General features: G+C 38.4%; 1 protein-coding gene across 2 annotated transcripts; it reads right to left on the reverse strand.

Annotated features, from left to right (window-relative positions):
• Positions 1–35,065: 35,065 nt before the first annotated feature.
• LOC107761294 (WPP domain-interacting protein 2) lies at positions 35,066–42,444 on the reverse strand. 2 transcript variants are annotated; one of them, XM_075219817.1, is made up of 4 exons: positions 42,330–42,444; positions 41,881–41,961; positions 40,651–40,945; positions 35,066–36,312 (listed from the first exon to the last, which is right to left on the reverse strand). In XM_075219817.1, the coding sequence occupies exons 1-4, from the start codon at positions 42,330–42,332 to the stop codon at positions 35,582–35,584; spliced, it is 1,110 nt and encodes a 369-aa protein (XP_075075918.1). In that variant the 5' UTR covers positions 42,333–42,444; the 3' UTR covers positions 35,066–35,581. The 2 variants fall into 2 exon arrangements, with proteins under 2 accessions (XP_075075918.1, XP_075075916.1); XM_075219815.1 differs by lacking the exon at positions 42,330–42,444 and adding an exon at positions 42,199–42,303.
• Positions 42,445–72,089: the final 29,645 nt, after the last annotated feature.

Here is a 72,089-nt window from a genome sequence, read left to right on the forward strand (position 1 = left end):
TGGCTACGCGCCCGGACTGCGCATGCAAATCGAGGTAACTCTAAATGAAGTTGTCAAGGCCTTAGAACACAGAGTTTCGTTTTAAAACAAGTGATGACCTTTTAGGTCATCACACTCGATCTCGTCGTCTTCGAGGTCATTTCCTTTTATTGCACATATGAAGGATGTTACATGCTCATTTGAATCTATGGTCCCGTTATATTTTGGAATATCGGGCATTCGGAACCTCTTCGGAATTGGATTTGGTGCCTCACTCAAGGGAAAATGTTTTTGAATGGATTTTTTGGAATCCGATCCTGGAGGTGCTCTCGGGATCTGATCAACCCTTGAATTGCAAGTCTCCTCCTTCTTGTCATTTGCTTCTATCTTTTTTTCACCTGACTCCACCCATTTTGTTAGTGCTTCGAGCATTTTTATCACCTCGGAAATATCTTCAGGTTTGAACCCATCTGGTTCTGTGATAATCCATTCGTGCCTCCGAGTATATTCTCCAACCTGCTTGGGTTCAACCATGTTGTGTGTGTGATTTTGGCTTTGCAGCTATGCTATTGCCACTTGTTGAGTTATTAACATTTCAATAATCAATTTTAAGATAACTCCTATCACCCCCCTCCCCCCTTGGGCGCTTCTTGAGCCGATGGCCGGGGTGCCCCGCCAATGCTATTTTCGGGATCAGTTGGTAGGTTGGTATTGATGGCAACCTATGAATTGACGTTGACTGGGTCAGTGATTGGAACACCATTAGGGTCAATAGGGGGACGCCATTGCTTGGTACCACGTTATTATTTTCATCATGGTGGCCTGATTCAGCGTCAATGTTCAAGTGAGCTGACTGAGAATTCAACATTTTTTAATACACCTGAAATCAAACTTCAAAGAGCAAGTGTAAAATAGGGTGTGCTATAGAGATTTGTATTAAATCACCACTATTATCCTTAGCCCCATGGTAAGCGCCAAATTATTTACCCTTAAAATAAGTTACAATTAAATTTGTACGCAGTTTTAAAAGATACATGATTTCATTTAACACGAATGGTCTAAGAACAACAAATAATTGAATTGGAGAGAAACAAAACGATCAAACTAAATGTAATGGAACAATTAAGCCTGGCTTTAAGCTGAACACTGAAACTGATTCCAATCGAGCCCTTGAGACGGGCTCGGTTGCAACTCGAAGTAAAGAGTAACTGAAGAACACTTTGAACAATAGTTAAAAGACAAAAATAAACTTTATTGCTTTGATATGCATGCCAACAGTGGTTGAAAATTGAAAAAGGTTCCCCTCTTTATATAGTAGGGGAGTTTTAATCCTAGTACAAATCTAAGCAAGGTAAAAATCCTTCTCTTCTAGAAAATAATAATCCACAGTTGATATCAGGCGAGATTCGTGCCATAATATCCGATTCATGGCGGATATTTCGGTCTCTCGTTCGTTCTCTCTAACCATCTTCCCTTTGGCCTCGGTTCTTTGTTTTTCTCAAGCTCGATTCTGCTCATGTTTGACCATGTCCAAATCTTGGTGCGTCATTTGTCTCCCCGGTCTCTGATTTGGGGAGCCCTTGGCTTTACCTGAGACTGCGCCAAACCACGCCGTCTTCTTGTTTCTTCACCGGAAAATCGGGGATAACTTTATCCCCGATTTTACCCGTATATAAGCTCTTAGTACTCCTTTGACATTGTAGATTTTAAAAATTATTCTCATTCACAAATATATTTGATAGAGTAAAATTCTATACTAATACGTAAAAGTTAAACAAAAAAATAACGTAAAATATATCTACATAGTCAGACTATTTAAAGAACAATTATATGTAACCACTAGTGAATTGACTGCGCTTCACGCGGTTGTAAAAGATAACAATTATAAAAACAACTTTTTATAAAGATTACCATCTATAAACTTTAACGATATTTTTTTTAAAAAATTACACATTTATTATATCAAAGGTGTATATGGTTAAGCAAACTGTACAAAAACACTAACTATCATAGAATAGTGTATGAGTCACTTTATTAAATTATGAAACAATCATCTTTTTCTAATGTCGGAATATATAAACAATATTCTTTAACAAAAAAATTGAGACCTTTAGTTGCAAATATACTATCAATATTTTATTTTGTTTTGGGAAAAATTACTAAAATATTTTTTTCCTTTGATTTCAATATTTTTACACGATTTTTTAGAATCTATCTTTATTTTATTAAAATGTCATATTTGTATTTCTCATATAATTAATTATTTAGATTATTTCTTTGTATAGTATAAGTGTCTACACTTATTTACATACATATCATTCTTTAATTTAAGTAGGTACATATTTTTTAAAAGTTTCCTTAAAATGTTGAAACTTTCTACCTTTATAGCTTTCTCCTATAAAAAACATGCCACAAAATAAAAAAATAAAAAAAGCAAGAGGAGAAATGAGAAATTTTAAAAAGATAAATAAAGGTGCTAGTTGCTACAACCTCACCCAACCCAACCCCTCTTTCTGTAGATAAAGAACTTCATTACCAAATAGAGTTATGTAAATTTGAAAAACAAAATCTCGTGCAATAAAACCGGAATTTTTCTAAATAATAGCGATAGAGTATTTTATATATATGAAAAAATAACCAACTATAATGCAGGCAAACTTCTATTCCTTTCAGCACATGAATGACAAAGGCAGAATTAGAGACTCTTCATTTGAAGTTTAATGAAAATGAATGTTTTTCCTATCATGTTCAATTGTTCGGATTATCAAGAAAAAAGAAGACAATTCTAATTAATATACTTCTGAACCACTACTACATGAGACATTTACAGACAATGGGAGGATTCACGTACAAAGTCGACACCAATGGTGCTAATGTAACTTTTATCATTTCTGAAATCAGAGAAATACAAATAACAAAAATACAGCCTCTTCTCTTCTATAAAGATTGTTAAACTTTACAATGTAACTACGGGCTAGTCTAAAAAGCAAATGAACTATGTAAATGAAAAGAAAAAAAATTACGTGGATGACAAATTCAAATCAGCAAATCAAAGCTTAATGAAGCAGAATCATTATTCTATCCTACATAGTCGAACATCGGCCACCCACAAAAATCACAAAGAAATGTGAATTTATAGGATCGGAAGAGGAGCAGTTAGAGGAGAAGAAAAGATTTGTAACTGAAATGTAATTATAATGTTTATTAAGAGTTAGTACGTTTTTTCAGTTTTTTCAGTTTTTTAATTTTTTTAATATAGCACACAAAGTTTTGCAACTGATATAAAATGATAAGGTATGTAACTGATATGAAAGGATAATGTTTAATGAAGAGTCATGTCTTCTGAGTATTTTAATATATATAATATATAACATATAAAGGGAAGAAAAACTCAAAAAATTGATAAATTAGATAAATACATTTCCTAGTCTATAAGAGGTGCCACGTCAATATCTTTTTGCCCTCTTATATATATATATATATAAAATAAGTATTTATGATAATTTAAAAAACAAAAGAGAAGCATATGTTAGAACAAATTAAACATTAAATTCTTTACACTATTATATATTGTCAATCTTCTTCTTATTCTTTTTTTTTTTTTTAATATATGAATATGATGAAGTTCCTCGAGACAAACAAAGAAGCCACGCAGGACAAGATCAAGGTAAAGAGAGTAGGCATCGGAGCTTGGCTCACATTGATTTTTCTCGCTGTATTGAGTGCTTATTCACGTGTACTTTAGTATGTAAAAATAGCACGGTATAGTCAGGTTTTGGACTGGTCATTCAAAAATAGCCAGCGTTTACGAAGTCAATGACAAAATAGTCACTATTTTGCTACAATAGAGACCGGCCCAGCATAATATACTGGAGTTCGGTGCACCTGTGTATGAACTCCAGTATATTATGCTGGACCGGTATACTTTGCTGACTCCAATATAATATACTGGAGACTGGAGCACCGGTGCTCCAAACTCCAGTATATTATATTGGAAAATTATACTTGCTAGAACTCCAGTATATTATGCTAGAGTTCTAGTGTACTTATGCTGGAACTTCATCATATTATGCTGGAGTTCCAGCATACTTATCCTGGAACTCCAGTATAATATGTTGGAGTTCAGGCATACTTATGTTGGAACTCCAGTATTATATACTGGCGTATTTTCCGGGTTTTGAACAGTGTTTTCGCTCAGATTTATCTGTACATGAAAAGTGGCTAAATTTCGATTACTTTTGAAACTGGGTTATTTTTGAACGACCAGTTGTAAATCTGGCTATTTTTGAATTTCTCCCCTTTATTATCTATAGGTTATCATCCGTACTTTTAAAATAACCATTAATCTTGTGTGATCTATTAAAATTAAAATATGTTTATGGATTTGAGTTTAATTACAGGATGAAACAACAGATTGCGTTAGGATAAACATTATTCCTAGAAAAAGAAATGCTGATAACTAGTATGTTTTAAGTAAGTTGATCAAGATGGAGCTTATTCAAAAAATTATGCTCCGCAAGATTTATTCAAATAACAAAAAAGAAAGATAAACTATAATTTTAAAAAATAAATTGAAAATTATAACAAAAACAAGAAATATGAAAAACGTAGAGACATGATCAAAGATGATGTAGAAATCAGAAAATGAAATCAGGAAATTTTCCTTGTATATTGCATTGATTGTTCCCTCTGTATATATACAAATATATTGAAAAAATAAGACAAACTCGTGCTTATACGTATGTAATAACAAATTATCGCATAAAAAAAATTAATCAAGACTAGAAAATTGTGTAACAAATGTAGTGTATGCGATTTCAATAAATAATGAATGTTACAATATGGTATTCCTCTGAGTCTTCAAGAATATAAACTATCTTGATGAGCTTGATTTTGATTTTGATTCAAGGGCTTGTAAAGTTTGGTCTTGAATCTCCTTCTTGAATTTGAATTTGGTTTTGATCACAAACAAGTAATTTGATCTTGAACACCTTGACATTTGATATGCCTTCATTCTTGATCTTGAACTTGAACTTGTAGCTTGAGTACTTGAACTTGTAGCATGTAGATAAATTTGGTGTCTTTTAGCTTTATGAAGACCTCTATTCATAGCTGTAGGTAGTGGTATAGTTGCACGATTTGATTGGCTCGCTTGTTTGTCTTGGATGGCAACATCAGTCGACACGTGGCATGAGTCTTGGCTTTAAGATAGACTACTAACCATTTGGACATTGAGCTAATAAAATAGGCTCATCTTTTGTAGCCCAATTAAATAGACTAGCTCAATATATTTGAATTGAAATGACTAATCCAATTGTATTAGCCACAATATTTACTTGGACTATTATCTTGAATTTAATATAGTCTGAATAATTTGTGATTAAAATCCAATAAGATTGCATATTTACAAATACCCCTTACTTTAAGACCTGTCAGGGTATAGAAGGGAGAAATTCAAAAATAGCCAGATTTACAACTAGTCGTTCAAAAATAGCCCAGTTTCAAAAGTAATCGAAATTTAGCCACTTTTATGTAAAAATAAATCTGAGCGAAAACACTGTATAAAACCCGAAAAATACGCCAGTATATTATGCTGGAGTTCCAGCATAAGTATACTTGAACTCCAGCATATTATACTGGAATTCCAGGATAAGTATGTTGGAACTCCAGCATAATATGATGGAGTTCCAGCATAAGTACACTAGAACTCCAGCATAATATACTGGAGTTCCAGCAAGTATACGGGTCCAGCATAATATGCTGGAGTTTGCTGGACCGGTCTCTGTTGCAGCAAAATAGTGGTTATTTTTTATTGACTTGATAAACGCTGACTATTTTTGAATGACCAATCCGAAAACTGACTATACCGTTCTATTTTTACTGTATAGAAGTATCGAACTCCATTCACTGGGCTTAAAGTATAATTGGAGAGGACATCATAATTTTTTTCCGGGTGTACCTTAATCCAATTGCATGGGAACATGACTTTGGATAATTTACTAACTCGTAGGCTTATTTTATAGAATTAATTTCCAACGAGCTTAGTGGCCTTGTTTTGAGAGCCTTATTTTAAATGTCCATATGATATATAATTCTAACAGAATTTACGTAAAAGTTCTTTGCAAAAGTCTTCATATATATCTTTGCAGAAAGTCTTCATATATATTACTAGAATTTGCGTAAAAGTTATGTTTTCACATACGGACTTCAAAATTGAGTAGAACACTTATCCTCGGAGATTAGATAGTATCAGGTAGGGGTAGCAAATGGACGAGTCAAGTCAGATATATATATGGGTCGGGTCGAAAATGGATAATAAAAAAATAGATAGATTATCCAATCTTATTCATATTTTAATACGGATAAAAAATGGGTTAACCGGTAAATAATATGGATAAAGACCTGCACTCGCTCCAACAAAACATCCAATTGAAAAAAAATATTAGCGAATTACTTAATTGCTTACACAATTTGTTATTCAAATCAGATTAAACTTGAAGCAAGGAATAAAAAGGGCATTCTTTAGGATTAGTTTAGGATGTAAAGAGATACTTCCAGCTTATGTTACTTTGACTCTAGTAAAATTAGGAAGGTTAACAAACATAAGAGTATCAAGGGTTTTCAAATCCAATCCAAGAAAGTCCTTGAATCAAAACACATCTGCTCAGTTGCACCTGAGTCCTATATCCAGGTCCTATGTTTAAATTGAATAAGCATGTAAACTGAATCTGAAAGTGTTACCAGCATATGTTGCTGCATTAGCTAAGGCTTCTCCAGCTGAGTTTTCTGGTTGATTCATCTTCACATTCTGAAGTAGCTGAATTAACTTTGAACACTATTCTGGAGTGAATTGGTGTGCATGAATTCCATCATCAAAATGGCTCAAGTAATCCTATGCTACCTCTAAAAATAGTGCATTACTCCTTCCACTTCCTTGGAACATTTTGGACTTAGTAAACTTAAAGTCAGATGGAAAACCTATTATCCTATAGCATTTGTCCCCTCAATGACCTAATTTCTTACAGTGTGAGAAAATCAGATTGTTCTTCTTTCCCTTGAATTTATGGTTTGCAGGCTTCTGACTCAGGTTGTTGTGACCTGTAGCCAAAAAGGATGAAGAATCTCCACGGTATTGTGCATTGACAAAAGCTTCTCTCTACTTCTCATCCTACATCAAGAGAGAATAAGTATGGCTCACATATGGAAAAGGTGCTATCATTAGTATATTTCTCTTAACAACCGCATAGATATCATTTAAATCCATGAGAAACTATACAAGTCTCACATCTTCAAGTGATTTGCTCATTTTTTGTCTTTTTACCATTGATACATGTACATGAGCACACTATATCTGTGTTCAGAGCATCAAGCTCATCTCACAAGTTCTTTATCTTTGTGAAATATCCTACAATGTTATTGAAACCTGAACTAAATCATTGTGCTCCTTTTGCAGGTGATACGATTTGGCTCTATCTTCTTTGATAGTGAGTTGAGTAGCTATAATATGACCATATCATTGTACCTGTTCCACATCTTGAAGTCGGTTCAATTTGAATTCGGAACCTTGTGAGTCTCATCAATGAACCCTACTTTAAGATGAATTTAGTGAGTATTTCTGGTTCAATATTTGTAGTATTTCCACTAGTTCCAGAAGTTATTTCAGTGGTTGAGCCCATTTTCATATTTCGAGATAAAGAGGTGAACAGAGGAGTGCGTCAAAGGAAAGGAAGACAAATTAGAGAATAGGATCTTAAAGTTGCTCTGATACCATATAGAAATTAGAGACAAAAATTAGGAAATATTTCTTCTGGATTGTATTGATTGTTCCTCTGTATATATACAGGTGTATTGCAAAAATAAGATAACCTCCTACTTATATGTGTATATAATCCTATTGGCTAATGCTAAACTCCAAAATGAATAAAATTGTTGTATCAATAATATGCAGTTATTGTCCAACTTGTATTATTGTAAAATTATCCATTAGTAACTTGTATTTACAGCTGCTTCAACCTACAGTTCTAATTGGTTCCATAGTTGTTTTGTCCCATCTATCTCTTGATTTAATCAGACAACTAAGAACTAATTCATTAGACTTTAATCCAACATCACTGAGTTTGCCATGCATATCAGTCAATTGAATCATATTACTTTGATTTTCATGTACTTTACTAATTTGTGTCTGAAGGGATTCTGTTAGAAGCCATTTAGTCTACCAACGATTTACATATGGAAAGTTTCAAAAGATTAGGAAGTAGATGAGTTCATAAACCTCAGGCATCTATTAGTTATGTTTACATATTTCTTGTAGCAGTTATTAGTAGTATGCCAACAATTATTGGCAGTAGTAATTATCTGTAGTAGGACACTTTCTCATTCTAGTTACGGTAGGAAGTTATTTTCCAGTTTTATGTGGGTGGTTAATCCATCTGTTTTTGTATTTAAAGTTGTTTGAATTTACTGAAAGGTATACAGAAAATTATTCTAGTCTTTGAGTACTTTAATGCAAGAGATTGTATGGTCTCTCTTAATGAACCAACATCATAGGTCACAAAAAGAAAATATTTTTTTATACTCCTAATTTACTCCATATTAATACTGATTTGCTCTTGCATCATCCCATAACTGATCTATAATAGAGGATCGTAACAACTTGGTATCAGAGACGGGAGTTATGAGAGACCAAATACAACAACTAACACACTTGGGGAACTTGTTCCAAGAGAGCGTGCATCCAATTTAGCCAGAAGTAAGCCATAAATTCCAGCTTGGATGCAATCACAAAGGATTTAGTAAATTCGAAGGCCAATTCTGATCAATTGAAAATACCAGTTATAATCGAGGTTGGAAGGGTAAATGTGATGACCCAAAATGTCATCTTTAAATTAAATAATTATCTCGATATTTTAAGACCTTGAAAAGCGGTATCAATAATTCCTCGACTTGCATGCCCAGTCCATATAATTTTTCGGAAGGTTTTTATGTGAAAAAATGGATTAAATTGTGAATTAGAGCTTTAAAACTCAACTGAGTTGACTTCGGTCAACATTTTGAGCAAACAAACCCGGATCCAAGTTTTGACCATTCCGGTAATTCCGTATCGTGATTTGGGACTTGGTCATATGTCCGAAATCAAATTCGGAGGTCCCTAGATCAAATTATCGTCATTTAACGAAATCTAGAAATCTAAGGCTAAAGATTTCTTAAGTTTGGCCGGAGATTTGACTTTTGAGCAAACGGCCCCATAATAGAATTTTGATGATTCCAATAGTTTCGTATGGTGATTTTGGACTTAGTAGCATGTTCGGATTTGGATTTGGAAGTCTGTAGGACAATTCGGTGCATTTTGGCGAAAGTTGAAAAATAGAAGATTTTTGGAAAAGTTTGACTGAGAGTTGACTTTTTGATATCGGGTTTGGAATTCAGTTCTGAAAATTTCATAGCTTTGTTATGTCATTTATGACTTGTGTGCAAAATTTGAAGTCAATCGGATTTGATTTGATAGGTTTTTGCATCGAATATAGAAGTTGGACGTTCCTAGTTTCATTAGGCTTGAATTGGGGTGTGATTCACGGTTTTAGCATTATTTGATGCGATTTGACATTTCGACTAAGTTCATATCATGTTTTAGGACTGGTTGATGCATTTTGTTGAAGTCCCAAGGGCCACGGGTGGATTTCGGAAGGTTAACGGATATAAAAAGGCTGCTGAATTTTCTCTTTGGACAGCTGCTAATTTTTTTACAGCATGTGAACAGTACCCATGAACAGTACTCGAAATTTTCTGGACAGATTTAGATCCAGCAGTCTGGGTTTTGGGTCATTTTTTTTTACTTCAAAGCTCGGATTTTGGCAATTTTGAGCGAGAAATTACGGGAATTCTTGAGGTAAGTCCCTTGTGATCATTGTTAGTCAATATTATTGAATTATTATTGAATATCCTGGCTAGATTACGTATTTTTGCGGTGTAAATCGGGAATTTGGGCATGAGGATTTGAAAATGAGATTTAATGATTCGGAGGCCGAATTGTTGTCGGATTTTGGTAAAATTTGTATGGTTGGACTCGTGGTTGGATGGGGGTTCATATTCCGTAATTTTTGTCGGGTTCTGAGGCGTGGGCCCCATGGGCGAATTTTTAGTGCAATTTCAGATTTTTAATGAAAAATGTAGAATTCCATATGGAATTAATTCCTATAATTTTTATTGATTGAATCGAATTATTGTGGCTAGATTCGAGGCATTCGAAGGTCGATTTGAGAGGAAAAGGCATTGCGGAGTAGGATTTTGCTCGGATTAAGGTAAGTAACGGTTATAAATCTGGTCCTGAGGGTATGAAACACCGGACATTGTGTCGTATGACTATTTTGGAGGTGACGCACATGCTAGGTGACGGGTGTGTGGGCGTGCACCGTAGGGATTGTGACTTAGTTCGTCCCGCGAGACTGTGGAATCAATTGGCCTACTATTTAATACATGTTCCCTCTGTTTTCATAGAAATTGACTGTATTTCATGTTAGGCCTTATGTTCCCTCTGTTTTCTAAATCATGTTTAGGCCTTATGTGATCACTGTTGAGACCTGAGAGGTCGTGTACTTGCTGAATTAGCTGCTAAATTACTGTTTGTACTCAGTCATAGCTTTTCTTGCTTATTATGCCTTTGTCTCTTACTGTTTATTGTTGATACATGATATTACTTCTGTTTGGGCTGTTTATATGATTTCTGAGAGTTCAAAAGACTGGAGAGATTGATGACTGAGTAAGGCCGAGGGCCTAGTTGTGAGATATTGATACTATAGCACGTGAGTTATCCGTGCAGCACGTGAGTTGTCCATGCGGATCCAGATATTGATACTATAACATGTGAGTTGTCCGTGCAGCACGTGAGTTGTCCGTACAGATCTAGATATTGATACTATAGCACGTGAGTTGTTCGTGCATCATGTGAGCTGTCCGTGCGGATCCAGATATTTATATTATAGCACGTGAGTTGTCCGTGCAGCACGTGAGTTGTTTGTGCGGATCCAGATATTGATACTATAGCACGTGAGTTGTCCGTGCGGATCCAGATATTATATTATAGCACGTGAGTTGTCCGTGCAGCACGTGAGTTGTTTGTGCGGATCCAGAGCTTGGGCTGAATGAGCCCTCAGGAGTCTGCACACCCTCAGTGAGTGCAGGTATATGATAGCACGTGAGTTGTCCGTGCAGCACGTGAGTTTTCCGTGCAGTTTATAACGCTTGGGGTGAAGGAGCCCCTCCGGAGTCTGCACACCCCCAGTGAGTGCAGGTACTTTGAGTATGATTACTGAGGGCTGAGAGCTGAGTGATTGAGCTGTTGAGATGAGCTGAGTGATTGTTGACTTGAGAGGCCATATTTGTTTTTAGTTATTTGCTACACTTAGTTGCTATTTGTCCCTGTCGTACATATTTGTAGAATATTTGATATATGGTTTATTTGAGTACGCACTGATGAGATTTAAACTGTTAATTATTGAGATAATTGTATTTTCATAGCTCTTCACTACTTCTCAGTTCCTTATTTATTTTTGTTACTTACTGAGTTGGTGTACCCACGTTACCCCTGTACCTCGTCTACAGATCCAGGCACTTCTGGTCACGGCGGTTACTGATTGAGGAGTCAGACTCAGGAGACTATTGAGGTAGTTGCTTGGCGTTCGCTGACCTTGACTCTCCTTTCCTTTCATGTTGTACTGTTCTATATTTCCAGACAGTGTTTTATCAGTCAGATGTTGTTATCATTTTGATGTTCATGCACTCAGTGACACCGGGTTTTGGAGATGGATTGTTTAGTAATTTTGGAGTTATATTATATAAAGGTTTTATTCAATATTAACTGCTTCCGCCTTTTTTGAAAAGTTCTATTGTGTTGAGATGTTGAGTTGAGGCTTCTCTAGCATCACGATAGGCGCCACTACGACATGTGAGATTTTGGGTCGTGACAGTAAAGCTGGAGTGGCAGTGTCACGGCCCAAAAACCAACTAGTCGTGATGCCACCTAACTCAACCCGCCAATTAATAATAATTAAATTCAAATGAGATTTACTGAGAAAATAAATGATGAAATAGTTGAACTTTTATACGACAACCCAAGGATTGGTAATACAAATCATGAACTTTTGAGATTTAGAGTTTATAAAGCTGGTATGAAATAAATACATCATCTGTTCGAAATATACATGAACAGATTTATAAATCTAAAGCTACCAAGAATAAGAGGCAGCTATTACTGGAACGTAGGTACATCTTCAATGCCATCTCCTGCCATACACATCAACATCAACTCCAAAATTTGCATGCAAGGTGAAGAAGTGTAGTATGAGTACAACCGACTGCATGTACTCAATAAGTAACAAACCTAATCTTAGGTTGAAAGCAATGATGAGCTTGGACAACGTCAAAGTCCAACACCAATAACCAAGAACAACTCATAATAAAATAATCAAAGTAATACAATTAATAACTCAAAGATATAATGCTCAGCTCGTTCACAGTTATGGAATATAGGCATACTTTTCATGTATAATAGTAAAACCCAGATCTTTTACCAAAATCACCAAAATATGAGTATATTAGGAAACTGTGATTTTTTCCAAAACCTTTCAACAATCGACAAGATATTTTATTATCATAGAGCGTGAGAAAAGTATATCTCTATGCCTACATGTCAATGTGCATGTCCAGACATGAATGTCACAATACCTTATAACATGAGGAATATATCTCTATGCCTATATGCCAAGTATGCATGTCAAATATAATGCATCACATAAATAAACTCATGTGCTCACACTATCAGACTACTCAATCTCACTATCTCACACTCCCATTTATCACACTCAATCACTCAGCACACTCAATCACTCGGCACTTGGTGCCTGCGTTCATTGCTGGCATGTAAGAATCCGGAGGGATGGATCTTGCCGAAGCGCTAATACAAGCCAACATGGCATGCTGCAGTGTGATCCTATAATGAGTCAATAAAGCCTGTTGTGGTATGCAACCCGATTACATAAACAAGTGCTGCAACGTGCAACCCCATCCCATAAATGTCACTCACAACTCGACCCTCAAGCCCCAACTCAGTCATCAATCTCTTTAGTCTCTCGGGCTCACAAATCTCATGCCAATCAGCCCAAACAATGATAACATGATGTAACAATGAATGATGTACAGAGGCTGATATATGGTATGCAAATGAAGGATTATTATTGAGTGTCTGATTATAGTTAGAGTAGATAATTCAAAATAAAACAAATATCCTCACTAGTTCTCAACCGAATAAGCACATAGCCTGAACATGATTTCTAACATGGTTCACAGTTCATACAATCATACAAGTAGGTAGAACATGGATATAACAAGATATAACATCAAAACAAGTCCAGTCATAGTCTAATAGTTGACTAGAATCATGATTTCCTCGATGCACGCCCACATGCTCGTAACCTAGCATGTGTGTCACCTCAATACATCTCTTATAACAAAGTTCCCAGGGTTAAATAACTTCAAATCCAAGTTTAGGTAAGTTACTTACCTCGAACAAGCCGAATCTATTATCGAGTAAGCAAAATAATACTCTAGAAATGCCATCCCACGCGTACCGACCTCCAAATAGCTCTAAACTAGCTAAAGGAAACTCAAGAACATCAAATAATGCCAAAGGAAACAAACCCAATCGATAAAGGTTGAATCTTTAATCAAAAGCTCAAAGTCAACCAAAAAGTCAAACTTAGGCTCGTACCTCGAAACCTGACAAAACTCACAAAATCTAATAACTCATTCAATTAGAGTCCAACTATACTAGTTTCAATCAATTCCGACTCCAAATCGATGTTCAAATATCAATTATTCTCTTTAGAAAAGTTTTTGATAAAACCCCCCCAATTTTCCATTCAAAATATGGATTAATTCAAAAACAAACTACTGGAATCATGTTAAAATACAAAAATTGAGATTAGATACTAACCCTCATGAATATACGAGAATAACGCTGCAAAAGTCACCTCAATAGGACCTCTAGAACTTAAGATATACTCAAAATACTAAAAGAATGCAGCCTGATTTTTTATACACAGGTATTTTTGCTTTTGTGCCCAAAGAGCTACACTTGCGCATTTCCAGTTGTCATTTTCGCTTTTGCGGACCTTTTTTTGCACCTGCAGGGACTGAGATATGATACACAAATGAAGAATCATGACTGAGTGTATGATTACAGTTAGAGCAAATAACTCAAAATAATAGAAATAGCCTCACTAGTCTCAATCGAATAAGCACATAGCCTAAACATGATTTCTAACACGATTCACGGCTCATACAATCATACAAGTAGGGAGAACATGGATGTAACAAGATATAACAGCAAAACAAGTCCGGTCATAGTCTAATAGTTAACTAGAATCATGATTTCCCTGGTGCGTCAACACGCTCGTCACCTAGCATGTATGTCACCTTAATACATCTCTTATAACACCGTTCCTAGAGTTAAATACCCTCAAATCTAATTTTAGATAAGCTACTTACCTCGAACAAGTCAAATTCAATACTGAGCAAGGCAAACAATACTCTAGAAATTCCATATATATATATATATATATATATATATCATGGCTAGAAATTGGACAAATAACTTTATTATGATATGGTTTCTGTTTCTATTCATGTCTATATGTTTATCAAGTGAATTGATGAAAGAAACATATGAAACTTGAGATTGGAAGTGAAGATTAGCTTAAGTCACTTCTATGGTAGTTTATTGCCATTGAGGGATGTAGTCGGCTAAATATAACTTGGATTTTTACTTGAAGCTGCTGTAGGAGGTAACTATATTGTGTCCTTGCATGAGCTTAAGGTTATCTTGATGTAGATTAAGTTAAATGGATGTAATAGACATGAACTAGAGAATAAAGTTGCTAATTGAGGATAGTTGGAGTTGCAGATTGTTTTCTTTGTTATGCATATATGGTATAAGGATGAAATTATTGATGAATGGCTTCATTATCATGTCAATGATACTTATAAGTTAAAGTAAGAAGTTTACAAGGGTTGATATGGGTATACATGTTCCGATAGGAGCTTGTCGCTCGTCGTGAAACAGTTGTGACTTGTTGTTCTTATATGGTGTCTTGCTATTGATACTTATATATTGCCGAATTGCTCTGGTTGTTGATTTTGGTATATCGTAATCGAGTATGCCCTTTTTATAGGGGAGATGCTTCTGAATATACGTCAACAAGCTACTAGCATAAGTTACGGACTTAGCCTTTACTCAACACTGATTTTGAATCTCCTTCAGTTATGGTAGATTGAGTGGAGTTGTTTGAAGAGTTGCTATGAAGGTATTAAGGACTCAACAAGGTTAAGGTATGTTAAGACTATTCCTTCTTTCCTTTTTGCCTGATCCATATAATACAAGCAAAACACGCAACATTCACAAATAATTCTATTCATAAAAGTACTAGGGGTGCCTATGTTTTTGATTCCCTATGTGTCCTATTATTATATCGTCTGTTCGTGGGTCTCAGAAAATACGTAAGTTGATAAAGTTTCTTTTATGATATTAACCGAAGGCATACTGATCTTATTAATTTTCGAGAGATCTTATTGACTTACTTACGTATGCATTATATTCATTTATACATGTACATTGACCCATGACCAGATGGCATTATATACAGATCTATAATATATATATATATATATATATATATATATATATATATATATATATATATATATATATATATATATATATATGGGTATGAGAAAAATTTACGGTGTTATATACGCATTACCACCTGATCAGTTGGTATACATTGATGATTTCGCCCATAAAGGCCAAGATGATATGATGGGATGCCTTCAGAGGCTTGATGATGTTATGCGCACATATACCTATGCATGATATGATATTTATACGCATATGCATGACATTATAAATGTTTCATGATTCAAAGAGATGTTCATACTTACAGGTTGAGTCCTTTACTCCAAGTTTCTTTCATGTCTTTTATATACTACTTTTCATGACTTACATACTCGGTACTTTATTTGTACTGACATCCCTTTGCCTGGGGAAGTTGCGTTTCATTCCTGCAGGTCCCGATAGACAGCTTCAAAGTCCTCCAAGTAGGCTATTACCTCAGCAGAAGGTGTTGGTGCACTCCACTTGCTCCAGAGTTGCCATTTTGGTCAGTTTTCTTTGGACATGTATTAATTGGTATGGCGGGGCCCTGTCCTGACCTTTATAATGTTTATGTACTCTTAGAGGCTTTTAGAAAAATTCCATGTATATGGATACTTATATGGATTTATCAGCCTATAGTTTGAGTTTACAAATGATCATGTCGGTCTTATAGGCTTGTAGGTCATATGTACAAGTTTGTATATCATGTTGGGTCGTCCTATATCGAGTATTCCCTTATGTTTTGTTCTGGTTATCTCATGATAGCCTTTTCAGCTTATTTACCCATGATAGTACGATAAGAAAGATATGTTGCGTTGGTACTCGGTTGAGTAAGGCACCAGGTGCCCATTGCGGTCTTTCGATTTGGTTGTGACAAAAGTTGTATCAGAGTAGTCACTCTTTCTTCTTACTGTAGATCGCGTGGTAGAGCTCAATTGTAAGAATTGAAACTCCTTCTATTTTATTCGTAATACAACGATACCTGCATCGAGAAAGACAGTTGGTAAGAGATTGAATGTGGCTGTGGAAGAGTTGAGTTAGAGGTACTCGATTTTGCATCATGCTTATGATGAGTAAATATGAGGTCTTTAATAGATATTATGTGTACTAAGAAGTGTAAGCTTCTTCATAAGGAACCTTAAGGCATGAATATCTATCCACCCATATGGTCAAATGCAATAAGATAATCAGAAGATAGATACAAGTTTAAACAATAAAAGAAGCAACGTGAAGAAAGGCACGAGGTACCCAGTTAGTGAAGATTATCAGTATTTACAATTCAGACAGAGAAATATAAGCATTTTGAGTTACTATTGACAATAAGAGATTACAATTGGCCACACCCATCTCAGTTATGCCCTATGGGAGCTAACATATATAGTTTAAGAGAAGGATGGGATATCAAGATCCAGCTGGGGTTATAGTAACCCAAAATGGTGGATGGATTGTTATCATTAGGTATCATTTTCGAATGATAGTCTAAACGTGGTAATAGATCTCCTTGTGAGACACTCAGATGGTGCACTCTAGAATAGAGCAGTTAGATATGAATACTAGATTGTTCAGAAAGTTCAGAAGATAGGCACTGGAATTCTAGAAGTGATGATAATTTACCTGAGTATGGCTCCCGTACCTAGTCAAGAGAGAATGTTAGGCGACCCGAAGAGCCAGTAGATAGAGCAAGGGGAGCTAAAAGCAAAAGAATATTTTGTTGAATTTTTCAGAATAAAATGATAGACAAAAATATTAGCAGGAGAATAAGAAGAGAGTAAATGATGCATTATGAGTAAGATGTGAAAAATGAGTGATAACAGTAAATCAAAATATGACAGGAGGATAGAGTCTATAGTCAAGTGAAAGGATAGACAAGAAGAGACATGCCTTGAAACAATAAAAGAGTATAAGTCATAAAGTCTTGTCCTCGTTTCGAGAAATAAGTTGGTGACTCCAACGTGATCATCAGAAGGAAAAGTTAGACCCCTAGAGTAATAGAAATCAGTATGGGTCAATGAACAAAATAAAATGAACATGAATTAGGGACCGAAGGATTTGATAATTGTCGGCACGTGAGAATTTCAGAGATAGCATTCAAGCAATAATAGAATAAAAAACAAAAGAATGACCTTTAAAGTTCATTCATAAAGATGCTTCCTTAAAGCAAGAACTGTGAATAGAGCTTAAAGGACTAAGTGTTCCAGTTACACTAGGCGTCACCCTTGTGCATAAGGAATTCAGTTATCCCTGGTACATAAGGGTTGCCGTAAGGCAATTAAAGGGTCATCGATGATGTGAAAAGACATCAAAGATGAAGAGGTAAAACATCTATAGGTAGATCGTCGTAACACTAAATCTTAGTACTCCCCTAAAGAGGAAAAGATGATGTGGTGTGGTATTAAGTCGGAGTTAAGTGGTTCAGGTAACTATCGAATGGTAAAAGAAGAATGAGGTAAAAAGGCGAATGAGATAAGGCTGCATTTATTAAGATCCTATAGATATGTTGTGACTCTAGAATATTGTGCAAGCACGACGCTCGGGAGAGGCAGTAAGAGTTCCCAGCCAGGATGTTATTAATAAAAAGTACGAATGGACACTTGATACATCAGGAGACAGTACGAGAGGTAAGTTAAGACAAAAGACATATACCAAGAGAGATTATGCAGAATATAGATATGAGAATAGACCAACGAGTAGTTAGTAATTGATTCAGGAAGAGCCTAGTTATGTCTAGACAAGAGGATATAGATAAATCAACAGATTGTGCAAGATAAACGTAGTGAACCCCAACATAGTGAATTCAGTCCCGCAGATATGGCATCATAATCCTTGAGAAATATTCAGATAGGAGTTGGGGTAGTTAAAGTACCATATAAGTGTTTCAGAAATAAAAAAGAGTGCCACTAGAAAGAAAGTAAAAAAATTCAATTTAGAAGCAACCCTACGAGCACAAGGGCGCAGAGGTAAGTAACTAGGGATAATTATAGGCGAGCAAGAACATCAAAAATTCTGTCAGGTATATGATGTAATAAGCTCGTAGCTTTACAGGAGTTAGAGGGTCTCCCCTAAGTACTACAATTAAAGACTAGCTAAAGAAATAAGGAAGAAGGCTTCAACCTAAGCATAGTGACCTAAAGAGAAAATGATCTTGTAACAACAGTCTCACTACAACATTGTATGCACTCCATAAAAAAGTGGAACCTATCATGGCTAATGAACGGGAAGTAAAAATCAAAAGTGATATTTTAGATCATATGAGTTACAGGAAGTTCCAGTATTCGTAGGCACTAAGATAAGCCAATCATTCATGCAGCAAGTGTCAAAACGACCAACAAAAGTAATTGCCTATATTTAAAGGCAAGTGAGAAGGCACGAAAGGAAATCTATAGTGCTAGCAAGTTAAAGGAAGGGTGCGATTAGTATGAATAGATATTTGTAGGTCGCAAGCTAAAGTATCATAGAGAGATAAGATTTTAGGTAGATATGAGTAAGGATATGAAAAGATAAGTGAGAAGGTGACAAGAATAAGTAAGGCCTCGGGATTAAGCTCATCAAAACAAGAGAGCTGATGGTTTCCGTAAGTTATAGAAAGCTCAATATAGCTTGAATCAACTCGGAGGAGTCTAAGACTAGGAGCACTTAGAACAAATGGAATGCTGCCTTAGTAGTAGAATAATGGTGTTATTGTAATAGATAAGAGTATGACGTTTAGGCCTTTGATTGAGTAATGATTTAATGAGAAAGGGATTTCATGAATTGCACGGGATTAGAATATTGTCATGCCCCGACCTCTGGGAGCGCCACCGGCGCCCAACCGAGATAACCCGACCGAGCAAACCTGTACAATACCTTCTGCCCGAACTCACTCATGAATAAAGAAAAGATTTATTTCATTAATTAGACAATTGTGAGGATCATGTAAACAACTCATATTCCTTATTATTAGTTACATCATTTATAAAGTTCAAGATATATACACATTCATAGTTTGAAGTGGAACGTGTGGTACAAATACAACATTATAAGTTTGACTCTCCCAAAACCAATATACAACCCACACTATGTCTACGGAGCCTCTAATAGATACAAAAAAGTACGATGATAGTGCCAGCAACAAGGCCCCAGCTATATCTGAAAACATAATATACAAGGAACGAAAGATAGATGACCCCAAAATAAAGTGGGGCTCACCAAGTCAGTTGAGAAGAGGGTGTACCGATATCAATGATCAAAGCCGCCTACTGTGGAACCACCTGCATCCACCCCGGCAAAAGGGATGTTAGTACATATAGAATAGTACTAGTATGAATGATTAAATACCCTCTCAATAGAACGAGTGATATCACAAGGAAGAGCAATCATAAAATCAAAGGGAGTCTCAAACAATACCTAAAACATTTTAAGTAAATTTCCATATTTTAGGTTGGGAGATCTTTAGCACCGATATACCACCGTTATTTTAGCACAGAGTCCGATCACGGCCCGATTGGATAGGCCGTCTCACCCAAAGACATCAACCAAAATCACAATTATTATCTCAATCTCAATCTCAATCATTGATTCAACAATAATCTCAAGCACAATTACCACCATGTGTGTGGTATGGTGTTCGATCTTGACTCAATCGGCTAGGCTGTCTTACCACAATTCCGTGTGGAATAACATCACCCTTTTCTAGCAATCATCTCATCCCAATAAAGGGGAATATTATCATCACATCAATCTCATCCCTAATAAGGGGAATAATCATCATTCACTCCTACACCGGCACATGTAGTTTCGATGATAGGTTATTTCAACCTACCCTTCCTCGGTGACTAACGATACTCCAAAAGTATTTATTTATTTAAAGGATTTACAACTCATTTCATTTATATTTTACATGTCTCTTTGTTTCATTGGCTCTAATGGCCCCAATTGTAATATCATTCTTGGCACGTTGGTCGTATTTCATATTTCATGCTCACCTCTTTCACTTTCAAACAACATCACGAATCATCAACAAGAAAGCATTTCTATTCAATACTTTAAGTAAACATATGAGCAAATAAGAGTCTTAAGCACCTTGAGATTTCTTACACAATATGGCATAATAGCTTTCATTTAAAACACGACTTGAAGTTATAATGTTTAGATATTTGGAATACATATTGAACATATATCTTTTGACACGATGCATATTCGGAATAATCAATTTATAGTGAACATCTCGGGACTTACGAGGACATCGTGGGATTCAATTCTAAGAGTGAAGTTTAGCCAACATACCTCGCCTCGAGCTCCTTAAATTATTACAATGTTTCGAAAATCTTAGCCAGTTCGATCTATTTAGAAATATAGCAAAATTGAACACAAATTAGGAAGAAGTTCATAGTTCCAGCTCATTTGAGCATTTTATCAAACACTAGGTGTGCATTAGGGTTTCAAGGTCCTCCTATGGTGGATTCCTTCATCCCACAACCCAATATCTACCCTTTTTAGCTCAACAACTTTCCTACAACTTTGTTGACACATGCATGCATAGATAACACCCGTATACCTAAGAATCACACTCCACATTATCCATCTTCTACCCCAAACTCGAAATTGAAGACTAAGGTATGAAACCTTACCTCTTGGATGAAGCCCTTGTGACTTTTCTTTGTGAATTCTTCAAGACTTGAGAAAATATTGGTAAACAATTATCTTAGGAACCCTCCTCTCACTCTAGAGCATTTCCCCACTCTCAAAACATCAGATTTTTACCTTACAAATGGTCTTCAACGACTATATATCGAAATAGGGTCAGGTTACAAAATTAGAAAAAATGAAGTCGCGATGCAGATCTGTGGTTGCATATGCAACCGCATAGCATTTTGCAGTCCACCAAATGGACCGCATAATGGCCTTCCAGAACTGGGCATTTCTGTGCAGGTATGTGACAGGTCTCCGGTCCGCAGACCAATCTGAGATCACAGAAGGGAGCACAGAACCTCCTTCTAAAATCATGCTGGTTTCTACGGCGAATGTGCAGCCCGCGAAACGATTATGCGGCCACATAATTGATAGAAAAATAACTCCCAAAGTTTGGCCAATCCTCTGCTTCACTCTGCGGCAGATCTGCGGTCCGCAGATCAGTTCTGTGATCACAGAATGGACCGCAGATATGCCCTGCACTACCCACAATTTTCTTACACTCCCCAACGCGTTGTTCAACCCAAAAATCTTGTATTGAATATCATCAATATATAAGTCTACCTTGGCACCACAAAACCTCGGGTTTTAGGTAAAATTTTACTGGGCCTTACATCCTCCCCCATAAGATGAATCATGTTGCAATGCTATGAAATACGGTTATTAAAGAAAAGTATCGTCCCTAGGTGGATCAGGAAAATCACTTCAAATATTCCCCGATACGACGTGAGCCCTAGTGATAATGTATTATGTCAGAGGTTTCAAGTTATCAGTGGTAGATTATGGATCAATATTAAGGTGAATCAACATTGGATGGGTAAAAGTTACAAAGTATGAGATGAGATTGGGATATGGGAAAACTTTACAGTGTTATATACGCACCACCACCTGATCCGTTGGTATACGTTGATAATTTCGCCCACAAAGGCCAAGATGATATGATGGGATGACCTCAGAGGCTTGATGATGTTATGCACACATATACCTATGCATGATATGGCATTTATACGCATATACATGACATTATAAATGTTTCATGATTCAGAGAGATGTTCAGACTTACAAGTTGAGTCCTTTACTCCAGGTTTCTTTCATGTCTTTTTTATACTGCTTTTCAAGACTTACATACTCGGTACTTTATTTGTACTGACACCCTTTTGATTGGGGATGCTGCGTTTCATGCCCGCAGGTCTCGATAGATAGCTTGACGGTCCTTCTAGTAGGTTATCAGCTTAGCGGAAGGTGTTGGTGCACTCCACTTGCTCTGGAGTTGCCATTTTGGTCAGTATGATTTGGACATATATTGATTGGTATGGCGGGGGCCTATCCCGGCCTTTATGACGTTTATGTACTCTTAGAGTCTTGTAGACAAATGTCATGTATATGGATACTTGTATAGCCTTGTCGGCCTATGCTTCGAGTTTACAAATGATCATGTCGGCCTTATAGGCCCGTATGTCACATGTACAAGTTTGTATATGATGTTGGGTCATCCTATATCGAGTATCTCCTTATGTTTTATTCTGGTTATCTAATGATGGCCTTTCCGGCTCTTTAACCCATGATAGTACGATAAGAAAGATAAGCTACGTTGGTAGTCGATTGAGTAAGGCACCGGGTGCCTATTGTGGTCTTTTGGTTTTGGTCGTGACATTTCGCATCTGCGAAACACAGAACCAGCTCTCTTCCCCGACACTAAAATGAGTATAACTTGGTTTAGACGATGTCCAAATTAGACGATTCATTTTTATATGGATTCGTAATTGTGATACATATCTAATGTTTCAATCAAAACAGAAATTGGATCTCATTTGCTTAATAAGCGTGTAGCACAACCCAAACCTATCTAAAACTCACCCAAGCCCCTCGTGATCCCGTCCGAACATACTAACAAGTCCCATAACATAATACGGACTTACTATAGACCTCAAATCCACATAACAATATTAAAACCACGAATCTCACCTCAAAATCGAACTTAATGGACTTTTGAACTTTGAACTTCCAAAACTCATGTCGAACCATATCAAATCAACTCGGAATGACCTTAAATTTTGCACATAAGTCCCAATTGACTTAGTGAAACTATTCAAATTATCGGAACCACAATTTGAACCCAATATCATCAAGGTCAACTCCCGGTCAATCTTATAAACATTCCAAACCTTCAAATTGCCAATTTTCGCCAAATAGTGCCGAAACCTTCTAGAAGCATCCATATGCAAACTCGGGCATACACCCAAGTCCAAAATCACCATCGGACCTTATGAAACCATCCAAACTTTGATCTGGGGTCAAATACACAAAAGTCAAACTTGGTCAAATCTTCCAACTTTAAGCTTCCTAGTTGAGAATCATTCTTCAAATTCAATCTCGAATTACATGAAAATCAAAACCGATGATTCACACCAGTCATAATACATCGTATGAAGCTACTCAACACTTCAAATAGCTGAATGGAATGCAAATGCTCATAATGACCATCTAGGTAGTTACAGGTAAGAAGGCCACGAGTAGAAACTAGAGGAAGTTCTAGCATTCCTAGATATAGAAAGTTGAATTTCCCATGTTTTAGTGGCCAAGAGGTCTCTTTGGGATGGTTGAACATGTGCAAAAACTTCTTTCAACACCATAAAATTGCAGAAGAAGAAAAGGTTGGACTTGCCTCTTTTCATTGGATAGGAATGTACAATTCTGCTTCTATCAAGTAGAGGCAGATATGCCTCAAACGCCTTGAGATGAATTCAAATATCAATATAACCTTCATTTTGGGCCACCAATGAGATGTCAGAAATTGGGAAAATTAGCTAGTAATGTCAGATCGGGTCTGTGGCAAATTACCATAAAAAGTTTGAGCAATTTGTTTTATGGGTTGGTACCCTTATACAGTCACAAAAAATTGAACTTTATATCAATGGTCTTGCTGACTATATAGAAACTGAAATAGAATTGCATAATCCTCCAGATTTGGCTACAACAATGAGTGCGTCCAGGCTTTATGAATGCAAGGTACGACCCATTCATTTGGAATTATCAGATGTCCGTAGATCCAAGACAATAGATTTCTCACCTCAACAACACGCCAGATTTGTGAAAATAATTAATCAGATCTAATATGGAGAAATATGCCCTGGGACTTTATTTTAATTGTGATGGACCATTCACCCAAGGCCATCAATGCAAAAAAATTATTCTGGTTTGAATTTGTAGAGGAAGAGGAGAAAGAATTTGACGCACAAAAATCAAATCCTAGCACTAATTTGACTACTAATAATATTTTTCACACTTCCCGCTTAAGGAAAAGCAAAATTTGAAGAAGGGGAGTAATGTTAGCACCCCTTTAGTTTACCAACAATTTACACATGGAAAGTTTCAAAAGATCAGGAAGTAGATGAGTTCAGCAACTTTAGGCATCTACTGGTTATGTTCATACATTTCATGTAGCAGTTATTAGTAGCAGGCCAACTGTTATTAGTAGTAGCAATTATCAGTAGTCGGCCACTTTCTCATTCAAGTTGTGTTAGGAAGTTATTTTTTCATTTTTAGGTGGGTGGTCAATTGCCACGACCCAAACCGATAGGCCGCGACGGATACCCAGTACCTTACCCAACCGAGTACCAACGTAACGTATCTTTCTTATCATACCATCATGGATAATTGGGTCGGAAGGGCCGTCATGATATAACCAAAATAAAATAAAAGGTAGTACTCGACATAGGACGAATGTAATACAAACTTATACATGTGCCATATGGGCCTATAAGACTAAAATGATCACTCGTACACTCAACATAGGCTGACAAGGCCATACAATCTTTCATATACATGACATCTGTCTACAAGCCTCTAAGAGTACATAAATACCATAAAGGTCGGGACAGGGCCCTGCCATACCAATCAATACATGTCCAAATCATACTGACCAAATAGGAAACTCCGGAGCAAGTGGAGTGCACCAACACCTTCTGCTAAGCTCGGTGAACCCAACTGATCAATGGTTGCACAATAGGTGTCGTACTCGGTCGACTATAGCGCGGCTCGGTAGAGTAAAGTCGATACATATATATAATGCATGCTGGACTCATAAAATCATGTTCTAAACTTTCGGGGTGACGTATGGTCGTTTCACCTTCGATTCACGTTATGGACATCATACCATCAATATAAACCTCAATAGGATTCAAGGATCATACATACATGCTTTATAATGACTTTATAAGGAAAGAACAATATGGATAGCCTTAGTTTCTAGGAGTAGATCCATTATGAAATAGCGTATCGTTTATGTTAATTTCATTTTAGATCATGCCAAAAGAAAGAAGGAAGTGCCTTAACATACCTTTGAAATCTTCCATCCAATTCAAGAAAGCTCAATATGATCCTCTTACGTCTACAATGAGTAAATCGACTTTTTTGTCATCATATAAGCATTGTAACTCTCATATTTGGAAACTAATATTCTACAAGAAAATGGACAGCACCTCCCTATTTGTACTGCATCCCATATGTTGCCAAAAGTCACCAAACAACCAAAATAACAACAATATAATTCACAACAAGCTCTCTGATTAGTTCAACAACCATTTTGAGTGGCAAGCTCGATTTACGATTAACAAAAATATGGTTTGAATCCAATTCCTTTTCCATGAATCTGCCTATAACATCTATAACATCATACTTATGCTTACCATATCAATTTCAACCCAAAACATCATAAGCATAATCTTCAAATATAGTTTACACGCCTAGCACCTTAACCTTTATCGTCAACCTCTTATTTTTCATGTTATCTTCTCCAATCCACTGAATTAGCATATAGATAAGGTTAACAATAGCAGCCACAACAATTTAAAACTATTCATAATAATTTCCAGCTACAACAAACCATATATATAGCCTTATCACAACCCAAAAAAAAAGATATTCCTTATGCCATGTCAATTACTATCTTATAGATATTTACTCAAACAACTCAACCAACACATGATTAACCTTAGGCACAACCAAGAACATGATTTACATACCTTAGGCAGTAGATAAAACTTGAAATACCCAGCTAGTGTAGCTCACAACAACCCTTAATCACACCATAATACTATAAGAGTTATATTCTCTTCTTGAATCAATTTTTGTGTTCAAGTTGGTATGTAAACACTAGTATTTCGCCTTGAAACTCTAATATATATGATAGAGGGACTGATTCTTAGCTTATTCATAAATAACAACACGAAATATGAGGTTACTTGCCTTTGAAGAACCATCCAAATATACACATACAATCTAGCAAGCACCACGAGATTTCTAGCGTTGGATTCATGTTTTAATCTTTGGTTTTCACCCTAGAATCATGGAGGAACCCTTGGAGAGTATTTAGGAGGGTTTAGGAACTGTTATGGAGGAGAAAAATGAGTTAAAACGACATATAATTGACTTAAATACAAGCTGAAGTTTTACACAGACTTTTGTGGGTCCCATGGGAGTTGCTTGCGTGGTCTCGCAAAAATGTGAATATCTCTCTAGTTCGATATTGTATCGACGAATGATTTAATATGTTAGAAACTAGAATCGTAGATCTTCAATATATGTAGATCATCTATTGATTCCAAGTACATTGGGAGAAAAGTGCAGCTACATTTGACCTAATTTTCAGCACATTATGTATGTAACTTGTGATGACCTTTGCCAACTTTTGTTCCACAACTCGCTTGACTTAAAAACGTAACACACGACTATAATATGACTAAAATAACTCATAACATAACCTCCTTATCATGTTAAGTACCCTAGTCTCACCCTAAAAGTACATGTTATAACATTCCAAACTTGTTGACTTTTGGCGAAACTTATTTTCTTCGATTCGTTTAGCGTCTAAGCTTTCCAACCCTCTTGGTACTTGTTATTCATGATCTTAAAAGTTTGTAACCTCCAAGGTAACATGATTAACTTACTTTATGCACTTTTAAAGACGATCTCATTTCCGAGCTTACATCAATTGACTTACGACGTACTCTCAGGTACGAAAACATGGGGTATAACATTAATCCACCAGTGTTTGTATTTAAAGCTATTTGAATTCAGCGAAAGGTATGCGGAAAATTATTCCAGTCTTTGAGTACTTTAACTCAAGAGATTGCAGGTTCTCTCTTAATGAACCAGCACCATAAGCCAAAAAGAAAACCTTTTCCTGAACTCCTAATTTTACTCCATATTAACTCCGATTTGGTCTTGTGTCGTCCCATAACTGGATTTATAACAGGGGACCGTAATAGTTTCTCTTCTTTAAGAGTTGCACTTATCTTCCTTCTTTCTTCCTGAGTCCATATTTGCATGTGAGAGATCGGAGAGTGAGTTATTCAACAGACATAGGCGGATCCAGAATTCAAACTCTATGGTTCAGCCTTTAAGGTTCTTACCATGAACCCATTGTATTTTTAAAATTATGAGTTCATATATACTACATACAAACTTATGCTCCGCATCAAAAGTTATGGGTTCAATTAAACCTGGTGTCAGTTAGTTGGATCCGCCTCTGCGGCAACAGATAAGTTGATAAGTCATCATATTCGATAATTTCGAAAGAAGAGCTGAGGGCTGATCTACGACCACCTTCTCACTCACGGCACACATAACAAAATAGCAGGGCTCAACTTGCTTGCACGCTCAAAATGCCAAAATAACTGTTACGCAACGCCTTCCTGATGATCTTTGGAAGGGCAACGTAAGGCTAAGCAACCGATGTCAGTGCGGTTGCTGTCCGCCAATGAGGTCCTCGCCGCACGCTAGACTAGATTGTCAGTGCCGTGCGGGAAAACCAATGTCGTGAGCAAATTGCGGAAGCTGAGAGAGAATTGGGTTTTGAATGATGATGATGATTTTATTGCTGAATGAAAATGCTGATTACAATGATGTGGTGTCGAGGGGGAGAGACACCAGAAAATGCTGATTGAAATGTTTGATTGTTTGGTCCCCCTTAATAATGCTTAAAAAAAATAAACCAACATGACAAGACTAGTCCTAATAAAGCTGTAGAAGCACACTGAAATGAAAATGATGTAAACTAGCCTATGATTACAATGAAAAGGACTTAGATTATTACAAGGAAAAACTAAGTCCGATGGCAGCATCTTTGGCTTGCGGGTCAGGGTCCGCGCGCGTGTTGCTGTGGGCGCGCGCAACACTTGATGTGCTGACCTGAGGCTGGGCACTGGTGCTTGGCATCAGGGTCTGTGCGCGAGGCGCTGTTGGAATGGGCCTGCAGCTGGGCGCTGGCGAGGCATTAGGATCTGCGCGCGCGGCATTGTCAGGGCGCGCGGCGCTGTTGTCAATGGCCAGCCCTTGGGCGCTGGCGAGAGGCATCGGTGGGGCGACAGAGGCACATGCGCGCTTGTCACTTGGCGCAGCCAAGACCACGGGGCCGACCATGGCGCTAGGCATTGTGAGGCTTGCTAGGCCGCCATGGGGCGCGGCCAAGGGGTCATGGGGCATGTCTGGAAAGCAGCCCATGACATTCTCCCCCACGTGAGTTGGCGCCGTCCTCGGAGCCTTATGATGATGATGATGATGATGATGATGATTGTTGGATGGGAGGTCTGCGCCCCTCTGTTCTTTGAGCTTGTTGTTGTAGCGAAGCAATGATTTCATGCGGCTGACATGGAAGACTGGATGGATCTTCCACCAGGATGGAGTTTTTACCTGGCATGTGGACTCCCCAATGCGTTTTTCAATGGACAGGGGCCCGATGTATTTTTGTTGCAGGCGAGGGTCATGGGTCCTTTCTGCAAACAAGTACTGCTTTGGGATGCGTAGCATTACTTTATCCCCTGGTTGATGTTGGGAAAAGCAACGCTTTTGTTCGGTGAACCTTTTTGCCCGCTCTTGGGCCCTGATGAGATAGCTCCGCACTATCTCCATGTTGCGCTCCCATTCGCTCGAGAAGTTGGCAGCTCGAGGAGATTTCGGCATGGTTGAGGCATTCACCGTTCTCGGGAGAAGCGGTTGCTGTCCGGTAACAATTTCAAAAGGGCTCTTATTTGTATGATGGCTCTTTTGAGAATTGAAACACAGTTGAGCAGCATCCAGGAGCTTCACCCAATGCTTCTGTGATCCGGTTGCGAAGTTGCGGAGATATTCCTCCAGCATGTCATCGAACCGGTCTGTCTGGCCATCCGATGGTGGATGGATGTTTGTGTTGTGACTCAATATTGACCCAAAGCACCTGAAGAGATGGGTCCAAAAGTTGCTAGTGAAGCGTGAGTCGCGCCTACTAACAATGTTTTTGGGCAGGCCCCAATGTTTGACAATGTGCGAGAAGAAGAGTCGAGCTGTATGTTCTGCTGAGATGTTTTGCGGGGCTGCTATGAAAGTTGCATAGTCTGAGAACTGATCTATGACAACCATGATGGATGCAAGATTGCCGACTTGGGGCAATCCCGTGATGAATCTGAGGGAAACACTTTCTCATGGTCTCTGAGGGACATGTGATGGCTGCGAGGGTCCCGGCTGTGATGAGTGATCCGACTTATCCTTGTGGCATGGCTGACAAGTCTTCACACGATGATGAGCGTCACCAGTCTTTTGAGGCCGATGACATGATGGCTGATTGTTGCTGCGAAGGGTAGCCTGAACCTGGGGTTCATGTCTGTTGACTACCTTCTCCAACTGCATGGCCGAGATGTTTTCAGCGGCCATCTTTATGGGAAAGCATGGTATGGTGCAGGGCTTTGCCCCTTTTTCTCCCATCATCAGGAGCATGTTGGCATATGGTACTGGTATGGTGTTGGTTTGCCTCATGAAATCCAAACCCACTATGATGTCGAAGTCATCTATGATTGCGATGCGCAGGTCGATGCTTCCTTTGTATGGGCCAAGTTTCACTGGGACATTTGTAGCTGTTCCACCCAATGTCTGAGGTGGTGAGTTGATAGCCTTGACGCGGCCTTTGCTCTTTTGTACCACAAGACCTAGGCGCTCTACTTGCGTTGATGACAAGTAGTTATGGGTGGCACCCGTGTCTATCAATGCGTGAAGGGGCTTGCCGTTCACTTTCAATTCGACGAACATTAGGGTCCTCACTTGCTTAGGAGGTCCTTCGTCCATCTTTTCTTTCCCTTTCCTGGTGATCGGGACTGATGTTTTCTTAGGAGGACATGCACTGGTCCCCGCTAAGGCATGAGGGATAGAGCCAACAATTGCATTGAAGGCGCCTACCTGGTCGTCGTCTGATGAGTCTGATGTGTCTAACTCATCCTCGGCCGTCTGATGAGCATTGACCTTGATATTTGGGCATTCATTGTTCCAATGTGCCCCGCCGCAATGACGGCATTCTGAGGGAGGCTTTCTCCCCTGATTGTTGTTGATGGATGCAGCACTGTTGCTGTTGGAGGGAGGAGTCTTAGTTTTGGATGCACTCCGATCTCCCCCACTTTTGCTTGGGCCACCATTGCTGGGATGGTGCCCGTTGAATCCCCCTCGGACAGACGGCTGGGGCCTGTCGTTCTGAGTTCCCAAATGATAGTCGCCAAGGCATTCTGCAGCTTGAATGGCCTTGGGCAGGGTGTCTACCCGTTGTCGCTGTAGTTCCATACGGGCATGAGGTTTCAAACCTTCTATGAATGTGAAGAGTTTGTCTTTGTCCCCCATGTCGCATATGTTTAGCATGAGTGCGGAGAATTCGCGCACGTACTCCCTCACTGATCTGGTGTGGCGGAGGTCCCGTAGCTTTCTCCTGGAATTGTATTCCACATTTTCGGGAAAGAACTGCAGGCGTATGGCTACCTTCAATTCGTCCCATGTCTGAAGAGTATCTTCACCGGCCTTGATGGCTTCGTGTTTGACCCGCCACCAAAGTTTGGCATCACCTTGAAGATACATGGCAGCAGTCGCTACCTTTTTGGATTCCTCCAAATGGCCCACGGCATCGAAGTATTGTTCAATGTCGAAGATGAAGTTTTCCACTTCTTTAGCATCCCGGGATCCGTCGTATGGCTTTGGCTCCGGTATCTTAAGCTTTTGTGGAATGGGGGTGAGGTTTGCTGCACCCCTGATGTGATGATCGCCTTCTCGAAGTAGGCTCTGTAAGGCAGCATTGACAACGTTGAGCTTGTCAGTCAAGTCGTTTATGGTTTGCTGCATGGCAGTTAGTCTGTCTGCCTCATGTTGCTGATGGGCTAAATCGTCGGCACGCTCCTGTTGGAGGTCCTCAAATTTACCATGAATATTGGCAGTTTCAATGGCTGCCGTTTGTCGGTCCTCGTCGGAGTCACGACTGATGTTTGCAATGTCATTTTCGGCCTGCCGCATTCGGCGGTCCAGGTCGTCCAACCTTTGCACTAGGTTGTTGTTTTGATCAGGCACCGTTTCTACGATGGGTCGTAATCGGTCAACCGTCTCTTCTAGGGATGCTAGACGCTCCCCATGATTCACCATGGTCAGAAATGGTGATGATGGCAAATGTTTTCCCTCGTCCGATGTCGAGCCTAGGCTCTGATACCAACTGTTACGCAACGCCTTCCTGATGATCTTTGGAAGGGCAACGTAAGGCTAAGCAACCGATGTCAGTGCGGTTGTTGTCCGCCAATGAGGTCCTCGCCGCACGCTAGACTAGATTGTCAGTGCCGTGCGGGAAAACCAATGTCGTGAGCAAATTGCGGAAGCTGAGAGAGAATTGGGTTTTGAATGATGATGATGATTTTATTGCTGAATGAAAATGCTGATTACAATGATGTGGTGTCGAGGGGGAGAGACACCAGAAAATGCTGATTGAAATGTTTGATTGTTTGGTCCCCCTTAATAATGCTTAAAAAAAATAAACCAACATGACAAGACTAGTCCTAATAAAGCTGTAGAAGCACACTGAAATGAAAATGATGTAAACTAGCCTATGATTACAATGAAAAGGACTTAGATTATTACAAGGAAAAACTAAGTCCGATGGCAGCATCTTTGGCTTGCGGGTCAGGGTCCGCGCGCGCGACACTTGATGTGCTGGCCTGAGGCTGGGCACTGGTGCTTGGCATCAGGGTCTGTGCGCGAGGCGCTGTTGGAATGGGCCTGCAGCTGGGCGCTGGCGAGGCATCAGGATCTGCGCGCGCGGCATTGTCAGGGCGCGCGGCGCTGTTGTCAATGGCCAGCCCTTGGGCGCTGGCGAGAGGCATCGGTGGGGCGACAGAGGCACATGCGCGCTTGTCACTTGGCGCAGCCAAGACCACGGGGCCGACCATGGCGCTAGGCATTGTGAGGCTTGCTAGGCCGCCATGGGGCGCGGCCAAGGGGTCATGGGGCATGTCTGGAAAGCAGCCCATGACATAACACATGAGTATAACAATACATTACACATGGTGGAGTTACTCCTATTGGAGTTATGGTCTCCCATAACATTTCTCTTCTGCTCGTGTTAATCTCCATTCCCTATTAGAAAATTATCGTAATGTTTTAGGCTATAAGCGTGAAGCCAAAAAGGCCACCAAAAGTTAAACTCTTTATACATAAATTTCTAATGTTTAAGAATTAAAGTGCGAGAAATATTAGATTGATGTTAGCTAATTGTCAAGTCCAATTATAGTTTACAGGATTGGAAAGAGTTAGCTCATGCTACAGTACCTCCCTTCTTCTTTTTTTTCCAATACCGCGCACTTCCACATGCTGCTAACCCAAATGAGATAAAACTGAGAAGGTTGAACACTTGAACTTATCAGGTGAAAATTGATTTCAGTTACTTACAAGCATCAAAAAATTAAATATTATCATAAATATAATAACAACGACCCAGTATAGTCCCACAAGTGGGATCTAGGGAGGATAATGTGGATAGAGAAGTTGTTTCCAATAAACCCTCGCCTCAAGAAAACAAAATATATATATATATATATATATATATATATATATATAAAGCTGGGAATATGAAAGATGATGTGACATCTTCCTATGCCCAGCAATTGTATTTATCTATTTTTTCCTTTTTTTGGACAATTTTTCATTTTTATTCCCTTTTCTTTATTTTCGGCATTTATATGCTTTGACTAACAAAAATGTAACTGTCCCTCTTTAATTTTTTCCACACCACGAGTCGCTGTTTTGCTTCTCTCAATTAATAAAAGTAACCGACGCTTTCAACCAAAAAAAGTAACTGACGCCTTCCATTCTTCGTTCTCTCCCTTACGGTTGTCGCATCTATTTACTGAAAAAAGAAGCCTTCATCTCATCTCATTCTTTCTTCTTCTGTCGTTGATTCTCAATTCTCTCAAATTTTTCTCCTTCTCACGTGATTGTCCAATTGTTGATTTGTGAATGGATCTCTTGATATTTATATGCAGAGTTTCTTGCTTTTTAGTTATCCTAATTATGAGTTTATATATTGATTTTTAGCAATATTTTGGGTATGATTCTGCATTTTTTGGATTCTCTATGGGAGCCTTTATGGTGTCACTCCAGTATTTTTCTTTTTCTATTTGGTTTTATTCTTTGTATTTATAAGAATAGTAAAAGGAGCTAATCAAGGAAAAGAAAGTGTGTGTTTTATTTTGTAGTTTTGCAGAAGTGATTGCAGGAGGAAGATCGGGAATATGACTGGTGTGGAGACTGGAGAGTAAGAAAATTGGAGAAAGATTCTTTGACAATACTTTTGATGAGGTTTTGCTAAAAAGAATAGATATGATGAATAGGGAGATAGACATAGAAACAAGGTGAAAAGAAGATGATTAAGGAAAAGTAGAACTAATCGTTTTATTTGCCAAAAAAATGGGCTCATATACTGCTGTATTTCAACTCGCTTCAACTTTTTCATGCTTCCCCTTGATGGTTCTGTTAACATATTTTTTGCTCAATTTTAGTGCTTTTTTAATCTATTAATTTTGAATCTAATGTTTTGTTCTTTGATTGGGTGGTGATGAATTTAGAGGTAAAGAAGAGTAATAATATCGGTTCCTCCATTAACATAAGATAAGTGTCACTAAAATTGGTTTTCAGCCATCGGAAATAAACTAACAAAATAGTTAGAGTGTGGATTTCTGAATTATGACGCTATGTGGCAACAGTAATTCCTTTAGATCTGTTGAGACAAGCAAAAGTATCTTACATGGTGAGTGATCTTGGGTAGCAGGCTTAATATGGTTTGCTATCATACCGAGTCTTTTTAATATATATCATGATTAACGTTATTCACTCTTAACTGGTGATTTAAAGTATCAGCTGTGGCATTTTAATTGCCATTTTAATATCACTACTTTATACCGTTTCTGATTGGTGGTTGAAAGTATTAACATAAAATGTTTAACTAAGAAATAGAAAGGTCATAAATCAAAAAAGAACAAACAGGAAAAAGCTAAAAAAAAAGGAACAGGTGACAAAAATGCAATTCAGTGGAGTGACACCGCTCCTTGCGTCCCACTACTCACTTATTTCCTTTGATTGCTGTTCTTTCAGTTTTAGATATTTTTGTTTCCCATTTCATTTTATGTTATTTGAATTTAACTAAATTTTAAAAAAGTCAAAAGTTCTACCATCTAATCTAAATGAAATAAATATATCAAAATATCTGAGCACATATAATTAATAACAAGTACAATAAGAATCATATATTAAAGTTGCACATAAGTGTGCACACATATTCTTTTTATTTTATCTTTTAATAAAAAAATATGTAATGACAAATGCGGTACATCTAATAAATTTTTTAGTGTTTGTAACTTAATAAATTATATAAAATTAGTTAACATATCATGAAAAATTTCGTATATTCCATCTCAAATATAGTTATAGCAATACCAATGACTAATTAATACAACCGTGCAAAGCGCAGGCTACTTCACTAGCATTATCATAAATGTTACACAAAAAAATAGAGCCTGTATTTGAATGAAACTTCACCTTTCAAACAAATCCCATCAGGCATTCATGCGTTTGGGCATGACGGAAAATGAAACGTCATTTTCTGATAAGTAAACACTAGAAAATGATGGATAACCAAATACCCCAAATTAAGAAACTTTTAGGAGCTTTACAACCTAGGGTACCTCCACAATTACCCGATGATCAAAATATCAACAACGCCAGCATCCCAACGCACGAGCAACCTAATCATCTTCTATGTTTGCTGCTAAAATAAGTTCAACAGCCACTAGCGGAAAAAAAAAACCCAGGTGTTCCGTCTATCTACAAACATCTAAAAGGAACTAATATTGCTGAATGATGGTAACAGCAACACAAAAATTGGAAGCAAAAGCTCACTTCTCAAAGTTACGTAGGTACAACTTCAGCATCATCAGGTGAAATCTGCAAGAGAAACAGCCCGACTACCAGCAATACCAACTGTATTAAAAAACAGGTGCTGTACTTCCAGACTCTCTTCTGCAGTTTTAGCATTTCATCTGTGCTCATGATATCTTCACAGCAATTTTCCAACTTCTTAGCCTGTGTTTTAAGCGTTGCAGCCTTTGATTCTGCATCTCCAAGATTTTTCACAACCTGCGCTTGTTCTGAAGCTAATGTTTTTTGTTCTTCCAAGAGCTTAACTTGTTTAAATGCTTCAATTCTCAACTTTTCAACTGTTCTTGATATAGTCAAATATTGTACTTCAGCTTCAATTTTCTGTCTGAAGAGACCCTCAAGCTCAATTTCAATATCTCTAGCTCTCTCATGCGACTCAATTCCAACACTCTTTTCTTCCTTCTCTGAGCAATTACTTAAGATGGATTGCAGTTCGGTAACCCTGGCTTCCTTAAACTTAACCAGCTTAGCTGCTTCATACAAGTTATTTTGCAGCAGTGTCACATTCTGCTTTAAGCTAACCACTTCAGTATCCAAGTCAAAAGAATGTTGCATGCCATTCCTGGATTGTGACGGCTCAGATGTGCTCGGTCCTGGGAAATCTCCACCACCTGAAGTGAACTCTGAAGGTATTCCAACATCCTGAAGTGGTTGGTCAATGATAAAATCTTTGTTTCCAATTTCTCTGAATCTCCAAAGTTCTGCGGAGAAAGTGCATCAACTAAACTAACGCAACTGGATAATGAAGCTCCAACGAGTAACTGATTTCTGAAAATAGAGAATGAACTATATTTCTACCAAATTTGTTAAAAACAAACATGGGCAACCCTGAGGACTATGCTAATACAAACAAAGGAAAACCCAAGGGCAGCTCGGTGCACTAAGCTCCCGCTATGTGCAAGGTCCGGTGAAGGGCCGGACCACAAGGGTCTATTGTACGCAGCCTTACCCTGCAAATCTACAAGAGGTTGTTTCCACGGCTTGAACTCGTGGCCTCCTGGTCACATGACAACAACTTTACCAGTTACGCCAAGGCTCCCCTTCAAACAAAGGAAAACCAAATGCAATGGAAAAATGAGAGTGAAACAAGCTGGTCAATGGTTTCAAAGTCCCAAATATGCTTTTAGATCCAACACTAATGACTTCAACACATCCTTACATGGAAATAAGATGGTGAGTTAACTGAGACCCTGAGCTACTTAGGCCTCTGTCCACTAGATTCTTTGGAAACAATGAAGCCTTCTCATAACTATCAAGCTCACATAGCACTTTTTGCCTCTGCATAGTCCACTTTATCTACTGTTTCAAAGGAAGACCTCCTTTGATGTGGCAAGATTGAACAGGCAAATTAAACAAAATAATTGCAGAAGAATCAACCAAACATGTGAACTCATCTTTTATTTACTTGAGAGTGTTCTATAGCCAAATAAGTCACTTTTATAAATCATAATTAGTCCATTTGTGCGATGAAAGATCATATCTACTACATTTTCTTAACATAATCGTTTTGATTTGATAATGACTAGTTCAGATAGAAAATACTAATTTATAATTTTAAACATAATAAACTTTTGGTTCATCATGCTATTCCTCTTGTTTTACATACAGGTAAATTGATCTTTGCAAAAGGTACTTTAGATGATGGTTCAAAATTAACTCTAGATGAAAAGGATCCTTTCTTTTTATTGAATCCGCGCACACACAAGAGGGAGGGGGGGGGGAGTATATCCAAATTACATGGCCTTGTCAGACAAGTCCGTGAGAGGAGGGGTGGGGGAATTGACAAGCTCAATAGTTCTGAGAGAAGGGGGGAGGGGGATGGAGGAACAAGATGGCTGAATCATCTAAGATGCCACAGAAGGCTGGTTTTTGACCTATCACATCACACAATGGAGGAGTTCTTGGAGCCAAAAAGGGAAGTTGAAATCTCAATGCCATGGTAACGTCTCTCTTGCATAGAGCCCTTAACAGAACACCAGGCTAATACTACATTAAGACCCGAATATTCACTAAGCAATAAAGTAAACCCTCAGCGGCCAGATCGTGGGCATGAATGCCATTCTTGCTATGGGGTTACTAACCCCCAAGGACAACATTCAAGACCAATTGTAGCCCAAGTACGTTACCAAGTGCAGTTCAACTGTAACAACAAATACAGACTCCTAGCATTAGAATTGCAGTGCTTATGAAGGAAATATTATTCAATTCTCTCACAGATCCCGCACCAGCAACCTGCAAGTTAAAGTGCTTTACAGAGGTAATCTAAGCTTTCAGAGATCCTTATTTGCAAAGCTTCAACTTGCATCATGATGTTGATCCATATAGATATTTTAAATACCAAAGGTCAGATTTTCAGAATTTGATTCTTCCTAAGTGAGGAACCAAGGGAGAGAAAATTAAGATTTTCAGCCTGTGGAAAGAGGGGGGGATCAATGAGTTAAGTAGTTTCGGGAGAAACGTAGCGAGGGGAAGAAGATAGCTGAAATCATCTAAGAAGCCATAGAAGGATGGTTATTGGCCTGCCACGTCACACAATGAAGGAGCATATATCCATGCTTGTCAGAGATAAATACATGCATAGACTGGGTTGGGGGATAAGCCAGGAAAAATATTGGACGATGACAACCTTATTTAAAATGATACTCCCTCTTTTTTATTTTATGTGAATCTATTTGACTAGGCACGAAGTTTAAAAAAGAAATGAAGACTTTAGAAACATGTGGTCCTAAACACGCCATAACATTTGTGTGGCTACAATTATTTTAAAACTTGCGATCTTAAAACTGTCATAGTATTTGTATGGCTCTAAAAACCTTTCATTAAGGGTATACCGGAAAGTTTAAATTAAATGGTTTCCGAATTTAGAAAGTATACATTATTTTTGGAACGGATTAAAAAGGAAATAGGTTCACATAAACTGAAACAGAGGGAGTTCAATTGGCATAAACTTGTGCTCCTCGCTGTTTGTGCACATGCTTTAAGCTGAAGATTTGTTCCTTATTTATAACAGCAATCAGACTATTGCTACAAGAGATTTATCAAACGAATCTTCTGAAACATTTTTGAGTTTTTCATAGGGAAGTGGATTAGGTTATTGATTATACCTATGGCCTAGATTCAGCAATACAGGACATACAGTCTAATCAAAACTTGACAAAGCATAAAAACAATCACTGGACTACGGCACTCTCCAACCGCAATTAGAAAGGCCAATAGGCTATATATTTAAGCGGAAGGTACTTATAGCTGCAGTCACAACATGGGGACAGCTACAAGAAGCTTCTTTTTCTTTTTTCTTTACTGATAAGTGTCTGCTGGACAAGTGTGAAAAGCTTTGGAGGCCTAAAGTAAAGGCTATGGAACACAGATAAATTGCATTTTGGTCCATCAGGAACTGCCCAGTGTACTTTCGAAATCTCTTTTATGTTTCATAGTGGTTAAGTAAGCTGCAGTTCTGATTATATTTATTTCTGATTTTACAGTTCCGCATTCTAAAGTAATTCACAGCATGTTGTAGAAATAGGTCTTAAGTTAAAATATAGAGATCATTTGATTCGTGAATAAAGAGGTGAATACCCTACTTCTAGTACAAGTTTAGCTTTAGCATTTTCTTAAAGCAGGAAACACTATCAACAAAACAAGGCAACAAGTTAGAATTAAGTTTAATGTGTTTCCTTCTAGGAGTCTGATAACTTGCTCACAGTACTCAAAAGATCTAGCCTAGGTGCTAATTTTTTTAATAGTTCCCTATATGGTTGACTTGGTATTACAAGAATTTTGAGATAATCATTTCATTTTCCCTCATGTTCTTTTTTTCCATTTAAATCTTTCTGCTGCTGGAAAACCCTGTAGTTCCAGCTCTATTCATCCACTATATGAGCCTTGTAACTCAATATTATTCCACTACCCCATCGTGAGTAGTGATCCACTGACTTATCCCAAATTTTCACTTCCCACCCTATCCTACAGCCAATAACTAAAATAAAACAAGGGCTCTTTATAGGGCCACTTCTCTCCCCACCTAGTGTCAATTCTATAACCACCAGATTATGCACTACTCTTATCCCAAATGTCGATCCTGACATCTTGTTAAACCTCTTCCTCCTAAGAAATCCCACAGATAGAAAAATTTGAAAGCATTCACTTTTCTTCTTTTCCATGTACGTACCAGAAAAAATGATCTAACCCCGAACTTATCATACCAACTTTAAAATGCTGAAGAATCACTTAAAGGCCAAATGAAGAGCAGGAAGTATACAAAAGTTACTATAGAAGGTGAAGATATGAAAACCAACTATAGAATACAAATGAATAATATATCCTTGAAGAGGAAGCTAGCAACACTAAGATCTTCCAATAGACACATAGTAGTTCAGTTTATCAACAGTACCTCCTGACTTATTGGCTTGCGTTTTATTGTTCCAGCAACAATGCTAATCACATATTCTTGTATAATATCCAAACTTTTCAAACATTAAATTGAAGTTCAATTAAACTTGCAATAACAGGAGATAAAAGAGGCTGTTCCAGATGCCAAGCACACCCAACTTCCAGCCAAGATATTTTTTTTTTATAAGAGGAGCACCCAACTTAAAGCCAAGATATTAGGAGCTCAAGTCATGAACGGGCGCAAAATGGCAAAGGGCCGCTGCTTCCTCTTGGGCAGGGGAGTATGGGAAGGTTTACCATTTTCAAAAAATGAAAAATAGCAAAGGGGAAGAAAGACAAAGAAAAAAAGGGCATAAAGAAGCTGTCAACTAAGAACTCTGATAATTTCCACCTTTCTATTCCTTTTTGAAGTTCACAATAGACATTATTCTACGCGCTACGGGTTTGAAATAGATTTAACCAAAAAGTTATCCAATTCATGCAATATACTGAAGATGCAAGCATAACTAATCATCTCCATGAAGAAATGCATCAGCTAAGTAGAAGTACTTTATTGGAATACTCAACAAGAACTACAGACCTATTATTGGAATACTCAACAAGAACTACAGACCTATTATTGGAATACTCAACAAGAACTACAGACCTACCTCTCTCAAGTGTTTCCTTAACAGCCTGGAGGGTGGAGCTTGGATCCAGCATAGGATCGTGATCTGTGGATGAGCAGTGATTCTCGCTCTTCTCATTCTTAACCTCCTGAGATGACTCAGCAGTTAGATCTTCTTGAGACACACCTCCAACCTCCTTACCATTTTGTCTGTCAAGATCAGCCTGAAGTTCCTTATCAACAGGTCTTTCGCTATCCTGAGCTTCATTGTTCAATTCTCCATCATGATTCATTGAATTTCCACCTTCTGTACTGTTGCTCGTTGACGTATTACTACCCTGCACAAAGAGAAAATTGGAGCTTCGTGAGTCAGATTCCAAGCTCGAATGAGAGTTTTCCTTCTCGATTTTGATCTTTTCTCCTCTAGGCTTTTTATTAGTATCAGCCCGACCCTTCCCCTGATGAGTTTGTTGAGCTGGAATACTCAAGTTCTTCCTACTCAAACTACTTAGCCCATTCTTATCAGATGCATAACCTATGTATAAAGGTGCTTCGTGCCTCGCCTTACTAGCTCCAGCTGCAGTGGAAGACTTGCAACTTCGATCATCACTCTTATCCGAGACCGTCCAACCAAGAAAAGGTGACCCCATAGCCATCCTAGGATCATCAATTAACAAACCTTGCTTCTATATTACTATCCTCATCCTCGTACACTTCCCTCTTTTTCCTTCTTTAATTCTTCAAGCCAGACCCTTTAGTTGTCAGTGAGCATTTCTCTATAGTCTCAGTTCCTTTACATTTTGCATCATCCAAATTATTAGTGCTATTCACAATATTACTAGGCCCATTATTTTTAATTCAAGCACTGAATTATGATGTTCCAAGTCCATCATCACAATAAGGAATAGGGAAATGACTACCTAGAATAAAGAACATGGAAATACAAGCCGAGTCCAAGAATATCAGCTATATATTGTGTAGGGCTTAGCATTTTTTGGGAGAAAATGGAGAAGTCAGATCAAAATCGAGAACAAGCAACCATCATTCCAGCTCATGGAGAACGAATCTAACAAAATTCTCAGTAATATCAATTAAACATGCTCGTGTTAATACCAAGAGAAAAACAACACATTCATTGAAATTCAATTCATTGCAATTATAAATTTATTACTAGAAAGAAACTGAAACAGAAATGGGGAGTCATAAGCAAGATGATTTTACGGTACTAGTTAAAAAGGAAGAAAATGAAACGAAGAAGAGAGAATTGTCGTACCTTTTCAGCCATGATGGTTAGTGGATTTGCAGAAGGTGGTGGTGAAATTTGAAGAAGCTGGGTCAATTTGGAAATTTGTAGCTGCGAAAATGGTAGAATGAATAGTTAAGAAAGCTGACTTTTAATGGGTTAATTAGAAGATAAAGGGATTATAATTGGGACGTGGAAGAGGAAATGGAAGAGGAAGAGGCAATTGTTTAAGATACTTTGATCCCGAAATCCCAAGAATAAAAGTAGGGTGGTGGCACGCAAATGGGGCACACGTGACTCGGGAGAAAAGCAAAGTTTATGTTTTGCTGATAATTTGGAAACACTCACCCACATAATGACACTACTACAAAACAGAAACTCTGAATTTACGATTTACGAGGATTCTCAGGAGAAATTCCCCTCACGTTTCAACTCTTTCTCCCAAACTACTTATTTGAACACCTTCATTTCATTCTTACCATTTTAATACTAAGTCATCCATCGGCACTTAATACATGATTCTAGAAAGAAATAAGATGATTATTGTTCTTCAAGAGAAGATAGGGTGCGCAGTTGCGAGGTTGCGCGCTTGCGGTGTTCTGTTCGCACATGCGAGTTTGAGATCTAATATGAGAGGTCACTTTTGCGAGGGCACGTCTATGATATTTGGCTTAAAGTATATGTATTTATATGCATGTTCCCTCACATTTTACTCATATTTCGTGAAAATTATATGTTTAATGTAATGATTTATGCTAATTCGCGATATTTTTATGTGTAGGAGTCACCTGAACGTAATGTGGGATGAAGTGCACGACTTGAAGCAAAAAGAGAACGAAGGAACAATTTGGGTCCCCAGCCCAATGCGTCGCGCTGCCCTGGACGCTGGGGGTAGGGACTTTTCGTAGTTCGCTCGGATAAAGTTTTTTGGCCCTACACGACCCTAACTCGTATAAAAAGAAGTCTAAACCTATTTTGGAGGGACACCACTTTGAGAGAAAAATACAAGTACGGAACACTCAAGAGCAAGAATTCTCAGTTTTTCTTCATTATTCTTAGAATTTCCACAATTCAAACACTTGTGAAACTGCTTAACATTACCATGAGTGGCTAATACCCATTAGCTCTGGGGTTGTGATTTAACCATAAATATTGTTGTCCGAAGTTGACTTTTTCTTGATTATAATTCGCTATTATATGGTTGTTTCTTCAATTATGTGTTTAATTGCTTGATTGTCAGGCCAACGATCAAGTTCTATCAACTATCTGAATTATGCTTGGGAAAGCTACGTTTAGATTAGAGAAGAATTGAAGAGGGCATGATCTTAACTCGGGTGGGGTGGGGGGGATTTGTGGCTAGGATAAGAGTATACCTAATCATCATGCTCAATTTAATAACGTGGTCTTAATGCGTTCTTGATAGATTGATTCCATAAGAATATAGACGTTAATCTATTCTGAATAGGCAAGTAATAATTCGGGAGGATATTACGAGAACACTTACTCGATTAATTAGAAACCATGAGCGAATTGCATGAAAAAGAGAGTTGGCTAGAACACAATAGGATTGGTGAATCGATCATAACCCTAGAATATTTATCTCTACTTCAACAACCATTTTCTGCTTGCTAAATTAGTTAATTGTTACGTCCATCACTTAGTTATAATCACACAATTCAACTTTGATTGACTCGACTGAATAACAATTTGAGTAAAATTAGTAGTAATTAAACACAAGTATCTGTGGGTTCGACACTCTAATCATTATTATATTACTTATTGACCATGTATACTTGTGTGTGCATTTGGGAGCAGTAGTTTGCGAGGCTTTGTTCGCACATGCGGAGCCACGGATGTGGTGCTTTGTCCGTTGATGCGAGATTGGTCAGATTCAACTGGGTTGGCAGATGCGAGCATGAGCTCACAGATGCAAGGTCGCAGGTGTGCCATTATTGTTCGCAGATGTGTTATCACTGGTAGCTTATTGTATTTCGAGGGTTGGCTCATATTTTATTATTTTGAGATTGTGAGCTCAGATTGAGGCAATTTTTGAGGGATTTTTACCCACTTAGATTGGGTAAGTGTTCTTTTCTTGGATTTCATTATTATTCATGATTCTATCTTTGATTTTGGCATTTGATTGGTGAATCTAAGAGATAGAAATTGAGAGTTTTGGAAAAAAAATCTAAAATAAAAAATGGAGATTTGAACCCCGATTTGGAGTTGGTTTTGGATGAAACGTGTATCTAAGGACTCGTATTGGAATAGATGTTCATGGTCTGTTATTTTTGTCGGGTTCTAGGGTGCAGGTCCAGGTTGACTGTTTGATTGACTTTGAGTATTTGATTAAAGTTTTGACCTTTATCGTTTGGCGATTCCGATGGCTTTGTTTGATACTACTGAATTATTTTTTACTGGATTCAAGCCGTTCACACTTCGATTTGCATGGTAAGGCATTTTTAGAGTATTGATTTGACTTGTTTGAGGTAAGTGTCTTGCCCAACTTTGGTTGAGGAAAATTGTCCTAATATTTGTTATTGTTTACTACATGCGAGGGTGATGTATATATAAGGTGACGAGCATATATACAAATGTCATGGGTATTCATGCTCGGGGTAGATTTTAGATTACTTTATGCCTTGTTTGGTTGTGTGTTCTACTTGATTCTATGAATTATTCAATTGATTAACACTAACTACGTGAGCACAATAAACTATACTAGAGCTAATATCAAGGCTATTGGTGTCTAGTTTGAACATGACGAACTATCTTGATATTTATGTTATACTTGCCTCGGACGTTAAGTATGTTATGAACATATATCTGGACTTGTTCTTGTGCTGTGTCTTGATTAGGACGCGTGCACTCTATGACAAATATGTGACCCTTTGTATGAATACTTGAACTTGGTTGCTAAATTGATTTAGCCGTAGTCATGCTTTATATGTTGAGCCCTTATATGCATTCATTTATTTTCCATGTCCTTGTGCATGTTGTTGATAAATTATGAGCATATGTCTTTGATGATGATTTAGCTTTTTTGCATTATTGTGATTATTTCACATCGGGACATAATAGAGGGATTGGTTGGGTGTTGGCACGAGGTTTTTACAGTACGATTGTGATTGATATTATTGTTGTGTTGAGTGCGGAGTAATACAGGTGGATATTGTTATTGTGTTAGGACAAAGCGATATGGGTGGATATTGTTGTTGTATCGAGTGCAGAGTGATACAGGTGGATATTATTATTGTGTCATAATAGAGTGATAAGGGTAGATATAATTGTGTCGGGGGCAGAGCGATAAGGGTGGATATTATTATTGTGATGAAATATGGTGTACGAGGGTGACATTCTTGAATATGCATGTGAATCCTTTATGTTAGTCATGCATTTCTACGTGATTTTTGTATTGCATTTAACATGCTAATCTATGTCTCTGTTATTATTTGATGCTTTGGTTGTCAAAATGGATTTACCTATGTGGAGTTGATATCTCATGTTTTTGTTGAGTTGTTGGTAGCATATCAGATTGACGTGATAAGGAAGGTGTCATCATGCATTAATATGTTTGATTATTGAAAGGTTCTCTTGAACGTGTTATTTGACAATTGATACAAAATCGGATCATGTTGGGTACAAGTTTGTAATCATTATGAGTATTGAGCACACATATTATATTGTGCATACCTTTTTATGAGCAGGGTTGATGCAAGTTGTATTTGTTGAACATTTCAGTTGGTAGAGTTGTTTATTAACCTATCCCAGTTGTGCGCCTTTACTGCTGATATTCTTTATTCTATAATTGCCTTTCTGGAATATTTGCGTTATATTATACATGTTATTGACCTGTACAAGTTCTGCAAAGTGAGTATCTTTGACTTAAAAATCTCGTCACTACTTCTCTGAGATTAGTCACTTAATGAGTACATGAGATCGATTGTACTCATACTATACTTCTGCACCTTGCGTGCAGATTTTGCAGCTGAGTAGCTATGAAAGATGAAACCTTGCATTGGAGACGTACCAACATTTCAGATTCAAGCTACCTTTTATTCATGGTAGTTTAGGATTTTATTTCTGTTTATGTAAACTTCAAACAAATATTGTATTTATTTCTCTCATCACTTTTGTAAATCTATATTATAGTGGCTTATGGCTTGCACTACCAGTCCTTGGGTTAGTTGTATTGAATTCTTTTGCAATTTTATTTATAATACAGATGATTTCTTATTGTAATTGTAACATATTGTTTGGCTTACCTAATTGGTTGTGTTAGGTATTATCACGACTTGCTGGGGGTTTGGATTGTAACAAGTTGGTATCAGAGCTCTAGGTCCATAGGTTCTACGAGTCATGAGTAAGTATCTAGTAGAGTCTTGCGAATCGGTATGATGACATCCATACCTATCTTCGAGGGGCTATAGGACATCTAGGAAACTTCCCTTATTTCTTGCATTATCGTGAAACCTTATTTCAGCTTAAAGCCTAAATCTCCAATTCCTTTCTTTTTCGGTTCATGTGCAATGTTGAGTACTCGGACCTAGATATGCACTGACGGTGTGTGATGTTGTGGATGCATTGCAAAGGTATATGGATGTTTGAATATCATCGCGACATGTCGTCTAGGCTTGGAAGCAGATGCAGTGATAGATCTTTTAGTTGTTCATTTGTGGGGTAAAGCGGATTCTTGTACCTGGTTGATGAGTATGGACTCAAGAAGGTTAATTGATTGCATAGTGGTTGTGACCATGATGAGGTCATAGAGAGATGTCGGTTGGAATCTAAATATGTGGGTTATCTCCTATGAGGAGGTGTGAGATTGTGTGATCCTTATGAGGGATTCTATGAAGAGTTTTTTCCTTCTATCCAGTAAGGTGTATATGCTAAGACTGAGGTTGAGTTCGCCTGAGGAAGTCATCTTGATTGTCATGAGGATGAGGGGGTAGATCCTTATCCACATGCTGCACGGACAACTCACGTGTCATAATCGCACGAACAACTCACGTGCCTTAATAACTCAACCTGCACGGACCACTCACGCGCAGCCAAACGAGTCCATCACACGGAAAACATGTACAAGAATACATGTATACGAATAACGAATATCAAATGATATACTTGTGGGCTAAAGAAGATAGTATGCTATGGTGTATGCGTGAACAACTACAACTTAGATCAGGCGGATACGCCATACAATAGCAAATATCATGCTCAAACTAGGAATCAAAACCTACACATGATCTCTGGAAGGATTCACGAAGCTCACGTAGTCATACAAACATATAAAGCATGATAGAAAGAAGCACAGTATCTAAATCAAGACATAGTATAGCCTAAAGACTACTTCAATCATGAATCATACATAGCACCTGTATATATGCTCGTTATCACACCTCCTTTTTTCCTACCCCCAGAAGGGGTATAAGGGAGTTTTTCCAATTTAAGTAACAATCGAAACGGGATTTTTTGTTTATTCAGAGTCGTCACTTGAGATAATTTATGGTGTCCCAAGTCACCAGTTTAAATCCCGAATCGAGGAAGTTTGACTCTGTTTTACAGTCCGCGAACACAGAAATCCGGGTAAGGAATTATGTTAACCCGGGAGAAGGTGTTAGTCATTCCCGGGTTCCGTGGTTCTAGCATGGTCGCTCAACTATTATTATTGGCCTAATTATCTGATTTTAGAACACTTTTAAACCTATGTGCATTTTAACATTAAAACCGCTTTTATTTATTTAAGGGATTATTTCAAGGTTATTTAAAACACATCGCAAGCCACGCTACATGAAATGCATCTGTGAGTCACGACACGTGCTATTTAACCCTGTTGGAAATTAGAACTGAGCCATATGAAATGTACTCTCGGATTTTAATAATAGCTATGATAATTATACAATTAACGTGTCTAAAACAAACTACGAAGTTCACTTTAATATCTAAATCAACATTTGTGAGGGCCATAGATGATTTAATTTGCTTATGGCATGCCTCAAATCTATTTTCTCAAGTGATGCCTTGACCTAGTTTTTGAGGGCCATAAATTATATACTTTATTGATATGGCACACTTCAATCTAATTAAAGGAATCATGATTAATTAAAAGGGCTAAAGGCAGTTTGAATTTTATCCAACTTAAACTCTATATACATTACTATGTGCAGCCTACTCAAAATACTACATATTGGCCTAACATTTGGGGGAAAGCGAATTCCAGCCTTCAAATAACAATAAGCGATATTTTAAAAGGAATTTGGGCTCAAAGGAAGGCCTGAAGTCGAAATTGAAGCTGCAAGAAGCATCAACGATTCAGCTGGGCCACACACAAGGCCCCATGCACAGATTATTGGTAATCCAAAAGGGATTTCATCATACTGCCAACTAAATTGAATTAAGCTAAATGAAAATATCAAAGAAACCAACAATTGACATTGATTCTAAAACTATCTCAGCTTGAGACTGGGCCACCTGAAATTGGGCCTCATGTCAAACCCATTTGAGATCTTCAGCAGGTTTGAACATCAAATTGAAATTAACTGAGGCATTCACCTCATACCCTCATGATTTCTTCATACATTATATCAACTTTCACGTAGGTTCAGTATTATTTAACCAAAACTTTGGGCCATTTGAAGAAACAATTAACTGGTAAATGAGACTTACAAGCCTTGACCTATGAAATAACAAACAAAATTAATCTAAACTATTAAAACCAAATACATACTAGGTTGTAACCCTTCATAAAACTGCCAACTATTTTTCACAATCCCGCATACAATTGGTGAAGAAACCAACAAACTCTTTTCAAAAGAGTACTCAAGCATTGAACATAAGGTTAATTAAACTCCCATTTAGCTAAAGAACACAGAGAAAACGAGCTAATTATACCATAGTTTTACTCTGAACTTTCACACAGATTTAACACTTAAAGCCTGAACTACTAGAGCATTTATTACTACAGATTTATTACATTTAAGAAAGAGATAGAGAGAGAAATGGAAAAGAAACTGAATGGCCTAAGTAGAAATATGAAAATCAGACTTCAAACACAAGCAATCTTTATTGATTTTAGCAGAAACAACACCTTCCACACGTTCAAGTACCATTTGTCAGTTTAGATTCAAAGAAGTACCTGGAGATGAACCCAAAACAGCCAAAAAATTTCAGCAATAGAAAAGTAAGGCCAGTAGAGCTTTAAAATAGCATCAAACAGCAAACATCAACTAGCTTCAGTCATGTTTTTAATCCCAGAAAGAAAATAGCAATTCACTCAAGCTTTTAGAAACCCAAGAAATATGAAAACCCAGCTGCAATAGAACAGTGCTTGTGATTTTTTTTATTTTTCTTTCTAATTTTCAATCTTTGGCAGTATGTGTATTCTTCAGCCATTTCTAATTTTTAGTATCCTAATCTCTGCCTTGACAATGAAGGAAGCAGGCCTTATATAGAGAAACCTTAGGGCAGCAGAACTGGTTTTAACATTACCCCTTCCCCAATTTTTTTTTCATTTCAGACCCTGTAGTTAAAAACCTGTTTGCTAAACCACCCCATTCTCACCTTCCTGGAACCTTCCTAATTAGTTAACCAAGATTCTTTCTATCCAATTTCCCTAAACTACCCTTTGAACTCCTGTTATTAACCTCCCAGCCTAGACCAATGCAGGCCACCTGATTCCCGAACCTGGGCCCAAACGAGTGGGCTTCTAATGCCCAGGTCTGGATTACCATAAGCCCAAGAGACGGTTTCAAATTAGTAAAGAAATGAACAAGTTAACCAAAACCAAAAGGGATTCAAATTAACAGTAAACAAGAACTTAACCATTTAGAACCCAAAAGTAATGAACCCAACAACACTGATTAACTAGGATTGGCTAAAGAAAGAAGGAGAAGAGGAGGGAGGGAACATACTAAAACAATAAAACTGGACATATTGGTATCACTTAAAAAAACCAACAGAAATCTAATTTAATCAAAGAAACAAAAAGAAATTGACCTACTGACATGGACAACAACTAATCAAGGCAAATAAATAACCCAAACGAATTCAGATGAACAACTTTAAAAATGAAAGAAGAAACCAGAAAACAAACGAAACAATAACAACCATAGACAACCAAAGGGAAAAAATGATGCATTGGACAAGTCCAGAATTTATTCTTTCATTACCTTTTCGGTCAGAAGGAGAGGAACATGAAGAGACTGATTAAAGAAAAGTGGAAGAAATAGAAAGAAAATAGAGGGAAAACAAGAGAAAATACCTAGTGATTAGCTTGAAGAAACTCTGGCTGCTTTGATTTAAACCCAAAACTAATGTTAGTCGCATGTTCTTTGTCAAGAACCAATGACCAACATCAATTTCAGTTAAATCAGCCCTGGGACTTGAAGGTTTGACTCTTAACTTTGTAGGCGACAGATCCGAAGTTGGGGTAAATTTGGGGCTTTAGGGTTTCGGGGTGTTGATCTTAGATCTAAAATTCGAGACGATTGAGAGGGATTCGATGGACATGGTTTGGGTATTGTGAGAGAGAAGGTTACAAGGATTCTAGGGTGTAATTTTGGGGCGGATTGGGGCTACGCCGCCGGCGGAGATGGTGGGGAATTTTAGGGCGGCTCTAGGGTTCAATTAGGGTTTGGGGTAAGTTAGAGAGTGAGAGGTGAAATTGGGGGGGAGGGGTGACCGGTTCCGACATATGTATATCGGCCAAACATCAGTTCCGGGCCGTACGGCTGAGATGACATGCACTTGAAACGAGGTAGTTTGGTTAGGTCGGGGAAACTGGACCGGGTAGGCTGGATTTGGGCTGGGTCTGGAACGGGTTTGGGGGTTGAAATGGGAATTGGGCTTCAAAGATTTGGCCCTAACAACCCTAATTTCTTATTCTCTTTTCTTTTTTCCCAATTTTCAATTTTTTTCCTTTTCCCTTTTAAATTAATTAAAACCTAGATTAAACCCTTAAATTAAACTAAGTTGTAAAATTAAGCTAATTACCTGCTATAATATTTACAAACAATTACTCCTAAATTGAGAGAGGAAATTACTAATTTAATATTAAAAGGCTAAAAATGCAAAAGTGAGCCATTTTGTGATTTTCACTTTTTATAAAACAACTAATTTACTAATTAACCTAAAAATATAAAAATAAATCCCAAATGCAATGCAGGATATTTTTGTATTTTTGTTCATGATTTAAGTAAAATAAACATGCACAGACAAATGCAAACAATTATCAAAAATCCTACGAAAAATCACAAAATTGCAAATAATGGGAAAAAATTATTTTCTTAGAGTTTATGGGAGTAATTCCTATAGGACAAAAATCACGTGCTCACAACTGCCCCTATTTGCTCGGAAACACGAAGAGTTTTCGTGCAAAGATAAAGTGAGGGGATACAAGCGATTTTTGCCCGTTTGAATATTCCGTAGGAAGCACTTTTGAAAGATTTGACCGCACTCTGCTTCCGAGGTTGCCTACATATCCTTGGCTATAAAGGAATCATGTTATTGCAGTTCGGGAAATTTCGGTAGCTGGGACTACCAGGAAGCTGTGATTTCACTGTTGCTGCTGCTGCTACTGCTTGCTGAAGTCCTTATTACACCAAGACAAAATAAAAAGAAGCTAGACTAAACTATGATCTATGAATTACAAGAACCCTATCTAATCTTCAACTTGAACTTGCAGTCTTTGTTTCTCTGTCGACTTGCGCTCTCCAAGTGAGCTTCCTTTGTTGTTGACTTGAATTGTGTTCGGAGGTGAATTCCTTTAGTCTCCAGGCGGGCGCCTAATTGCCAATATTTGATTGTATTCCCTTATTCTCCAAGCAGGCGCCTGATTACCAAAACTTGAATTATATTCCTATCGTTACCTTAAACTGTTGTCCCTTGAAGCTGGTGTTGTCTTCTTTTGAAACTTGAACTTGCTTTCCTTGTTCTCCAGGTGAGTGCCTGATTGCCAAAACTTTAACTGTATTCCCTTGCTCTCCAGGTGGGTGCCTGATTTCCAAAACTCTAACTGTGTTCCCTTGCTTTCCAGGTGGGTGCCTGATTGCCAAAACTTTAACTACATTCCCTTGCTCTCCAGGTGGGTGCCTGATTTCCGACACTTGCATTGCTTGAGCTGCTTTGCCTTGTTCTTCAGGTGGACGCCTGATTACCAAAACTTGAATTGTTTTCCCTTTGTTCTCCAGGAGGGTGCCTAATTACCAACATTTGTATTATTTTTCTTCGAAACTTGAACTGTTTCCCTTTGTTATCCAGGAGGGTGCCTGATTACCAACATTTGCACTGTTTTTCCTCGAAGCTTGAACTGCTTCCCATTGTTCTCCAGGTGGGTTCCTGATTACCAACATTTGAATTGCTTTCCATTTGTTCTCCAGGTAGGCTCCTGATTACCAACATTTGAATTGCTTTCCCTTTGTTCTCCAGGTGGGCTCCTGATTACCAACATTTGAATTGCTTTCCCTTTATTCTCCATGTGGGCTCCTGATTACCAACATTTGAATTGTTTTCCCTTTGTTCTCCAGGTGGGCTCCTGATTACCAACACTTGAATTGGTTTCCCTTGAGACTGTCTTTCCTTGGAACTGTCTTCCCTTGTTTCTCCAGGTGAGTGCCTGATTGCCAAAACTTTAACTGCTTTGTATTCTTGAAACTCGTGATGTCTTCCCTTGTTCTTCAGGTGGGCACCTGATTTCTACAAAACAGACAAAACAAAAGAAATTTTCCTGCCCCGGTTTGGTATTGGGAACATCTGTGAGTGTTAACCGATTCTTGTTATCAAAATAAATTCTAAACTAAATTCCCTTATCCTGAAAATTTCAAACCAAGTCTCATCTCAAAAGTGAAAAACTTTAAATGCTGAATTATACTTTCCAAAGTAGAACTTACGCTAAATCCTGTTATCTATGAAGGTCTTGAAACTAAGTCCCATTATTCAGGAGGGTCCTGAAAATTTCAAATTGAATCTCATCCTAAGCATGAAAACTTCAAAACCAGCTTATATTTCCTCAGGGCAGAGCCTATGCTGGATCTTGTTACTCGTGAATGTTTTGAATTTTAACTAAGTCCCATTGTCCAGGAGGGTCTTGAGAATTTATGGCCGAACTTGTCCGGTACTGCTTTCCCCACGGAGGATTCCTTGGAATAAACGAAATTTTCTGCCCCTGTTTTAATCAAAGAAAATTTTATCAGTTTAAAAATGTGGTGGTTAGCTTGAGGCATTCTTGCTGAAGGTGGCCTTTCCACTGCCGTGCTTTGTTCTAACTGGCTGCTTTGAACTGGCCAAGAATTTGTTTGACTTTTTTGACTGAATCTCAACCGCAGGACCCCGAATGTCCCGAGTGCTCTACACCCAACCCGTTGTTTTACATTTCTGTGCTTTCTACCCGGACCTCTATATCTCCCACAAGATTCCCAAACCATTCGCCCAATGGAGCTTTCACTGACACCTTATTTTTCACTTTGCATCATGCTATCTCTGGTATGTTTTGGCTGCACTTTGCTTTATGCAATTTGAAAGTTGGTAGTAAGCTTTGAAATCCTTTCTTTCTTGCTTAAACAAAGCTGACATTTGGAAAAACCTTAGAGAAATAAACCCAAAAGAAATGAAATACAATGACTTCGAAAGTTAGGAATAAAGAAGAAAATCCAAAACTGAATGACTGTTTGAGGGAGAAAAGGGAAAGAGACTTATCTGAGTGGAGCATCTGGTACCAATGATCATGACATGCATTTTGGATTAATCAGCGTAGCCTATTCAGCCAATCAATTTTCAATTAACACACTTTATGCCCCGGGATTTCCATAACCCAATTTCTTTGCCAAATCGCTGCCTTATTCGGCCTGCAGTACCATGAAGGGTTTTCACCAACAAACCTCTCTCATTTGTTCATCTCTCAACTCATTGTCGCCCTACGGTGCCCGTGAGGGTTTTCACCAATAGGACTCTCTCATTTAATTTCTCTCATCTTTCTATCGTTTTACGGTGCTCGTGAGGGTTTTCACCAATAAGACTCTCTTATTTTTCATTTTTCCTACTTAGCCCGGAGTGTTGCCCCTTATATGAATCACACCTCTACTTGCTCGACTTGGAATCTCTTAAAGACTGATCGGAAGATCTTTCTTTGGACCGTAATATAGGTTTTGGGATAGGGTTAGAAAGAAAGGGTTCAAAAAGGCATAAAACAGCTTGAATGGATTCAAAATTATAACTTTTGGAATCAGTTCTCTTATGACAACCGCAACTTCTGCCCTAGTTTCTTTTCTTGGGGGCTTTTGAATTTTTCTTTTGATGGGACGGAACCGTGAGGCTGCCTACGTATCCTTAGAGGAATCAGGTCGAACGTAGTTCATGACATATGAATTGCTTTGTTTTGGTACTTTCTCTTTTCTCTTTCTTTTTCTCTTTTCTTTTCTTCTCTTTTTTTTTCTTTTCTTCTTTTTTTTCTCTTCTTTTTTTCACTCTTTTTCATTCTTTCCTTTCTCTTTTTCTCTTATCTTTTCCTCTTTTCCTTCTTTATTTACCTTTTGTATCCGTGTTTCTGAGCTTTGCTAATTCCAAAAAAAGGGTATGAAAGAAAATAAATGAGGCTTAAAGGGGTAACAAAGGATAAAGTGTTTAGATAGCAAAATAAAATGCCTTCATCATTCCAATATTCAAAATATGCCAAGTACGAACAACAACAATTTAAATCACAGAAATCATACATAATATCTTTTGACTGCATCAGAATTGATAGCCATATCTACACATTTGCCTTCTATATCTGTTAAATACAAAGCATCGTTGGACAATACTCTCGTTACGATGAACAGACCCTGCCAATTTGGGGCGAACTTGCCTTTTGCTTCAACCTGATGTGGAAGGATGCATTTCAATACTTGATGACCCACTTCAAATTTTCGGGAACGCACCTTCTTGTTATATGCTCTCGCCATTCTCTTTTGATACAACTGGCCATGACACACTGCTGCCAATCTTTTCTCATCAATCAAACTCAATTGCTCTAGACGGATTTTGACCCACTCATCATCATCAATTTCGGCCTCAGCAACAATCCGAAGGGATGGAATTTCAACTTCTACGGGTATCACTACTTCACTGCCATATATCAATAAATAAGGAGTTGCACCTACTGAAGTGCGAACAGTAGTGCGATAACCCAACAACGCAAAAGGCAACTTCTCATGCCATTGCCTAGAACCTTGCACCATTTTCCAAAGTATCTTCTTTATGTTCTTGTTGGCTGCCTCGACTGCTCCATTCGCCTTGGGCGGTATGGGGTGGAATTGCAATGCATAGTCTTAAACTATTGACATACCTCTTTCATCAGATAACTGTTAAGATTAGCACCATTATCTGTGATGATCACTTTTGGGATCCCGAACCGACAAATGATATTTGAATGAACAAAATCGACCACTGCCTTCTTGGTCACAGATTTGAAAGTTTTAGCTTCAACCCACTTAGTGAAATAATCAATGGCCACGAGAATGAACCTGTGCCCATTGGATGCTACTGGCTCAATTGGTCCGATGACATCCATACTCCAAGCAACAAAGGGACATGGTACAGACATTGTGTGTCATTCAGATGGCGGGGAATGAATCAAATCCCCGTGTACTTGGCATTGATGACACTTGCGCACAAAACTAATACAATCTCGCTCCATGGTAAGTCAATAGTAACCTTCTTGGAGAATTTTCTTTGCCAGAACATGCCCACTCATATGCGGTCCGTAGACTCCGGAATGTACTTCGGTCATGATAGTCGATGCTTGTCTAGCATCCATGCATCTTAACAATCCGAGATCTGGAGTTCTTTTGTACAAAACTCCCCCACTAAAGAAAAATCCGCTTGCCAAATGTCGAATTGTTCTCTTTTGATCCCCTGTGGCTTGTACCGGATACACCCCCATCCTGATATACTCCCTGATGTCATGAAACCATGGTTCACCATCAAGTTCTTATTCAACCACATTACAGTAGCCATGCTGATCACGAACTTGAATATGTAGAGGGTCAACATAAGATTTGTCCGGATGGTGCAACATCGACGCCAAGGTAGCCAAAGCATTGGCAACCTCATTATGGATCCTTGGAATGTGCATGAATTCTATTGATCGAAACCGTTGACAAAGATCATGCAGACATTATCGATATGGTATAAGATTTAAATCCCGTGTCTCCCATTCTCCTTGAATCTGGTGCACCAGAAGGTCTGAGTCCCCCAAGACTAAGACTTCCTCGATTTCTATATCTACAGCTAAGCCTTAAACCCAGAATATATGCCTCTTACTCATCCATGTTGTAGGTACAGTAGAAACACAGCTGGGCCGTAACAGGGTAGTGATGCCCTGTTTCAATCGTATCCCGACACCTTTCATGTTGGCAGCCCCATCAAAGAAAAGTTTCCAACCGGGTTTTTCGTCCTTCTCGACCTCGTCGATATGCATTACCTTTTCATTAGGGAAGTAAGTCCTCAAAGGTTCATATTCTTCATCCACCAGGTTTTCGGCCAAGTGATCGGCCAAAGCTTGGGATTTCATCGCTGTCTGAGTCACATATACGATGTCAAACTCTATGAGCAAGATCTGCCACTTTGCAAGCCTTCCTGTGGGCATGGGCTTCTGAAAGATATACTTCAAAGGATCCAGACGAGAGATGAGGTAAGTAGTGTAGGATGACAAATAATGCTTCAACTTCTGTGCTACCCAAGTCAGGGCGCAGCATGTCCTTTCAAGGGGAGTATACTTAACCTCATAAGATGTGAACTTCTTGCTGAGATAGTAGATGGCTTGCTCTTTCCTGCCAGTGATGTCATACTGACCCAACACACAACCAAATGAGTTATCCAAGACTGTCAAATAAAGAATCAAAGGTCTTACAGGTTTCGGCGGGACCAACATAGGTAGGTTTGACAAGTAACCCTTTATCTTATCAAATGCTTGCTGACACTCATCAGTCCACTTGACCACAACATCCTTCTTCAGCAACTTAAAGATAGGCTCACAAGTTGTCGTGAGTTGAGCAATAAACCTGTTGATGTAGTTCAATCGCCCAAGTAAGCTCATCACCTCAGTCTTGTTCCTTGGAGGTGGTAATTCTTGGATAGATTTGATCTTTGACAGGTCCAACTCAATGCCTCGATAACTGACTATGAACCCCAACAGTTTTTCGAATGGAACACCGAATGCACACTTTGCAGGGTTGAGCTTAAGATTGTACCTGCGGAGCCTCTAGAAGAACTTTCTCAAATCTCTGACGTGGTCAGACTGCTTCCTGGATTTTATGATCACATCATCCACATAAACCTCAATCTCCTTGTGTATCATGTCATGGAATATGGTCGTCATTTCCCTCATGTAAGTTGCCCCAGCGTTTTTCAAACCAAAAGGCATGACCCTATAGCAATATGTTCCCCATGGCGTGATGAATGCTGTTTTTTCTGCATCTTCCTCATCCATTAAAATCCGATGATAGCCCGCATAGCAATCCACAAAAGATCCAATCTCATGCTTGGCACAATTATCAATTAAAATGTGGATATTTGGCAATGGAAAGTTGTCCTTTGGACTTGCCTTGTTGAGATCACGGTAATCAACACACACTCTAGTCTTACCATCCTTCTTTGGCACAGGCACAACATTGGCTAACCACGTGGGATACCGCGTGACTCGAATGACCTTTGCATCAAGCTGCTTTGTGACTTCTTCTTTAATCTTCACCCTCATGTCGGTTTTGAACTTTCTCAACTTTTGCTTGATGGGAGGGAATGCTAGATCAATTGGCAATTTGTGAACCACCAAATCGGTATTCAAGCCTGGCATGTCATCATACGACCACGCAAAAATATCCTTATACTCAAACAATGCTTTAATTATTTCTTCCCTGAATTGCGGTTCAAGATGGACACTTATCTTAGTTTCTCTGACATTATTTGGATCACCTAGATTGATTGCTTCCGTTTCATGCAGATTAGGCCTGGGGTTTTCTTCAAAATGACTTAGTTCCTTACTAATATCTTCAAAGGCCTCATCCTCATCATATTCTGATTCATCATCACACTCTATCTCTTGGATTATTATTTCAGAATTAGATTGACTTTTTATATTGGGCCGAAGATTCCTCATGCATGTCATGTCATTGAAACCAACATAAAAAGAACTATACAGAGAAGAAAAGAAAAACAAAAATAAAACTATCAGGAATGATGGAAAAAGGGAAATTGCATTTCATTGAAAATAAAGGATAACAGGGTTTGTACATCAACAAGAGAAAAATAAAAATTTGGGTCACAACCCTGGAATGACCCAGATAGAAAGGAAAATAAAACAAACTACCAAAACTCCTTTCTGGTAGGGAGAGGCGTAGCCTTCCAATTGTTAAGCTTTACATTCGGCCCGACGAACTGCACGTCCACTTTGCTAGAATCTTCTCCAACTTCTACCATGTTCATATCATCAAACAACCTCTGGAACCTTTTAATTAACTCATCATTGATGTCAACCACAGAACTTGGAACTGTCGTCACTGGGCGTTTCCTGGCACCCGGCTTGACAAAAGACTTGGAGAGATGCGGAACGGGCTTTGGAAGTGCCCACGCCTTCTATTTCAACCTTTTAGCCCTTTTCACATATGCCGCTGTAGGTTTGAATCTAAGACCGAATGTACCCAAATTTTAAAAGGGAGACACTGGCTGTATGATACCCTGTAGAGACGCACCCAGACCTTTACCGGGCACAAAGCCATTTTTCAGCATTTCAAAGGCCACCATGACTGATACGGAGGTTATCTTTAGAGTTGGAATACATTTCCCTTCTGGAACCTTTTCGACCGACACTATTTCAAACTTGATAGACCCAAGGGACTTTGTCATCTTCGGCCTCAATAAATGGGGCAGAATCATCACTGTGAGCACACAAATTCTCCTCTCCATGCACGACGATCTCCTGCCTATCCCACACAAACTTGACCATCTGATGCAAAGTGGACGAGACTGCTTTGGCGGCATGAATCCAAGGTCGAGCTAACAGCAAATTGTAGGAGACGACCACGTCTAGTACCTGGAACTCCATGGTGAATTCTACTGGTCCTATTGTCAACTCAAGCACTATATCACCAACTGAATCTTTCCCTCCACCGTCAAATCCTCGGACGCATATGCTATTCTTGTGAATTCTCTCATCATCAACTTTCAACTTTTTCAGAGTAGAGAGAGGGCAGATATTTGTGCTGGAACCATTGTCAACTAATACCCTGGTGACCGGAGAATCTTCATATTTTACTGTAAGATAGAGAGCTTTGTTGTGTTCAGTACCTTCCATATGCAACTCATCATCAGAGAAAGTGACCATGTTCACCTCAAATATGTTTTTGGTGATCTTCTCTAGATGGTTCACTGAGATTTTGTTGGGGACATGAGCTTCGTTCAGAATTTTCATCAGGTCTCGACGATGCTCATCTGAGTGGATTAGCAATGACATCAAAGAAATCTGAGCAGACGTCTTCCTCAACTGATCCACGATGTAATAATCTTGTACCTTTATTTTTCTCAGAAAATCCTCCGCCTCTTGTTCAGTCACTGCTTTCTTTACTAGGACTTGATTATCTCTAGATGTTTTAGCTTTCCTTAACTCTTCCAGGGCAAAGCATCTCCCCAAATTAGTTAATCCCTGGGCCTCATTGACTTCTTCTTTCACTTCCTTTCCTTTATAGGTTACTATCACCCATTCATAGTTCCATGGGATAGCCTTGCTGTTGATTATCGGCAACTGGGTTACAGGCTTGATGATGATAGGATCCGTACTAGCGCCCTCTACAATTATGACATGCTTGTTTGCCAACCCTGGCACGACCACTTTTGACTTTTCTTGCTTTGATACAACATCACTTGGAGATCTTTTCTTAACTACCACAGATGGCTCATCGTTTCTCATGCTCAACTTGTTCACTGATCCTTCAACAGTTGGTTTTTCGACTGACTTGACCTCACTGGACCGAATCATCATGACGGACTGTGAAGGCTTCTTGGGATCCCCTCCTTGTGTACTATCTCGATCATGTTTGTTTCCTAATGGGTCGACAATGGGTTTTGGTTGATGTTGGGTGCCTCTAGGGTTTGGACTTCAATCCTGTTTGTGTTAATGAGCTCTTGGATGGCATTTTTCAAGTGCCAGCACTTCTCCGTATCATGCCCCGGAGTACCAGAACAATATTCACAGCTTATGGAGTAATCAAGATTCTTTGGAGGAGGGTTTGGCAATTTCAACTCAACTGGCCTCAGCATATCCAACTGCCTCAACCTATGGAATAAACTGGTATAAGATTTCCCCAATAGGGTGACGGTTTTCTTACGCTGCAACCTCTCATTTTTGAATGCTAGATTAGGCCGAAAACCTGGGCCGGTAGGGTTTTGGTAGGCTCGTGGGGGTGGGTAAACATTTTGTGGAGCTGGGTAGGTGTTATGTGGGGCTGGGGCACGCCATTGTGCGTAGGCTGGAGGTTGAGTATATGTTTGGGTATGGTGGACAGAAATATGAGGGTCTGGTGATGGGAAGTAATGTTGGGTTGGATTATATGGGGTTTGGGTGTAGGTTCGGTGATGGGGTCGAGGCTGGGTATATTGGTGTGACGGGCCCCTCGGTCCAAACCATGATCCTGAATCAACCGTTGCCACATCTTCTTTCTTCTTCTTTCCAATCACTCCCCTAGTACCGTTCTGAATAGCTTGGTAGTCGTCTTGATAGCCGAGTAGCTCATAACTTTGCTTGATTTAATCCCTTCTTCCACTATGCCACCCATCTTCACTACCTCGTTGAAAGACTTGCCTATGGTCGATATCAGATGGCCAAAGTAAGTGGGCTCCAGAGCCTACAAAAAGTACTCCACCATTTCGCTCTCCTCCATTGGGGGGTTAACTCTTGCTGCTTGTTCTCTCCAGCGAAAACCATATTCTCTGAAACTTTCATTAGGCTTCTTCTCAATCTTGGTCAAAGACAAACGATCTGGAACAATCTCGATGTTAACTGGAAATGACGAGCGAATTCTTGGGCCAAATCATCCCAGGTATACCACCTGTTGTGATCCTGACGAGTGTACCACTCCAATGCCGAGCCACTCAGACTCTAGCTAAAGTATGCCATCAATAGTTTATCTTTCCCACCGGCTCCTCTAATTTTACTACAGAATACCCTCAAGTGGGCCACCGGGTCTCTGTGCCCGTCATACAAATCAAATTTCGGCATCTTAAATCCCACAGGCAACTGAACATCGGGAAATAGTTCTTGTAGGCTACGCTCACCTGGCCTCCCAATCCCTGCATATTTCTGAATGATTATTCCAGGCTTCTAGCCTTCCTGAACATCTCCTCCTGTTATGAGTTTTTAGGTGGTTTCTCAGTCTCAACTGGGAGGTTCAAATGAGGAGTGTAGGAGTAATGTTCTGGGGCCTTAAAAGTAGGCTCCGGGGGAGAGTATTGGTTATCTTGGGTCTGGAATAAGGGCTCACTGGAGGAGGATATGGGAGTGGTTTGGGTGGTGGTGCTTGTGGGGTTTGGAAAGTGGTGCCTTGGTAGTGGTGGTAAATGGGGAAGCCGGGAGACGAATCAACGGTGGGAGGTTCTTGGGATTGAGCCAACGGCGGGACGAAAGCAGGGTTGGCAGGGTATGATGGTAGTGGATGCCCTTTCACTCATGTCTAGTACATCTCTGCCATCTGGTGTTTCAACTTATGTAACTCCTCTTTCAGATTAACATCAGACTCTTCCCCCTCCCTAGACGGATCAATAACACTTGCATCCAGTTCTTGGCCAGCCATGATCAACTTGTCTTTGGACATGGTGTTGTACGGTTGAGTTGCCAGAATGCCAAACAAACTAATCATCTACTTGGACTTGATGACAACAAACAAACTTGTAAGCGATTAGAGCTTAACAGATAGGCAATCGCACGTTGGGGATGCAATGCACCTAAGCAATTAACCTTTTCTATTATGTATTTGATCGGTTGCTTGCGTCATCCCGGCTTTCCCTAATTTCCATTTTGCAACTTCTCTCTTTTTTCATTCCTGCTTTTCTTTGCTTGATTCTCTTTGTTCTTTATTCTCTCATTTTTCTCTTTTGTTTTGCCATTATTTCTTTCCACAACTTTTTTCTTTTCTCTCTCTCTTCTTTTTTCTTTTTTTTTTATTTCACAGTTATGATCGAATCTTATGGGGATTCCTACATATCATAACGCCGCATGAATCAGACTAATCGTAATTCTAGGGGTAAAGTGTAAAATAAAATAAATAAAACAAACATCTTTGGGGTTTTCAGATTTTCATAAAATAAAAAGCATCTTGATTACAATGACTTCTCCTACGGATTTTAATCATAAAACTAACAGACTCGAAAAGGGGGACTAACAAATTCCAATAGAAAATGAAAATACAGACTCGAAAATGGACTAACAGACTCTAGAAGAAAGATGAAAATACAGACTCTAAAGAAAATCATGAATACATAAGTGCCTCAACTACTCTAGGGGCCCGTGGGACATCAGTCGGTCTTGCCACGGGCCTATGCACAAGATCCTTTTGAAGACGCTCCAGGTCACTCATTATTTGACGAACAAAGGTCATTACCACAGCAAAGAAGATGGTTCTAGTCATGTCTTCACATTCATTGCACTTCGTGATGATGTAGTCATCAATTTCTCTAACCCTCTCCCTGATGAAACCCCTTTCTTGGAGCAAACGCCCTATTTGCTGAGACCTAGCTTCTAACACCTGGGCATCATGATGGTTTTGATCCTGCAACTGTTTCATATCTTCCTCTAGCTGGGACATTAATGCATAGCAATGTTCCCTTTCTGCCTTAAAGTTCTTAGTTTGTTTGGCTATCTCATTTTCGAGGGTAGTTAGCCTTTTCTTCAAATTGGTGGCTTCTCTCTAATATCTCTTTTTCAGTTGCTGGACAAACTCTACTCGTCCCTCTGCATTCTTCGCTAACTGTGCTCGGGCCCTCACCAGATTACCCTCGGATTTTTTTCAAATCATCCTCACACTCAGCTATTTTCCTCCTAAGGCCACTTATGAGTCTTTCATCCTTTCGGCTCCTTTCCTGATTTTCGGCAGCTATTTTCATCTTTTGGATCTGTGCTCGAAGGGCCTTGTTTTCTTGAGCCAATTTTTTCTTCTCCCCTTCATCAGCAGCGGCCTGTACACTTTTGTTAAATTTGAGATCTCGGATTTGTCCCTCCAATTTGCTTATGGTGGCTCTGTAACTTGCCTCTTTTTCCAACCAATCCTATTGCTCCGGCGCTCCATCAGTGAATTGTTGGACATAGGGCCTTTTTGCGGGCCGTTCGGGCTCTTGATGGACTTTAGACCTTTTACCGTACTAATTTGTGTAACTAGGCTCCAACTCGCCTCAAGACAGATCTCGTACCTGAGTCTTTGGCTCTAAGAACCTACATTGATGCCAAATCCGTCGCACCCTTTCTTCCGGGAAAGCAGCTTTTGGTTCTAGTTCGATGACCTGCCGACTCAAATCCTCATTATGTGGGATAGTCTGGTACCTACCTAACTGGCGTAGAACTCTGTGCGGGGCATAAGGCTGAATGCTCTGGAGACCCATCAATAGAAGAAAATACACTTCGGCCGACATGTAAATCACTTCATTGACCGTGAGCCACCCGAAAGTCCACTTAATTTTGTCTGCGGTCAGGGAGCTCAAATGTGCGAACCAGGCTTCCGTACCATCCGGAAACTCATGGATTTCCACCCGTTGCTCATATTTTTCAATGCATTTAAGACCGGTCATGCCAAAGTTCATGTACCCCAGACGGTGGCATAGGTGTTCCTCCATCCAGAGTTGTAGAAGCATATTGCATCCTTCAAAAACTTTCCTCCTTCTCGGCAAACAGTTAGAGCTCGGTAAATCTCTGCCAAGATCATCGGTACAATGGTGGCATTTGCCTTTTTAGTCATGAAGTCGGCTATTCCCACAAGCCTCAATTCTATGTTTCCATCCTTTCTCGGGCAAATCAAAACACCCAGGAATGCCACTATAAAAGCCAGTCCCCGCCGAGCTTCCCAATTATCTTTGTTTCCCAAATGAGTAAGACCGATATCTGGCATCTCAAAAATGCGGGGATTCCCGTAACGTCGGTACAAGAAGTAGAATGTGCAGAATCCCTTGGCCAAATTTCCATCTTGAACTTCCCGACTGATACTTAGAAGGTCCAGAAACTTATGAGGAGTCACTATTCTAGGTTCCACCAGGTATTGATTTCGGAGATTCCCACTAAAACTAGTGTAGCCCGCTATTTCCTCATGCGTAGGGGTTAGCTCAAAATCAGCACAATTTAACACATTATGCGCTGGGTCCCAGAAGGGTACAAAAGCCTCAATTATATCCTTCCTCGGCTTAATCTTCAAAAGACCAACAAGACCGCCCAGAGCTTTTATCACAGTTTCTCTACTGACTTCCCCAAATCATTCCACCACATGTGGAGTTTTAACGGGATTTCCTCGAGGACTGTGAAAGGTTCATTTTCAATAATGCTCATCCTGCACATTTATTTAAAGTGATTGATTAAAAGACTGTGATTTACTTCGACTCAAGAGAAAAATACCAATTTTCAAAAATTGTAATTTAAAACAAAACACTTTTACGAACATAGCCCCCTTCAGTACCTTAAGAAAAGAAAATTTTAGGGCTATGTTTGTTAATCAACCAAAATTTGAAAAAGGTCCTTAGGTGGCTATTCTTGCAAAAGTAGCCTTCCGGTGCCCTTTTGGGGAATTTTGGCTATTTTGGACAAGAACGACATTACCTAATTTATTTATGACAAAATAGCGACACTTCATATTTTTTGGGTTATTTTTGCAAAAATGGAGTTGGACCCGATGAGAGTTGCCTACGTATCCCACATCCGGTGAGAATCAAACTTGCGTAGTTCGGCCAATTTTGACGCAACAGGAAACATAAACATTTGAAATAGCTTTTTTTCTTTTTTCTTTTTGAAAATTTTGGCAGAGTTTCGGGGTATTTTGGACACCAGGGTTTTTTGTTTCACAGGCGGGTAATTTCCTCTCTCTCACCTCAATTTGGTTTTCCTCAATTTTCTCTGTTATTCTAGAAGCCGGTCAGCATGCAATTCGAGTGAAATAAATGTACAAGTAGCAAGAAAAATGCATCAAGATGGTCTTTTGATTTTGGGTGCACCTGTCCTAGACGGACCTTACCCTTTTGTTGAGTCCCCGAAGTCAAAATGCACGTGGTGCAAACAAGCGTTCCTATTAGGGATCCGGCTTGAGGCTATGTTATACTAAGTTAGAAATCCTGGGTTTATTTGTTCGAGACCTGGCTTTGTCGCTCGAGCCGAGGGGGCAGCGTACCGGGAATACAGAAGCTTCATCGACTTTGCAACTTGTCCGAACCTCGTTCTAAAATTGGGATATGACTCTAACAGAAGAGAATCTACACGAAGTGCATCCTTCTCAAATGATTTAGAAGACTTAGAGAGAGGAGGGATTCGTAACAATTTATATACAGTTCAACAATATCAAAGCGGTAAAAAGCAATATTTAGCACATTAGACCCAAACATGCAAATGAAACCAGATAATAAATAATGCCAAACTATAACAATTATTCTAAGCTCGAATTCTTGAACCCTGAACCAGAGATTCTGGGTTCTTATCCCCAGCAGAGTCGCCAGAGCTGTCACACCTCCTTTTTCCTACCCCCGAAAGGGGTATAAGGGAGTTTTTTCCAATTTAAGTGACAATCGAAACGGGATTATTTTGTTTATTCAGAGTTGCCATTTGAGATAATTTATGGTGTCCCAAGTCATCGGTTTAAATCCTGAATCGAGGAAGTTTGACTCTGTTTTACAGTCCGCGAACACAGAAATTCGGGTAAGGAATTTTGTTAACCCGGGATAAGGTGTTAGGCATTCCCAGGTTCCGTAGTTCTAGCACGGTCGCTCAACTATTATTATTGACCTAATTATCTGATTTTAGAACACGTTTAAACCTATGTGTATTTCAACTTTAAAACCACTTTTATTTATTTTAGAAATTATTTCAAGGTTATTTAAAACACATCGCAAGCCACGCTACATGAAATGTACCCCTGAGTCACAACACGTTCTATTTAACCATGTTGGAAATTAGAACCGGGCCACATGAAATGTACCCCCGGATTTTAATAATAGCTATGATAATTATACAATTAACGTGCCTAAAGCAAACTACGAAGTTCACTTTAATATCTAAATCAACATTTGTGAGGGCCATAGATGATTTAATTTGCTTATGGCACGCCTCAAATCTATTTTCTCAAGTGATGCCTTGACCTAGTTTTTGAGGGACATAAATTATATACTTTATTGATATGGCACACTTTAATCTAATTAAAGGAATCATGATTAATTAAAAGGGCTAAAGGCAGTTTGAATTTTATCCAACTTAAACTCTATATACATTACTATGTGCAGCCTACTCAAAATACTACATATTGGCCTAACATTTGGGGGAAAGCGAATTCCAGCCTTCAAATAACAATAAGCGATATTTTAAAAGGAATTTGGGCTCAAAGGAAGGCCTGAAGTCGAAATTGAAGCTGCAAGAAGCATCAACGATTCAGCTGGGCCACACACAAGGCCCCATGCACAGATTATTGGTAATCCAAAAGGGATTTCATCATACTGCCAACTAAATTGAATTAAGCTAAATGAAAATATCAAAGAAACCAACAATTGACATTGATTCTAAAACTATCTCAGCTTGAGACTGAGCCACCTGAAATTGGGCCTTATGTCAAACCCATTTGAGATCTTCAACAGGTTTGAACATCAAATTGAAATTAACTGAGGCATTCACCTCATACCCTCATGATTTCTTCATACATTACATCAACTTTCACGTAGGTTCAGTATTATTTAAGCAAAATTTTGGGCCATTTGAAGAAACAATTAACTGGTAAATGATACTTACAAGCCTTGACCTATGAAATAACAAACAAAATTAATCTAAACTATTAAAACCAAATACATACTAGGTTGTAACCCTTCATAAAACTGCCAACTATTTTTTACAATCCCGCATACAATTGGTGAAGAAACCAACAAACCCTTTTCAAAAGAGTACTCAAGCATCGAACATAAGGTTAATTAAACTCCCATTTAGCTAAAGAAACAGAGAAAACGAGCTAATTATACCATAGTTTTACTCTGAACTTTCACACAGATTTAACACTTAAAGCCTGAACTACTAGAGCATTTATTACTACAGATTTATTACATTTAAGAAAGAGATAGAGGGAGAAATGGAAAAGAAGCTGAATGGCCTAAGTAGAAATATGAAAATCAGACTTCAAACACAAGCAATCTTTATTGATTTTAGCAGAAACAACACCTTCCACACGTTCAAGTACCATTTGTCAGTTTAGATTCAAAGAAGTACCTGGAGATGAACCCAAAACAGCCAAAAAATTTCAGCAATAGAATGGTAAGGTCAGTAGAGCTTTAAAATAGCGTCAAACAACAAACATCAACTAGCTTCAGTCATGTTTTTAATCCCAGAAAGAAAATAGCAATTCACTCAAGCTTTTAGAAACCCAAGAAATATGAAAACCCAGCTGCAATAGAACAGTGCTTGTGATTTTTTTTATTTTTCTTTCTAATTTTCAATCTTTGGCAGTATGTGTATTCTTCAGCCATTTCTAATTTTTAGTATCCTAATCTCTGCCTTGACAATGAAGGAAGCAGGCCTTATATAGAGAAACCTTAGGGCAGCAGAACTGGTTTTAACATTACCCCTTCCCCAATTTTTTTTTCATTTCAGACCCTGTAGTTAAAAACCTGTTTGCTAAACCACCCCATTCTCACCTTCCTGGAACCTTCCTAGTTAGTTAACCAAGATTCTTTCTATCCAATTTCCCTAAACTACCCTTTGAACTCCTGTTATTAACCTCCCAGCCTAGACCAATGCAGGCCACCTGATTCCCGAACCTGGGCCCAAACGAGTGGGCTTCTAATGCCCAGGTCTGGATTACCATAAGCCCAAGAGACGGTTTCAAATTAGTAAAGAAATGAACAAGTTAACCAAAACAAAAGGGATTCAAATTAACAGTAAACAAGAACTTAACCATTTAGAACCCAAAAGTAATGAACCCAACAACACTGATTAACTAGGATTGGCTAAAGAAAGAAGGAGAAGAGGAGGGAGGGAACCTACTAAAACAATAAAACTGGACATATTGGTATCACTTAAATAAACCAACAGAAATATAATTTAATCAAAGAAACAAAAAGAACTTGACCTACTGACATGGACAACAACTAATCAAGGCAAATAAATAACCCAAACGAATTCAGATGGACAACTTTAAAAATGAAAGAAGAAACCAGAAAACAAACTAAACAATAACAACCATAGACAACCAAAGGGAAAGAATGATGCATTGGACAAGTCCAGAATTTATTCTTTCATTACCTTTTCGGTCAGAAGGAGAGGAACATGAAGAGACTGATTAAAGAAAAGTGGAAGAAATAGAAAGAAAATAGAGGGAAAACAAGAGAAAATACCTAGTGATTAGCTTGAAGAAACTCTGGCTGCTTTGATTTAAACCCAAAACTAATGTTAGTCGCATGTTCTTTGTCAAGAACCAACGACCAACATCAATTTCAGTTAAATCAGCCCTGGGACTTGAAGGTTTGACTCTTAACTTTGCAGGCCACAGATCCGAAGTCAGGGTAAATTTGGGGCTTTAGGGTTTCGGGGTGTTGATCTTAGATCTAAAATTCAAGACAATTGAGAGGGATTTGAGGGACATGGTTTGGGTATTGTGCGAGAGGAGGTTACAGGGATTCTAGGGTGTAATTTTGGGGCGGATTAGGGCTAGACCGCCGGCGGAGATGGTGGGGAATTTTAGGGCGGCTCTAGGGTTCGATTAGGGTTTGGGGTAAGTTAGAGAGTGAGAGGTGAAATTGGGGGGGAGGGGTGACCGGTTCCGACATATGTATATCGGCCAAAAATCAGTTCCGGGCCGTTGGATTATTAAGATGACATGCACTTGAAACGGGGTCGTTTGGTTAGGCTGGGGAAACTGGACCGGGTAGGCTGGAATTGGGCTGGATCTGGAACGGGTTTGGGGGTTGAAATGGGATTTGGGCTTCAAAGATTTGGCCCTAACAACCCTAATTTCTGATTCTCTTTTTTTCCCAATTTTCAATTATTTTTTTCTTTTACCTTTTAAATTAATTAAAACCTAAATTAAACCCTTAAATTAAACTAGGTTGTAAAATTAAGCTAATTACGTGCTGTAATATTTACAAAATTAATTACTACTAAATTGAGAGAGGAAATTACTGATTTAACATTAAAAGGCTAAAAATACAAAAGTGAGCCATTTTGTGATTTTCATTTTTTATAAAATAACTAATTTGCTAGTTAACCTAAAAATGTAAAAATAAATCCCAAATGCAATGCAGGGTATTTTTTTGTATTTTGTCATGATTTAAATAAAATAAACATGCACAGACAAATGCAAATAATTAACAAAAATCCTACGAAAAATCACAAAATTGCAAATAATGGGAAAAAATTATTTTCTTAGAGTTTATGGGAGTAATTCCTATATGGAAAACATCACGTGCTCACACTCGTCACCTCGCATATGCGTCGCATCCTACATATTTCAATTAAGCAAACAAATTCATATCCTAAGGGTTATTCCCTCAAAAAGACTAGGCAAGATATTTACCTTATCCGCGCTAGCCTTTAACCACAATTCTCTTAGAAATCTCCCTCTATTCCCCCAATCATGCAAATCTAAACCAATTATCAATCAAAAAAGTCAAATAATGCTGTAAAAAGCGACCCAAATACATAAAGCTTCGATCGCTAAAGAATTCTACAAAGTCAACAAAAGTATACTCGGGCCCACGTGCCCAAAAATCTAGAACCAATACCAAAATTCGATGACCCATAACCTGTCGAGTCCAAATATATGATTAAATTCCAAAACTGAGTCCAAATCTGTATTTAAATTCTCAAAATACACTCTCTTAAAGTGTAGTCAAAACCGCAAATTCCATCTCAAAATTTCATATTTGGGGCGTTAATAATTCGTGTAGATTCTTGAAATAATACCAAAAATGAGTAAAAACAACTTAACTAAAGTCCTGTGTAAAAATCTCCATGAGAAATCGCCCTCTCCAAGCCTAGGGATCAAAATCTGAGAAATGAGCTCAAAATTCCAAAATATAAAACTTAAATCACTGACTGAAGTAACTATTCGCGACCGAGATGCACAATCAGCCTCCAGAATGACCAGCATAAACGAAGCCTAGTCCACACGAACGCGATGGCCACTGAACCTCACCTCTCCACGAACGCGGGTCTCCAAACGCGAACGTGATAGCCTGCCTCGCCCAACGAGCTCCTCCTCGTGATCACAGCGTCACATACGCGATCGCATTTCATCCCTTCCAGCTCCCTTCCGCGATCGCATGTGTACACATTGCAATCATGAAGTACAGAATCTCCACTAGCGCTAAAACCCTCTACGACCACGTCAAGACCTTCGCGATTGCAGGGTACACCTTATCACGGGAAACCAGCAACCTCAAAGCGGTTCAAAACAATTCGAAACCACCCTAAAAAATACACAACCCCTCGGGACTGCGTCCAGTTATGCTAATAATTACAAATACGTTATCTAAACTTATCCAAAGGCTCGAAGCACCACAACTAACATCAAAACTGCGAATCGAAGATCAAATCATTCTTTTAACTTTCAAACCTTCAAACCTTCAAACTTCGCCGAACGCGTATGAATCACACTTAAACATTCTGGATCACAACCAAACTTTGCACACAAGTTCCGATCAACAAAATGAACCTACACAAGGTCTCAAAACCACAATGGGAGTCTGGTAACACCAAAGTCAACTTCTGGTCAAATCTATAAATTCTTCAATTCTTCAATTTGTTAACTTTCGACAAATAGAGCCAAAACCTTCTAGGAATATCCAAATTCAAAACTAAACATATGTCATGTCCAAAATCACCATACGAACCTATAGAAACCATCAAATCTGATTCTAATATCGTTTACTTAAAAGTTAAACTTTGGTCAACTCTTCTAACTAAAAGCTTCCAAATTGAGAACTACTCTATCAAACCATTCCTGAACTTCCCGAAAATCAAAACTAACCATACACACAAGTCATAATACATCATGTAGAGCTACTCAATAGTCTCAAACCACCGAACAAAATGCTATCTCTCAAATCGACCAGTTGAATCGTTATAATACTCTACAATAATTTGAAGTATACCCATGAATAATTGAAAATGTTCAAATATATTTCTACGTGACTTCTACTACGACAGAAAAATCAGACTATTTTTTTTACCGCAAAAAATCGTTAGTAGGAATATGAGGGTGTTTGGCTAAGTTTATAAGCTGGTCAAACTGGCTTATAAGCACATTTTGGCTTATCTATGCGTTTGGTAAACACCCAAAGTGCTTATAAGCTTAAATAAGCCATAAGTCATAAGTTGGTCACACCCAACTTATGACTTTTCAGCTTATAAGTACCTTTAATTTGACCAATACTTTACTAGTTTATCCTTAATAATAATTTCTAATTCACAAAATACCTTCCCAAAATAAATTTATTAACTTTCTCTTTATTCCATAGTCATTGTTAATTCTTTTTTTTTACAATGAAATTTTTTAATTTATAATATTTTGAAAAATAATTCAAGGTTATTTTAGTCATTTTAACAAAAGAATAGCTTATCAGCACTTTTTAATCAAACACATCAACTACTTATTATCAGTTTCAGCACTTCTATCCAAACATGTAAATGCTTATTTCAAAAATCAATTTCAGTACTTAAAAAAATTTCAGCACTTCAAGCTTATCATCTATTTACAATCAGCTAATCCAAACAGGCTCTATATTTGAGACGTCTTTATCAGTCAGAAAGATAACACACGGCAATCATAAGGCAAATTGCAAGCCTCAAGGGAACATTTGGACGTTTTCAGATACATTTCTGCAAACTTGTAGCACATAGTTTCTTTTCTCTTCTTTTCTGGATAGCGCACAGTTTCTTGCAAAGTTTAGATAAGCTACACGCTAATTGATAAATTCAAGAGATAACCGGCTGATCCTAATCGGGCAGTTAAAGCGAGCGAATATGATAAATCCTTCCTGCCTCTCATTCATATGGCTGTCCA

Source organism: Nicotiana tabacum, chromosome 8 (genome assembly GCF_000715075.1).
Source record: "Nicotiana tabacum cultivar K326 chromosome 8, ASM71507v2, whole genome shotgun sequence".
In the NCBI taxonomy this organism is placed as follows: domain Eukaryota; kingdom Viridiplantae; phylum Streptophyta; class Magnoliopsida; order Solanales; family Solanaceae; genus Nicotiana; species Nicotiana tabacum.

Bases quoted from the DNA above. Each gene is read 5' to 3' on its own strand.
- LOC107761294 (XM_075219815.1), bottom strand. The intron at 40,946-41,880 runs GTACGACAATTC...CTCTTTGTGCAG, and splicing joins TAACCATCATGGCTGAAAAG to GGTAGTAATACGTCAACGAG. The intron at 36,313-40,650 runs GTAGGTCTGTAG...CTTTCTCCGCAG, and splicing joins TAAGGAAACACTTGAGAGAG to AACTTTGGAGATTCAGAGAA.